Source organism: Varanus komodoensis, unplaced genomic scaffold, assembly GCF_004798865.1.
Source record: "Varanus komodoensis strain SLA01 unplaced genomic scaffold, ASM479886v1 scaffold3, whole genome shotgun sequence".
Classification (NCBI taxonomy): domain Eukaryota; kingdom Metazoa; phylum Chordata; class Lepidosauria; order Squamata; family Varanidae; genus Varanus; species Varanus komodoensis.
In genome coordinates this window covers 1065219-1137307 of record NW_025335761.1, presented here as the reverse complement: position 1 = coordinate 1137307, position 72089 = coordinate 1065219, and the positions used below count along the sequence as shown (strand labels likewise).

Here is a 72089-nt window from a genome sequence, read left to right as displayed (position 1 = left end):
TAGTCCCTGATAAGTTGCGTAAAAGATTCTGACCCTCTTTCTGTCACCTTTTGCTTTTGTTTCTTACCTGTTCTTTACAACTGCCAGTGTTTCTTCTGTTATCCCTATGGGCTTTTTCTTTCTTGTTGCTATAGGAATCGTCTTTTGACATTCTTCACTAATACTGTCTCTGGTTTAAGTCCACAATTCTGGTTCATGGTCAATTAAGCTGAGCAATCCAAATCTGTTCTTTATGTGGACTGTAAATTCTTCAGGAATGTTACTTAAGTTATATTTTGGCATTATGATTTTGTGGTGGTCTTTTTTCACTTGATTCTGATTTTTGAAATTCAGAGCTGATGCTCATGAGAGCAGCCTGTTCCTGGTCTTATTTTGGCAACAAGAAGCTTCTGCTTTCAGATACATAATCTATTTGCTGAAATCTGCTGGCCATCTACTGAAATCCATATATGCAATTGTCTGAGTGGTTGCTTGAAGTGTATGTTTGCAAAGAACAGGTTGTTGGCTTCACAAAATTCTAATAGTCATTCTCCTGCTTCATGTCTTGCCCTAGGCCAAATTTTCCTACAATGTTTGATTCTGGTTTGTTTCCTACTTTTACATTCCATTCACCTAGGCTTATAGCATGTTTTGTTTTGGTATATGCTCAATTTCCTCTTGAATACCTACATAAAAGTTTTTGATTTCTTCTTCGGCATCTGTTATTGGAACATAGACTTGAATAATAGATATGTTGATAGGTTTTCCACTAATTCTGATTGATATTATTCAATCAGATTTTGCATTATAGCTTCTTACTGCCTAAGCTGCCTTTCTTCTGAGTTTGTTATTCCCAGAGTAAAACACTTTGTGTTTGTCTGATTGGAAAAGACCCATTCTAGTCCACTCTAGTTCACTCACACCAAGTACTGAGATGTTCATTTTTTTCATTGTTGCTTTATGATTTCCAGTTTGCCTTGATTCATGGTTCTCACATTCCATGCTCCAATTGTATGTGTTGTGCGATACTGAACTTTACTTTCACTTCTGTGCATGTCAGCTCTTAGATTTTCTTTCAGGTCCAATCTAGCAGCATCGTTAGCAACAGGCCTACTTGTATTTATCCTTTGCCCTTCCCCAGTAGCTCATAAAGTACCTTTTGACCTAGGGGTCTCATCTTCTGGCACCATCCCTTGTTTCATTTCGGATTGTTTCATCACAGGGTTTATGAGGTGAGAAAATTCAGGAGTGATTACCAAAGCCCCCTTCTGCACAGTACTAACCAAAGTAAATTTGAGTATCATTGTGAAAGATCCTCTGCCAGTGTTATATTCAACTACTATTGCTGCCCAGTAGCTGCCTTTCAGAAGTTTCTTCATTCCCATCACCGTTAGTGAGAGTCTTCCTGGACTGTTGGTTAATGAAGATTAGAAATTCAATTATTAATTAATTAATTAATTAATTAAGATCTGTTCTCTTTTTGCTGTTGTGGCTGTTACTCCTGAAAAGGGTAGATATATCTCAGCCTGGTGTCTCAGTCTTGACCATTCTGCCTTGGGTGACCCTAGTGTGACTTTTCTGGCCTCCTGATGGTGTTGGTCTCAGCTTTCTTGACACTTGCAAACCCCCTCACCACATTAAGGTGTGCATTCTGGGAGGGGACATAGAAGATGGCTCATCAATTGCCTTGGATATTGAGGTAGGGTGCGTTTGACATGCCTGCTATTTGAGGCTAAAATGGAACTACGTAAGCTGCCTCGGGCTTCTTAGAGAAGGGAAAAAAGGCAGGATACAAATGCAATGTAGTGAGTGAGGATGGCTTTTAGAATCTGAAGAAACTTAACAAAATTCTAACATTCAAAATCCAGTCATTACAATACATGACAATACATACATTACTATCCTTGATTCCAGCTTTTCTCCATTTAGACAGATGCTTCCTTTGAGGAATACAGAATGTAAAAGGCAGATGAGCATCTCTGGAGCTACCACAGACATGTGCAAGGGAGCCCCAGCTATTTAACATGACTACTGTGTGGACTCAGACCTTCAGAGATACACAAGCCTCTTGCACAGAGCGTGTGCGTCATTTCTGCAAGGAACACCACTCTAAGAGGAGTCAGTGTTAGGCAAAGACGAACAGCTAAAATCAGAGAGAGCCAGGAACATGCCTTCCTCTGCCTCAGATGCTTCAGTCAAAAGAATCCTGATAATAATCTATGATGGTAAGCTGGCAGCTAGATGATGGAAAACTTCCAGACATTACCTTCAAGCTGCAGGAATGAAGAGGATATGTGCGAATGAGATATTTGGCAAGGAAAGGCACATTGTCTCAGTGCTGTGGGAAAAATGCTCAAACATTTCCTTAAAATAAGATTATAATGAAACATTAGAGGCAACGTTATTAAAGTTAATCAACTTTGTGGGCTAGATGAAAAAATATGTCATTCTAAGCCCATGTCCTGTCCTCCATCTACAGAATAAATCCAGTGTTTCCTAACATCAAGCTTTATCTGAAGGCTAGACGGGAGACATTCACCTAGAGAAAGAGCTCTTGTGTACCCTGAATCTTGAAATTCAAGCACGTTCCTGAATTACCTGATGTTTCCAAATGAATGAAGAAATGATTAGGTAAACTGTGAAAGGTTCTGGCTATAACACCACTCATGTCACCTGACTTTCAGTAAGCATATTCTGACTAAAGAAATTTCTCCAGAAAATTTGCAGTTTTAAACAGAAAAGTTCTGTGATCTCAGGCTCTTCACATGCACACATTCATATCCAGATTTTAGACAACATTTAGATGGGTTATGTGGAATATAATTTCACAGACTATGTGTACTGATGGCTTTTCAGGTAAATAAGGGTTCTGAAGTACAAAAATAATTTATTGAAGTTAGCAACAGTCTGGGAACCCTGGTCCATCATCATCATCATCATCTATTTGTTTGTTTGTTTGTAATATTTATATACTATTTTGTGGTAATCCTTATGAAAACCCTTTGTGGTGTGTCATTATTGTTGATAAACAATTTGCTGATGCAGGGAATGTGACTGAGAAAGAGCGATTGTTTATGGAAAAAAATAAGATTCAATCCAAGGTCTTCTTCCAAGCCCTTTGGTCCATTGTTCTATCAATACTGTATTCTGCTGGACATTGCAGAGACTCTGAAACTATTTTAAGTTGTTATTTCATTATTGAAAAGGAGCAATGACAAAAAAATGGACGCTGATCACTAAATCATCCGGGCATAAGTTATTTTGTTCCCGGGGACTCTGGCCAGTTAAAAACAACAACAATAAATACAATTTTATGCATGGAAGACTCTTTCCCTAAAACACCGCCAAGCTGTCTCTAAGTTCACAGACAACCACTTCAATCAAAGAGCAGCTTGGAAAGAGGAACCTTTGCAGAGGAAACCATGGAAATTTCCACCAGCTTTCCTTTGCCAAAGCCCAAACCAGCAAGACTTGGTGCCAAACTTCAATAACCAATTTCTTTTTCATAGCTTTCTCTGAGTAAGTAGGTAAGTTGTTGGAGGGGTTCCGGGGGGATGTTTTTCATTCTTAGATGTGTCGACAACAGGAGCTGACAACCATCTAGGGCTATAATCAATCTCTTATTGACTATGGCATTCTTCTGAATACCTATTTTAATTACAATAGTCATCAGGAATACGTGCATACTTGTTGGGATTGTGGCTTAAACATACTCAGAAATGGAATAATGCACATAGCTTACTTTTTCTAAACTGTTCCATGTCTAATCTTGCTCTACTTCATTTGTAAGCTCCTCAGGGCAGGTTTGTTGGCATCTCTGCTTGCAAAGTCATATGGAAACTTGCAACATTATATAATGGCTAGAAAGGGGTCTGTTAGGAATATCAGAAGCGCCCAGTTATCAAGTGGGACCACTGACCATCTAGCTTCATACTGTCGACAAGGAATGGCACAGTTTTCTAGAGTTTTAGAAAAGGATATTTTCGCAACTTACGTGGAGATAGTGAGGACTGAACATTTTGCATGCAAGTCCTCACTATCTCACTAGAAAGGCCCGGCCCTGAGCTACAGGCCTTTCCCTACTAGTAGAACATTCCCTTTATTTCTTCTCCCATCGAAGAATCTTCTCCTTAACTCCTTGGCAGGCATCCTGCTTCTCTTAATGACATTGGTTGACCTGCTCTGATGTTAGTGAGACAAGATAAGTAACTCTGTCTTTCATGCCTGTTGGCTTAGATGCTCTAATATCCCACAGAGTTTAGCATCCCTTAAGACTAAATTGCTGAATAGTAAAAGAAATGAGTAGATCATAAAATTTAAATACTATGAGGAGGGAATATTTTTTTGTGAAACCACTGTAGAATTATTCTAATACACCACTGGCTTTTGAGTAGTTGGTATCAGTCAGCCTACAAGTTTAAAAGCATTTTTAAAAGTTTAAAGACAGCCTGCAAGTTTAAGAGCCTCAGCTAATGCCAACAGGAGTATTAATTAAGGCTGATACGTCTGTCCACAGGTAAGGTGGGGAGTAGAGTTAACACTATCAGAAACATTTTGGCTTTTGGAGTTAACCACTCAGTAAATGGATTGCAACGGATTTTAGCTGGCAGGAGCCTTGTGTGTGATAGGCAGAAATCCAACCGGTTAGGCGTTCCCAGCAGCTGTTAAAGGCAAAGCAACCCTGCGTGGGTGGGTGGGTGGCAGCTTTCCATCGGAGGGACGGAGGGGCTGAAACAGTTGCTTAATAGAGGCTCATTAAGACAATGTTTGAGAACGGCGAGTTCAAAACTCCTTCTGTTCAAATGTATGTCAGAGCTCGGAGCCAACTTTCGAGCTTGGAAGTCACGGCAGGTCTGCAGTCTCCAGCTCGCTGAGTGACAGTCCCTGCGAGGTGCCATGTGCAGCCGGGATGCTGGAGAAGCCAGCGCGGCTGGTGTCAAATGCTCTGCTGCCATCCCACGACCTCCCTCGGTACTGCGGCCCCCAAAGCCGACCACCGGTCAGGTCGAAATCTCTCCAGTTTAATTAAAAGATAGGACTCACACAGCTGGAGGCACTTTGCATACCTGGCAGCAACTTGGACGGCAGCCTCGCCTCACCTGTATGCAAATACCCCGTTCTTTTCATCCGCCTGCCAAGAGAAGCAGGGCTTTATCTGCATTCTGAAGTCACAAAAACAGCATTGTGCTCTGGCAGTTAATTTTTACCGGTTTACAATGTACTTGCTTTGCAAAAGAGATAAATGCCAGCTAACCACAGCAAACCTTCTCTACACAGCTGTTGTTAGGCTTTATAGCTGATCAAAGCACTGATTCCTGCCCCTGCCCGCTGCACACTCTCTTCGGCAGATTGTGACTCTGCCAGACCCAGATCGCCTCCTTGCCCCTGGCGAAGAGGGACCCCGCTTCTTTTGCAAGGACTGACCTGTTCAGAGCCTTGATGCAGCATCTCAGCAAATCTGGCAGGGCTGGACTGAAGAAAAAGGCTGAAAGGACAAGAGGCCATGCCGGAATCAAGTGGCAGCCATGGAAATCACTCCCGCGCTGAACTCTACATACCTGAAGGGAAGGGTGTGAGGTTGATGTTGGTGGACTGCAGTGCCCATCAGCCCTATTCAGCAGAGCCACCAGTGAGAGACTTGTAGTCCCAGAACTTCTGAGGAGAGCATGTTCTCCATACATACGCTGCATCCACAAGCGGTTGGGATCTTAATACAGTGGGACTTTGGCTCACAAACTGAATCCATTCCAGGACTCTGGTCGTGACTCAAATTGGTCGTGAGCCAAGTCAAATTTCCCCATAAGGGTCAATGTAAATAAGGTTAATCCATTCTGTAATTTTTTTTTTTTAATTACAGGGAAGATGGGCACGATCACAGGTGCGCTGGGGGGGGGGAGATGGGCACCATGGTGGGCGCACTCATGCAGGAAAGACGGGCGCAATCTTCGCCACCTCCACCCCCCCAGCATGACTGCAGCCATCTCCCCACCACCCCGAGCACAACCACAATCGTGCCTGTCTTCCCTGCACAAGCACGCCTGTGATTGTGGCCATCTCCCCACTCGGGGAGGGGGCAGAGATGGCCATGATCGCGGTCTCCACCCAATGTGGAGTTTGTGACCTGAGTCAAAATTTTCATGAAATTTTTGTTCACGACCCAATTTGGTCATGAACTGAGGCATTCGTGAGCTGAGATACCACTGTATCCATTTTTAATTTTTTTTTAACGAACATCATTTAATGCTAAACAAGGTCTGGTCTGGATGTCAGAATAGGTTTGGAGGACTAGATGTCACAAGAACAGGGCAGGACTGAGCAGAAGCAGATGAGCAGGAAAGACCCAGTGCATTCATTCCCGCATGCTCACAAAGAACCCGTGGTTAGTTTGATCAAGTGAACTGAATCAATGTGAATCTAACAACTGTAACAAGTAGGGAGTTGAAGTAAGCAATCTGCAAGGGCTGTTCCAATTCTGATTCCCAGATCCACCTCATACATTCTGTGTGAATTAGTCCAATAAATACTTATCCCAGTCAATAAATAAGCCATCTTGTGCACAAACTAGTTTTTTAACTGATGAGTGCTGTTTATTCATTTTAAACATTTCTATACCATGCCTATGGTTTACAAACATTAAAAATATAAAACAAAACCCAGCATCAGAATATGACAAAACCAAGAACAATTTGCAGTCATGATCAATAAAAACAAAATATATAGCCAATAATAGTAAAAAATGACTCTAATAATAAATAATAATAATTAATCCACAGTGACACCAAAAATAAAATATAAAAATTCAACAATTAAAATACATAGAAAATAAAAAGGTGCCAAAGGTGTGGAACATTGGTGTTGGGCACACGTGTCTGGGAAGCTGGGTCCACAAGCAGGGTGCCACTGCCAAAAAGGCCCTTCTCTTAATAGCCACTTTCCTTACATCTTTTGCAGGTGGCTTCTGGACAAGAGCCTCCTATGATGACCTTGGGGTCCAAGCAGGCGTGTATAGAAGGAGATATTCCATCAGACATCCTTATCTCAAACCATTCAGGACGTTATATGTCACTGTAAGCATCATAAAGCAGGCCCAGACTTCAACTGGCAATCAGTGCACATGGTCTAAGACTGGTGTAATATGCTCATGCCTCACAGTTCTTGTGGGGTGAGCTGCCCTACTCTGAACCTACTCTGAAGTTGCAGCTTCCAGACTGTTTTTAAAGGCAGCCCCATGTAAAGCTCATTACGGTAGTCCAAATGATGGCTACCAGGGCATGGATCATTGTTGCCAGTTTCTTTGGAAGGGGTGCATGTTTATTTAATATGTTTTTAATGAACATGTTTAACAGATGTGGTTGTTTTACAGATCAGTCCAATGCTCCCTGCAAGAGCATTTCAAGGAGTACAGGGCTGCTCATAAAATTTGTCTGCGGTTTGAGCCCTCACCTCAGAAGGTGGGTCAGTAAGTCACCCTAGCCAGGCCAGCTGCCTCTCCAAGGTCAAAATATTGAGCTTGAAGAAGGGTAAGTGGGATATTCCATGGGGGCAGAAGGGGAGCAAAGCAGAGAGGGCAGGATGCAACTGATCCTGGGCCTCTTTCAGCCCCCTTACCTCCCTCTCTGAAGCATGATCACTAGACAGGCCAAAAAGCATATCCAGCAGAATTTGCAGGACTGGAGGCAGGGGAGCCAAAGATCACCTCTGCCATTCTTGCTTCTCTGCACCAGACAATCAGATACGTACCTCCAAGCCTGGGGGCTTCCAGTCACCAAGAACACAATCGACAGGGTTGAGTCCTTCATAATGTAATGTTTGATGCATAATGTTAGCTGCCTGGAATGCTATTTTAGTGGAAAGACAGAATATACATTAAATAAAAAAGCAATAAATAATAGCAGACCTTTTTTTACCTTTGTAAAGGGTAAAAATGTATCTTTTTTGCACATTTTAAATTGTGCTCTAAAAGTGATGATAAAGAACAATGATGTTAAGGACAGCTTTCAAAAGGAACAATTGCACTGTAGCATTTTGTGGCTCCGTTTGTGAGAATGCATGTAGATGTACAAGTGTATAAGCCCTGGAAGAGACTACAGTGTTTCAGACATCTTGTTTTAGGGAACCAAATCACAAGAACTACAAAGCTTTCCCACTTGCAAATACAAATGCTAATTTTGGAATGGAAATATCACTTTCAAGTACTGAAGAAAGCTAGAGCTGCTATGACCATTTGTCCATCCGTCTGTCCATCTTTCTAATTTATATACCATTTTTTCAGATATTCATAGCACTAAAAACTCTTCAGTTCCACCACTGCAGCCACCCAGAATGGTATTCTCAGTCAAAAACTGGGCAAAACATAATGCCTTGGAACTCACCACCCACCACCCAAAAAAAGCCCTCTAAGTGGTGCACAATTGTGAGATGATCGCTGAGAGACAAATGCAGAACATCTTCTCCTTTGGATCGCCTAATGAGACCTCCATTGGTTTGTTCAGGCTGTTCAGTCTAATGAGTTTCAGCAGGGCAGAGCCAGTTCTAAAGGTACAATGGAGGATGTAGCTTTCATCGTTGTGTGGACAAGAGAGAATTTCAGCAAATGCATCGTTGTTCACCTGCAGCTCTCTGCCCTGGCAAGATGAAGCTCCTGAATCGAACAGCAGAATCCTATCCATGGCTGCCCAGGAGTAAAGCCACAAATGGAAAGAGTGTTTTTCCTTATCGCAAGCCACCCATGCCTGCAGGTTATGTTTTCCTTTCATATTTGACTGACTTTATGTCATTTTATGATTGCATTCTGCATTGGTCTTATTGCATTTTAGAATTATATTACCATTTGAGGGGTTTGCTTTGTATACTTCCCTGAAATCTCCAGGTAAAAAGCAGTTTCAATTCTCCTCCTCCTTCATGGAACTTATTCCCTGTAAAGTTGGTAAGCTTGCAGCATAAATGTTCTATTGCATCTGCCCACCCACTAAATTACATTGCATGGAAATTTTTCCTGATGACCAGATGCTCCCTGCCTGCTTGTATTCCCCTAACTTTGGCACACCACACCAGAGTACGGCATATACTCATTCAGCATATGCTGTTGTTTATGCTACTTATATCTAGGATAAGATGCACCATACCTAACCTGCACTGCCTGCCACAGGCTGCATCCGATGCAGCTGAAAGGGACAGTTGCAGCTACCCTGCAGGTTCCATTAACATGCATTATCAGAGTACAGGATTTGTCTTGCAGCATTTGACAAAGGTCCATCTAGTCCAGGAGTCTCTTTTGGGTTACGGCTCAGTGCCAGTTCCAGAGTTTTGAGGACCCTTGGGCAAAGCACCCTCAATAAGGATCTTCTTCAGTGAGTCTACCTTCTCACCACCGTTGTCACCATTAGCTTTTGATCCTCACTGTCTTTTTCTCTGGTACCACCATTGAGGCTGGTGGCTTCAATGTTGGTGGCATGGTATATCCAGGCTGGGTCTCACACTGGTCTTTAAAGATGCTGTCCATGGTGCTGAACTTGCTTTGTGGCCTGGGTTCAGTACCCTGGATAGCACCTTAAACAGCTCATGCTAAAGCCCACATGTGACACACACACACACACACGGCAACCAGATTCTGCTGCTTGCTTGAAAGGTAGAAAGCCAGTGAGCGAGTAGGCAGCTGGTATCTCCTCTTCCGTCTCAGCAACCTCTGGGCCAGAGGCAAGTAAGCAAGCTGTTTGCCATGATGAAAAGAAGGAGAAAGTCCAGGGGACTCTTGTCAGTGAGCTCTCACTACAGTGCGGGGTCTTCACAGGTATCCAGCCCTGGATGTCAGTCCCATTGTGGCTATTCAGATGTCATGTGGAAGCTCCCAAGCCACCCATAGAGGCAACAGGCTTTCTCAGGGGATTATGCACTTCATTTTGGTATTGTCTCCAACATCAAGTGACTCTCAACAGCAAGGCTGGGATATACCATGATGTCCCGGAGAAAAGGACACCCAATTTTGTTCCAGCTATGCAACAAATCAAGCAATTGATAGTCAAGTTTTTGCTTCAGATGCTCAAAACTTGGAAATCATCCCAGACAGTATGGGAAAGGAATTGGGCTTGCAGAAGGAGAAGGACATGGCCATTTGAAGAATTTCAAAGGGCTAGGTTGGGAGCCTAGATGAGACAGATGCAGCTCACAGACCTGAAGTTCAATATCATTACTTTCAAAGGTTGTTTTATATAACATGTGTCAACTCAGTTCACCAACAAGTACATATATTTGCATGTCTTTAGGTACACAAGACATCCACCCAAGAATTGGTTTAGCCCCTAACCAACATGTTTGGAACTGCCTCCATGCAAAGAAATGTACGCACACTTCATGTAATCGTGGTAGAAAGACAATTAGATAAATTCTCACTGTGCTTTCTGGTTTATCTCCTGTGGGCAGAAATATTTGGGTTGCTAAGTTGTTGGCAAATTTAATAATATAGAAGCACTGCAATTAAACATTGATTTGCACAACATAGAAAATGTATTTAAAAGAAGCAGTAATTAGGAATCTGACTCTGCCAACAACATATTGGAAATGTAGACAGTCCTGGCCAAATACAAAACCATCTTGCTTTGTCTCCTTTGGAAACATCATGTTCCTTTTTTCTTGGAATGGCACATTTGGAATACAGGAAGGCAGGACTCGCCTTATTCTGTGATTGGAGATAACTGGCATAAGTTAGATGACAGTGGTGAACATAGACTGCTTTCTGATTCTTGTACTTGCACAGTACCATCATGGCAATCCTTTAAAACAGAGGGAACATCAAAGACATCATGTGAAGTCTTCATACAACAGAACTTCCAGTATGTAAAATCTGGACATATGCATTTGTTCCCTGGTTGCAAAACACCTGATCAGAAGTGGCACCTATGACAAAGTTGAGAGAGGAGGCCTAACCTGGAGTATTTCTAATTCAAATGAGGAGACCCACTGAGGGTCAAGAGACACATCCATTAAGGTATGTGCAGTGGAGCCAAGATGCTAGCCTTTCCTACTCTCCTTTAAGCATGCACAGTCCCAGCTCAAGTGAAAACTGTGGCACAGAAGAGGTACAGTGGTACCTCGGCTCACGAACGCCTTGGTTCATGACCCAGTTGGGTTGCGGATAAAAATTTCATGAAAATTTTGATGTGGGTCACGAACTCCGCATTGGGTGGTGACCAAGGTCGCAGCCATCTCTCCACCCCTCCGAGTGGGGAGATGGCCACAATCACAGTTGCATTCGTGCAGGGAAGATGGGCATGATCATGGGCGTGCTCCTGCAGGAAAGACGGGCACAATCTCGGCCATCTCACTCCCCCAGCCAGCACAATCACAGCCATTTCCCCACCCCCCTGAGTGGGGAGATGGCCACGATCATGCTGGGGATCGGGGGGGGGGAGATGGCCGAGATCGCGCCCGTCTTTCCTGCAGGAGCGCGCCTGTGATTGCGCCCAGCTTTCCTGCACAAGCACAACCGTGATCTCTGCCATCTCTGCCCCTGGCCAGCACAATCACACCCATCTCCACCCTCCCCAACGCACTGGGATGAGGCGCACGTGCAGGGATGACAGGCGCGATCTTAGTCATGCTGGGGGGCGGGGAGATGGCCGTGCTTGTGCTCGGGGTGGCGGGGGGGAGGTGGCCTCTATCTTTGTTGTTCTTGTCACTTTGCTTCACATTTTTCTGATTTAAAAAAAAATGGTTACAGAACGGATTAACCTTATTTACATTGAACCTTATGGGGAAATTTAACTTGGCTCATGACCAATTTGGGTCATGACCATAATCCTGGAATGGATTAAATTAATGAGCCAAGGTACCACTGTATTGTGTTTCCCTCTCTATAGATATCGCTCTTTCTCTCTCACACACACGTTCTCTATGAAATAACACATACACACACCTCTGGTGAGGTTTAAAAAAAGAAAGTGCAGACTGCTTTTCTTTCTTTCTTTTTTTAATCCTGCCAAGTGGGAGGAGCTGGAATTTTGAAAAAGAAATGGTGAGAGGATGCTTAAATCCTCTCCCAGAGTGCCATTGCCCCAAACTGGACCAAGGGCAACCAAACGTGTTTATAGGAATGTAGAAAAAATTAGTGCACATCCCCACCTTATGTGTGCACCATCAAACATTTGTGTTTGGCCCCTAAATAATGAGTGTTTGGTCCCTTCTGCGTCCCCCCACCCCACAAAATAGGATGAGCAGTGATCCTGGATGACCACATACAGGGCTGGTCTGAGGATCAGGACGCCAGTCTAGGCAACCGAGCATTTCCCAGCATGCCCCAGCCAGCCAAGTGCAGCGGGAAAGCTCTTTCCAAAGGGCATGTAAGGCTGACAGCCCAGACCGGCTATTGCTCCCACTTCTCCCCACCACCCCCCGTGCATGCACGCCCACATGCACAGAGTGATGCTCATGTGGAAGGGGTCACCTAAACAACGTGGATTGAGCATCGCACTGTGTGGACATTTCCTCTGAATGTAGGTAGAAGTAGGATTGGGGGACAAACCACGCAAGCAGACTTCATTGTCTCTTTTAAGAGGGAAGAGCAGCAAGAAATGCCTGACTTCAATCCATTAGGAATAAGTCCAGTGCCACCTGGTGACTTAAAACTATAAAATGACAGTGTTCACAGGAGAGCAACAGGAGTTATTTATATTTCAATATATGGCTTATCAATTTGTAGATTCGTTTGGTGAGAAAACACAAATGAGGAGTACTTTTCATGGCAGTTACACTCTCTTCTGTGCCACTGTGACAGGCGGTTCTCCAGCTGTGGGACCTGCGATGTTCCCAAGTGGGTCGTACAATGAGGAGCTTTTCTTATCTTTTGCCAGGCCAGCAGCGCATCTTTGCTGTTGCAAAGCGTCTCTGAGAAATAAGTTCTTTAAAGGCTCTGCCTCCTTGCATTTCATGTTGAATCCTACTCAAATGATTAATGTTTATTTATTAATTTATAATGTTTTTTATATCCTGCCCTTTGTCATAAATCAAACCAGGGAGGGCACAGTACACGATCCATTAACATAATAAAATACGATGAAATTGCATTGTGGAATAAACAAAAGTCGTCCTGTATCAAACTCAATATAGACCCCCACACAACTTCAGCCATCCTGCTGTGATCAACCCAACTCTTATTCAAAAGGTCTTGCAGTAAATGTCCCCCCATCACCATCTTATACCAAAAGCTAATCCATGCTGGCACTGTTTAAATTCCAGAGAATGAGCATTCCACCACCAAGATGCCACCACCAAGAAGGCTCTATTGCAAGTTTAATTTATTTATTTATTTAAAACATTTGTATGCCTCCCAATTGTTCCACAGCACCTCTGGGTGGCTCACAACATGAGATAAAAACATAATATTGTTTTCGGACAATAATATTCCAGACTTCTAAATATTGTTTGATGAATAACTAGAACAGCCTGCATTATACCTACGCTGGAATTAAAAATTAAAATTAAATGGAAATGTGTTCAGCATGATTTTCTGGCACTTTCTGCTAGAGGGGGAATCATAGGGCTCAAAAGGTACAGTTTGTTTACAGAAGGTTCCCAGAAAATTGAATATGTTTTCAGGGGGAGTCCCACTATAAACCATGTGAGAAGCACTAGTGCTCGTGGTGTCTGCCTCCAACCGAATCAGCTGGAACTTCAGCATGTCAGTACACAGGAGACTTCTATAAGCAGCCATCTCAGTATGTAAGAAATCTTATGCTCATGGAAATATATGCTGGCCTACACAGTCATCACAAGAAGGGGTTGCTTTTGGCCAAGGAACAAGTAGTAGCCGCTACAAAGCAAGGAGCATCATCACCAACTCAAGAAACAACTAATTTGTTTTTGTTTGAAGAGTTTGAGCCTAAGAAGCATCTTGTGGAATGAAGTGTTATCCTAAGGTTGCAAGTGTGCATGTGTGTATGGGTGTGTGTTAAGGTTGTGCATTAGATTCAGCCAAAGCCCACACCAAATTGACCCCTTCATATTATTTCTGATGTTTCCAAGACAAACTGGGCAGCCCTCTGAAGCAACCCAAACCTACACGGGACCTACACTGAATTTCATGGCATAATTCAGGCTTCAGAAATGCTGTACCACCAAAACAAAACAAAACAAAACAAAACAAAAAGTCAGAATCATGGTGTTGCTAGAAAGGGGCTCCTAGAAAGAGCTCTTTCCTTCTATGGAGCCCATCCTGCCAGTTACTGATATATGCAACATGGACTAACTCAAAGGAGGATTATTCTAGCCATAAAGTAAGGTTCAGATGTTTCATAAGCTAATATAGGCCCAGAACAATGTGGGCCATCTACACATTCAAAAGTTTTGCCATCCTTCCAGTGTTACACTTATTGTTGTATTATATTGTTGTGTTATATTATGAGCCATCCATTATATTGTAAGCCGTCCAGAGACAAATCATAATGGTCAGGTTAGAAATACCCTAAGAAATAAATAAATAATAAATAAATAAATAAATAAGTTGTTCCAATTATTTGTCATGCTTGAAAATCTATGGCTCCAAAAACATGTGCATACATTCATTGCTGTTTTACCTAGACACCTAGGCATTTGCATTCAGTGGTGTAAATTACACTAAAGAAGTATGGGCGATGTTTTGCTTTATAAGTAACTTCTTACTGCCTTAGGGTTCTTGAAAGTAACTGTCTTCTTGAGATAAGTGTGGCTGATACAGTTCTTCGAATCACAAGGATCTGCTCCAAGATTGCTGCTCAGCAGCTGTCACCAATACACACTATTTTATATTTATTTATTTATTTTTCTATTTATATCCTGTCTTTTTCCTACAAAGGGCTCAAGGCAGCTTACATCTCCTCCTGCATCCTATCCCCACAACAACAACCCTGTGACAACAACAACCCTGTGAGGTAGGTTGGGCTGAGAGTCTGTGACCGGCCCAAAGTCACCCAGTTGGCTCCATTGCTGAGTGGGGACTAGAACCCAGATCATCTGAGTCCCAGTCCCATGCTCTTAACCACTACACCACACTGGCACTAGCAATGGACAAATCTACCCATTTCACTTTTTCCTGTATTCAATGTTTTTTAAATCCCAAATTCTTCATAGGCCAGATATGAAGGCATTTGCAAATTTTGGCAAGTTCATATCAACACCAGTGCCAACATCAACATCAGCGCTGAAATGAAATTCACACCCATTTGCACTGGCCAAATTCAATAGTGCAGCTATTTCCAGCTTGGAGAAGACTGTGATGTACCTGCCTGCCATGTAGCTGTTAATGATGAAGAGCCTGTTAAGAAAAAGGGGTGGCAACCATAATTCAACTCTAATATGACTGATTTCGCAAGTATTCAAACTCCAAACTTTAAGATCAAAGCATTCCAAGCTCTGGGCCTGGATGGATGAATCTATCTGTTTTGGTTTCTTCCATATTCAATTATTTTTCAGAAAGTCTCAAGGTCTGTCACTTCCATATATGTAGATATTTTCATGAATTCTAGTTAAAAACGAAGTGAAATAAAATTGATATCCATCTCTAGTACACACAGAACAGGAGTTGGAGCAATGGAAGCAAAGGCGTAACATAACGTCTGTGATACACAGCCATTATACACCTTCCATAACACATCTATTCCATGATTCCTAATGCTGCAAGGGCTGAGTAATCCTTCCAGCAAGAGAGTTCAAGGAGAAATGAAAGCAGAGGATCAGCAGGCATTCTGCTGGCATGAGTCCAGCAGGGCAGAAGGGAAGGAGTCATGGCTGTAAGGTGCCACAAAATTCTTTGCTGTTTTTTTCTGTGATAGGCTAACTCACCTAATTGTGCCATTTCAGGCCACTGGTTTTGCCAATGTCCAGCATTACAACCTGGATTATGTTATGAATCAAATTTTAAGCAGGATTCAGGTTAAATCAAGCTTCTTGGGTAAACAAGAGCAAAAGAAATCAGCACCATGGAAAGCTCCAAGTGATGCTGGGGCTGGGACTTTGTATGCTTGTAAGGAACAGATCAAAGCCTTAAGTAGGAAGTTGTCTGCCTTTATGCTGGTAGGCATTGCCTCTAAAATGACTAAGACTTTGTCTCTTATAAGAACCTGCTCTGCCTCAGGCTGTGGGACTTGTGGTGATGTGCAAGTGCCCCCATGGACAGTGTCCTTGGCATCCAAGGATAGCAATGCAAATTCCTCTGGATACAGGGAAGCCTTCATGATGCCCTTTCATAGCTAAATCCTATTCCTTTAACCATGAATTCTGGAACTTGTTTTCCCAAGGATAAAGATTGGGGTCTTCTGAGGATCAGGAGTCTGGTTCCTGATCTATGACACAAATCCACTGACAATATAAGAGAGTCTACCTGTGTCTTTAGGAGAAAAGGTGATAGGATTACCGTATTTTAAGTAAGAGCTTTCAGAAAGCATTGCTCATAGCTTAAAATGTATTTCACATCTCTGGAAGTTACATGCCTGGTTTATATTTTAAATATAAACTTTGATTCTTAGGAAGTTGAATTCTTGCCTGTTACCTCATTTGAAGGCATTTGTTATTTGTTTTTCGGCGCCAGGCGAAGACCTTTTTATTTAAGCAGCATTTTAAATGTTAATATTATTGAATTTTATCTGGCCAGGGTGGCTTATTTTATATTGTATGTTTATATTTTATTCTAATGTTTATATTTTTAATTTATGATTTTGATTATTTAACTTATTGTTGTAAGCCGCCCCGAGGCTTCGGCGAATGGGGCGGCATAAAAATGTTTTAATAAATAAATGAATAAATAAAATTTCTATACTTCACCAAAACTGTAGCATATGCATGTGGCCTCTGTAATTCTTCCCCCCGAGTAGAACCTGTGTTAGACACCATCTTTCATATTTGGCAATATGGAATGGGAACTGAAATCTTCCATATGGATAGAATGAGTCAGATAAATTTTCTCCAGCTGAGCTAATAACGTCTGTTCGACACTTAATGGTCAATCATAATTGGCTGTACAATGTATACCCACTAGGACAGTCATCACATTTGAACATATGTTCCGTGAGGATGCTGCCAGTTATGAATGTGTGGGATTATGAGAAGAGTATTACTCCAGGCAGCCAGAGGTATAGGAATCAAAGTACTGAGGAAAACAGAAAGCCCTTATATTAGGGATGGGCATGCCACTTAAAAAATATTGTGCGTGGCATTCCATCTGTACCAGGGATGGGCAATTTGTGGCCCTCCATATGTTTTTGGCCTCACCACTGACTGTGTTGACTAGAGTTGATGGAAATGGAAGCCAAAATATTTGGTGGGCAGCAAGTTGCCAGTCTCTCATTTATCTGTTTAATTATTTGACCTCTTTTCTTGTACTAAGTGCTCAAACATGATTTCTCTGCATGCAATCAAACTTGCTACACAGGACCTAAACATCTCTTGGAGATGTAGGAAAAGAACGTTTACATAAAGATCCTCAAGCATAAATTTGATTTCAATTTTTTCTTCATACGTCCCACCCCAAATCCAAGCTTGGTTCTAGGAGAGTGATTGAAACTGTGAACAAAGCTCAGAAGATAGTGAGAGATATACTGGCAAATGCTCCATCCATGTCATACACTCAATCCATAAAAATTCAATGAGTTAGCAGATATTTTAGTCTTCTATTTTTTCCATGTGAGCAACCTTGAGGCCCAACAAAAGCATTTTAGACCTCAATGATCTCATGTTATTCATCTCTTCTGTGGTAAGGACAAATGTTCTGCACAGCAGTCCTACAGAAGCCAAAGCCTGCTTAATGTTAGAACATGAATAAGGTTAACAGCCCACTTGGCCGACAGGTGTTGCTGGTGCCCCCACAAGCTGGGGTTATGGATTAACCAGCCCCCATCAGGTGAGGAGGGCCTGTTGTCCAAACCTAAAGCAAACAAAGCAGGTGCTTTCCTTGTCCATCCAGCCAGGAGCCTGGTTGAATTACATTGGGAAAGAATAGCTTTGCTGCTTTCATGAAATTCAATTACAGAATAAGAGAGGTGGCACCTTCTGTGATGCGATGGGCCAATCTGCTCTTCTTGTGGCCCCTTCTGTTGGCTACTTTGATCTGAGTTGTATTGTCTGGGCTTAACACCTTCACCTTTAATTCCAAACAGAGGAGGTCTATAGAGCTGTTTTTCTATAGCAAGGATTGTTCAAGTCTTTTTAATAGGAACCCTCAATTATCCAGGAAGCCGGAAACTAAATACACATAGTTTTGGTGAAATATAAGATTATTCTCACCAGTATTAAAACAGGTAGGAGAGGCCACATTAAAGACTCAGGTTTTACTTTCTAAGACTATTGCTTAATAAAAAGTTCACTGGCAACAGCTCAGTAGCACATTAGGGCTGGAACCAGTTCAACCTCAAATGCAGAAAGGAGACATAACTGAGTAAAATAATACAGGTTAGACAGCCTTTCCTATGCTCCTCAATAAGATCTTTATTGTAAAGAGCTGCCGCCATATTGACATGAACCAAGGCTGTGGCAGTTCAACACTATCAGATTACAGATTTGCATCACAATTCTCGGTGGAACAAAACCACACTCCCCTATGGGACAGAAAGCTGCCAGAACCCAATCCTATGCTACAGTTCTCATGTACACTTGAGGATCAGTAGAGAATGGTTCAGGAGGACCATCTAGCACTGCTTCCAGTTGGACAAAGGAGTGATTTCACACCCCAACAAAAACATCCTTTTAGGAAGTCAACCGATCTAGTCTGTTTTCTTGACTGTAACAACTTTACATTTCCTTTCCTCCCTATTTGATTTTTAGTAGAGCAGACTAACCTCTTACAATAAGGTTTCATATACAACATAACCCAGAGATACTATTGTTTGATGTGCCAGCTCCTTATTTTCTAATAATGGGGGTTTTAGAGTGGGAGGTGGGGGAGAATGGAAATTGTAATTACAAGGGCTGCTTTTGCAGAGGTGTAGATAACAGGTTTGCAGTCCACTTCATCTGTGCAGCCATCTTGGAAAATTCACTGATACCAATATAGCTGCCATGTAAAAACAGAAGCCCTTTTGGTTTTGCCTTTCTTTCCTATTTAAACCTTTTAACATCCTATATGCACCTCGAATGTGACAACTTCTGATGCCAATGATTCAGATGAACAGTATGCGGCTGAACAAAATAGCACGCTTCCTTTCAAGCTGTGTTCTTGTGACACAGCACCAAGACATAGTGTAATCCCATGAAACAAGAAACTGAGCTGGGCAAGTGACTTAGCAACGAAGTCCAGTGCAATTATCTCAGCTATCAAGGAGTGGGGTGGAGGTTTGGAACTTAAGCCATGCAAATAAAGTATATGGGTTACTTTAAGCACTCTGTATTCAAATCAGGATACTTGCCTAATGGACAAAAATAAATCAGCTGCCTTAAGGATGCAATCCAATACATGCTTCCAGAGAAGTAAGTCCCACTGAATATAAAGATAATTACTTTTGAGTAGACATGTATAGGCTTGCGCTACATGTTACATTCAGAGCTAGAGACAATGTTTTCAGCCTCATTTTAGAGGTCACCAAGAATGGATTCTGGGAATGGATAGCGGAAGGATGCTGAGAGGTGAGGCATCATAACAGAAAAGGCTGTGTGACTGGATACCACCCCTCCGTGTTCCTTCAGAAGAGGAAACACGGAAACGCTCTTTTTGAAGTACCTCTTACTGATCAGGCAGGTATATGTAGCAGCAGCCTGTGCAGCAGGTCTCCCGGGGCAACTGTTGAGGGCTTTAAAGATTAGGGCCGGCACTTTGAACTGTGTCCAAAGATGGACCAAGAGCCAGCATCGTTTTCTCAGAACTGACTAAGATGGGTAGGCTGATGCTCAAGTGAGCTGCCACATTTTGTACAGGTTGCATTTTCTGGGCAGCCTTCGAAAAGAAGAATGCTTAAGGGTACATTGCAACATTCTGCCTTTGAAAAGAAGAATGCTTCAGGGTACATTCTGTCTGGACACTATATCCACATAGTAATTACCAGCAGGAGTCTTGGGGTGGCTGAGGAATGGTCAAAGCAATGGTTGCTACTCTGAACTAGGGACTCCCTTGAAAAACCTGACTTCTTCCAGCAGGAGAAGATAAAAGAAAGATCTGTTGCGTGCAAAGGTGGCAAAGGAAGCATTCAAGTGGTTGTTCAGCAGCACAGTCATCCTTTATGTCCACTTTCCCCAGTCTGGCACCATCGGTATATGTTAGACTACAACTCAAGGTAAAATGCCCATCCAAAAGCAGCTTCTCCTCCTTGGTGTAGCAACTGAATTTCTCTATATTATCAGAAATAAAAATGCCTCTTCCTTTTTTTGTGGCTCCTCTTTAAAAAGAAGAGACCCTCTAAAGTACACTATTCTAAGTAATTTTAAAGAAAACAAACACAGGACACAGTGTCTCCAGCAAAAAGCAACCACTCAGAACGTGTGGTGACAAACATATTTCCCTGCGCACCTCAGATTTTCTCCATTGGCTCAGTTCCACTCATATAATTCTCAGCACTTGCCTCAGTGCTGCTCAAATTCTTCAGCAGCAGACGGGCATCTAGCGAGCCCTTATGTCTGCCTCCCCCAACCTGTCCGCCTCCAGGTATGTTGGATCTCACCTCTCATCCCCAGCCAGCGTGCTGACAAGGTTTATGGGAGGCATAATCTGAGGACATATCTGGAGAGTGGCAGCTTGAGGGAGGTTGCTCTCACATGTTGTAGTCAGTAAACTTCAGGAAGACTTCAGAACGGCCTCTGTGAACTTAAGAGCTTAGTTGGCTCATCACATCATTGTCTTCTCCATCTTCTGTATCTTCTCAGTACAGAGCACACTTTTAAAGGGTGGGCTGTTTCAAGAAAGAAAACTTCCAGGCTACAGGGACTGCAGTATTTATTTGGGTTCCATTGTGCAGCCCAAACATGCATATGAGTTAAGAATGCGAGAAGAGCCATGTTGATTGGATCAAGGGCCTATCTAGCCCAGCAGTTTGTTCCAACCGGCTGCCTGTGAATAACACAGACACAGGACAGGAATGAAATAGCACCAATGTTCTGTAACATCTGGCATACAGAAACATGCTTATGTCTCTGATACAGGAGATAATGTATAGCCATTACAGGTCATAGCCATTGACTTTACATCTTTGAATTTATAAGGGTTAAAAACGTAGTTTTTAAGTCACATCAACTTTCATGATTCTGATAAGCCCTTGTTACACTTTGCTATTTCATTTTTTGAATTACCTGCCTATGTTGTCTTGAAACAATCCTTCATCTGAAGCCTGAAAGTTTCTGCTACTGAAAGATCTCAACTGTCATGAGAGTTACTTGGGACCATAATGAGCTATGTATGTAACATTCTTGGTGCTACAGAAATGTATGCTGATAACTGGCGCTTCCATGAGTTCCATTCTAGTTTATCACATCCAAATGCATATTGCAGCCTGTATACAAAAATATAGTACAAGATCCGAATTTTTTCTTAGGCTACAATCCTAAACAAATTTATGGTGCAATCCAATCCATGTTTAGGTAGAAAAAATCCTTTTTCTATCTAACTATGCATAGGATTGTTCCCTTCTTTCAGTACCTCAGATAAAATGGAGGCATACCTCCAAGTAAAAATGCTCAAAATGAAAACTTAAATTTTAAAAAAGAGGAACCATTCTTTGCAGGATCCATCCATTCCTCCTAAGTAAAGTAACTACCACTGATTTTTCTCAGTATCCTAAAAAATGCATTCAGCTGCTATCACTGCCGCCAATTCACATGGACAGCAATGCTGGGAGCACCTGGGTCCAAATGCATATCCTTATGCAAGCTTTTTTCTCTCTCAACTTACCTCACAATGTTGCTTTAAAATAAAAAGCAAAGAACTACATATGCTACTCTGGGCTCCTTGGAGCAGGAATGAGTATACTCTGGCCCTCCAGACATAGTTAGACTCCAGTTTTCATCGACTGGGTCATCTGCAGAACTCCAGTTTCCTTTACTCCTTCCTTGGAGCAAGGGGAGGATGCGAATGGAATGAATGAATGCTATCACCAGCTGCTTGGGTGTGCAGTGCAGCTCATGTGAGGCAGAAGTTCAAGCAACACAATTACAACTTTTATTTGAGCTGTAAAATGCAGACTGGGGCTAAATTGTAACACTTTGTAGAAAACAGGTCTATAACAAATATTCAAATGTTTAGAAAACCAGAGAAGAGCTTAAGATTTCAGACATGCAGATGGATTTCTGGGGAATAGAGACCTGACAAAGCAGCAGTGAATGCTGCTGCTTCCTGCCTTATCATGTTTGGCTAATTATAAATCGTCCTGAGGGGTGCTTACCTCTCTAAGGCAAAACTGGAAACAGTTAACAAAGTCAACCCCGCCCCCCCCCCACACACACACACTTATTCCTTCTTTCTTTTCTTTTTATCTTTATTTTGTCTTTTATTATTTTTTTATATTATGTCATTTTCTTTGCCAAGGGAATAACACACCAATTGGATGCAGCTTGAACGCTTAAGGTATTTTTGTTTGCATATTTTGATATGATAATCTGATAAAACTGATAATCTTTTGTTGATAGATGGCATCTCATTTGCAAAGCTGTTTAATGTCCCTACTCTAGAATGAAGAACTATTAATCGTGTAAACTGACTTTGGTATGAAAATATTAGCTGCGGGAATTTTTGTTCTTAATTGTGCCTTTTGAATTGAGGAAGACAACAGCATTTTTCAAAGAGCTGAGATTTGAGGCTGTGATATTGGTTGTGCTGTAGATTTTAAGGCATTTCTGTTTCCCTGCTTGGAAAGGACTTTGAAAGTAGTAGTCTTCTACTTAATTTTGCAGCTGTAAATTGTCTGGTATTTTTATTCACGAATCCTGGACATTATAAATTGACCTTGGCTGCAGTGGGAAAGACTGCTCTCTCTTCCCCTTCATCGCCATTTTTAAGGGAGTTGCTGGTTGTTCAAGCAGCGCAATTTGTTGTTGTTGTTTATCTACATTTAGGATTTGCTCTAAGGAACAATTTTATCTCCCTGATGGGTTTTTTTTGCTGGTCATGCCACCCCGCTTAAGAATAAAAAATAAATAATCCTGAAGAACAAAGTACAAACATTATGTCCTATGAGAAGACCACCATTAGCTCCACCTATTGGACCTGGAGTAGATTGGAAGTCAAGGTCCCTTGCTATGGAAGTTGGAACAATGCCTCTTCTTAACAAATTAAATCAAACTTATAATTTGATAGAGATAAAATGGGAGTAATAATTCTAATATTGATAGAAAGTTAACTAGCTTTATTCACTTTCATATTTTGTCCTTTTTCTTTTTTCCCCTTTTATCTTTCCTTTTTCTTGGCTTTCCTCTTCTGTGTTAAGCCATATTGTAGTTTACTTATAAGTATGAAGAAATGTGAAAAGTGGAAGTGCAGAGGAGCAGAGAAGAGAATTAATGTGAGAAGGAATAGATGCCAGAAAGTTGATGACAGATTTGAAAAAAGGTGGTCTGTGGTCCAGAGATTGAGTTTTAGAGACAGAATGAAGATATTATCAATTAATATTAATGCATTAAATTTTTAAGAGAATTAAAGCAGTTTTTAATGAGTCTTAGAAATACAGTGTCAGAGAGCCTTTCAGGGAATACAGGATATCACAGAAGTGAATACACCCCTCACATTTTGTAAATATATTTTTTCATGTGACAACCCTGAAGAAATGATGCTTTGCTACAATGTAAAGTAGTGAGTATACAGCTTGTATAACAGTGTAAATTTGCTGTCCCCTCAAAATAACTCAACACACAGCCATTAATGTCTAAGCCACTGGCAATAAAAGTGAGTACACCCCTAAGTGAAACTGTCCAAAGTGGGCCCAAAGTGTCAATATTTTGTGTGGCCACCATTATTTTTCAGCACTGCCTTAACCCTCTTGGGCATGGAGTTCACCAGAGCTTCACAGGTTGCCACTGGAGTCCTCTTCCACTCCTCCATGAGACATCATGGAGCTGGTGGACGTTAGAGACCTTGTGCTCCTCCACCTTCCGTTTCAGGATGCCCTACAGATGCTCGATAGGGTTTAGGTCTGGAGACATGCTTGGCCAGTCCATCACCTTTACCCTCAGCTTCTTTAGCAAGGCAGTGGTTGTCTTGGAGGTGTGTTTGCGGTCGTTATCATGTTGGAATACTGTCCTGCGGCCCAGTCTCCGAAGGGAAGGGATCATGCTCTGCTTCAGTATGTCACAGTACATGTTGGCATTCATGGTTCCCTCAATGAACTGTAGCTCCCCAGTGCAGGCAGCACTCATGCAGCCCCAGACCATGACACTCCCACCACCATGCTTGACCGTAGGCAAGTCACACTTCCCTTTGTACTCCTCACCTGGTTGTCACCACACATGTTTGACACCATCTGAACCAAATAAATTTATCTTGGTCTCATCAGACCACAGGACATGGTTCCACTAATCCATGTCCTTAGTCTGCCTGTCTTCAGCAAACTGTTTGCGGGCTTTCTTGTGCATCATCTTTAGAAGAGGCTTCTTCTGGGACGACAGCCTTGCAGACCAATTTGATGCAGTGTGTGGCGTATGGTCTGAGCACTGACAGGCTGACCCACCACCCCTTCAACCTCTGCAGCAATGCTGGCAGCACTCATACGTCTATTTCCCAAAGCCAGCTTCTGGATATGATGCTGCGCACGTGCACTCTTCTTCGGTCGACCTGGCGAAGCCTGTTCTGAGTGGAACCTGACCTGTTAAACCACTGTATGGTCTTGGCCACCGTGCTGGAGCTGTTTCAGGCTCTTGGCAATCTTCTTATAGCCTAGGCCATCTTTATGTAGAGCAACTATTCTTTTGTTCAGATCCTCAGAGAGTTCTTTGCCATGAGGTGCCATGTTGAACTTCCAGTGACCAGTATGAGAGTGTGAGTGGGGTAACACCAAATTTAACACACTGCTCCCCATTCACACCCGAGACCTTGTAACACTAACAAGTCACATGACACCGGGGAGGGAAAATTGCTAATAATGCCCAATTTGGACAGTTTCACTTAGGGGTGTACTCACTTTTGTTGCCAGCAGTTGAGACATTAATGGCTGTGTGCTGAATTATTTTGAGGGGACAGCAAATTTACACTGTTATACAAGCTGTATATGCACTACTTTACATTGTAGCAAAGTGTCATTTCTTCAGGGTTGTCACATGAAAAGATATAAAATATTTACAAAATGTGAGGGGTGTACTCACTTCTGTGATATACTGCATGTCAGAATTGTAGCTGGTTCTGGAGATCACCAGAGCCCCCAACAACTGAAGAATGGAGAAATGGACGGGTGGAGTACACTGTTTAGAAACTCAGACTCAACTTACCTGGGGGCCGCTGGAAGTAGAGTCTGGGTGAGGCTGGGCCGCATCAAGTATTCCACAAAAAACGGTGGTGGTCGGCCTTGGGCGGCAGCGGTGGTGGTGGGCCGCTCATCCCGCATTGCTCCCGGAGGCCGGCCCGGGCGCCACCAGTGCTTTGAAGTCTGCAGGGCCCCTCCCCCGTGCCCCGCGCGTCCCGGTGCACAGCTTAGAGGGAACATTGCGCCCAGGGTAATGACTCATGCAGGTGTGTGTGAGAAAAACATGCGGGCCGCACTATCACTAAACTTTGATATCAAGTGGGGGCCACAAAATATCGTCCCACGGGCCACAACTGGCCCACGGGCCGCGAGTTTGAGACCCCTGGTTTAGAAGACTGTTAGAGGAATATGCAGCATAAGTGGATCTGAGGTGTTTAGAAAAGATAGGAAAGCTGCAGAGGATCTGAATTGGAGGATCTGTAGTTGTATACATTAAGGATTTCTTTTGTGTTGCATTTTTAATGGAGTGTAGATGGATAGATTTCGGAAGCTGATTGTACAGGTTGGATCTGTATTGAATTCCCTTGACAACTTTGTCTATTTCAGCTTGCTCTGTTTATTATAGTTGTTTTGCTTTAAAAAAAAAACAAAAAAGATTTCAGGCATACAGGCAGTCCCCAGATTACAAACATGTTCCTTTCTTGAGAACATCTACAAGTTAAAATTGTATGTAAGTCAGAACATGCATATAGAATGCATATAAACCACTTCCGTGTACAGTTGGCCCTCCAGAGCTATTGGGATTAGGAGCAATGGACCCCCATAAAAGTGGAAAAACTGCAAATATCTCTAGCCCTATCCCCACCCCAAACTTACCAGGGCCTTTTCTTTGCAGCAAGGAAATGCTAGAGAAAATTCCCTCACCAGATGAGCAAGGCAAGGCATATTTCTCTACCTTTTCATTTCCTCTCTTTCTATGGTGATGATGATATTCTGCAGTAGGTTGCAAAACTCTCAAAGGTACAAGCCATTTGTCTTTAACTCAGATTCTTAAATTAATAGGCTTTCTGGCAGTTAATTTGTAAGTATTGTTTGTTCATAATTCAGACATTCACAGCCTGGAAACTGCCTGTACTTTGTTTAAAATGAGCAGAGACACAAGACAAATGAAAGGACCCCAGGCGTCTCAAAAATATTTTACTGCATTAACATTAATTACATACAAATGTTTGTGCTTTTAAATTATGATGTGTACTGACCCATCTTACAAGACATTTCTGGAGCACATTCAGTGCATAAAAATTCATAAAATATATACTACTTTAGTGGCTTCTCTATATAAAAATATTCCAGAGCATGAGAAAATTTTATTTATATTGCACCAGTAACTGGACAATACTGTACTTGCCAAATGACTCCGTAACAAACACAAAATATGTAGATGAAATGAGACAATGGGGATACAGTTGGAGACCCAACTGATATTAAGGGTACATAAGAATGTTCATAGTATTTATAAAGAATAGTTAAATATTCAGATAAAGAATGGTATGGATTTTTGGACAATAAAAAGGCAATTAGAATCAAACTACTGCTGTCTTTATTGTGTTCATCCAAGTAATGAACTATTCTTAGTGCTCAAATCATGGCTGTATTTTTAGGGATAGCTTGAATACCTAGGTCTTTTGTACACCAGGAACCAGATCATTCCTGCACAACAGAGTCTGTACTGAAATGGCCTATACAAAATAAATGTTATCCTACTAGTAAAATGCCTGGGGTTTTATTGCTGCCATTCTGTTATTATTTGATGGCACATCATTTTGAATTTTTATTTTTAAAATGTAAAATGGAACTGGTTTTGCATTAGTCTAATCTGCTAACTTCAGATTCTCCTATCATGATTTTAAGAATTAGTCTTCATAAAGGTGACCATTACAGTTCTGGACTGGCACAGCTTGAAACATCATCAAGATCCCACATTTTAAGAAACCACCCATAACCTTAAACAGGTAGGTCATGGCTTCTGGGTGGTTTCTTCCTCACCTCAACAACTCCTCTTGGCCAGGTTTGCACGTAACAACAAGCAAAGAAGCCTGTCCTACCACTGCCTGCATTTTCAAAATGGTGGCCAGCACCATGGTGACAAACCCACAGGGAAATTAACCCAAAATGACCCGTTATTGTACACAAACCAGGTCAACAAGGCAAAGCTACATGTTACTTCAAATATAGTTCTCTTTTATTCTCTATAGTAAAATGTCTATTGCCAAACAGCGATTCTTTATCAATGAAGTAAATTTGGCCAATGTAAACTGCAGGGCAGGGGCTGATTTGGCTCAACCAGCTTGCGGGGGGGGGGGGGAAGCAAAGTATGCAAACCCCCTGTTCCTTCCCCTTCCCCCCACACACCCTCCTTGATCTGAACTGGACTTTTTGTGCTTAGTGTACAGTAACATGCTGCAGGGTAGGGGAGAGCCTTTGCTCCTATTCATACCTTGTAGTTTATTGCACAGACACACACACATGACCACAAGTACTGGGAAAGCTTGGACCAATGTTATGAACCACACTGTGCTCTTGTTCCTTCTAATATAGACTTGTCACTCTGGAACAAACTATGTTTTTAACAATTGTCAGGTAACAGTCTCTTATTTCAGTCCCCAAATTTAGCATTAAACTTTCTCTTATTTGAGGTCAGGCACTTACCAGATCATTTCCCTAATATTAAGGCACTGCCTTTAGCACAGCAAACAACAGAAAAATACCAGAAAGGGAACTTCATCTATTTACAGGGTTTGCTTTTTGTCTGTTTAGTTTTTAATGTTAGCCACAAGCCAGAAGCATAATTATACAACTTCCACAGTTTCCATTGTAAAGTGCAAGTTCATTGATAGATTTCCCTTTATTAAAAATTGTTCATTGCTCTGCGACATCATTGGTCAGATTTTGAAGTGACAACTCCAGCTCATTTCCATAAAAGTCAACTTAACATGATGTCAAATTTTCTTTTTAAAAACTTTTAAATGAACACATAGCAATCTTTAAATACCCTGTGTTAACAGGCAACGTTCAAAAGTGACAACATGTCCCATGTCTTTCTTTAGGCTATAAAACCTGCATGCAGGTATGGCCAGGTATGTTGCTGTTTCCAGCTATGGGTCATCTATGTAGGTGCATATGTGGATGCTGCTGAAGTTCGGCAATCAACTCTTCCTCTGTAGGTTCTTCCAAAACATCCCTACAGGGGGAAAAAAAGCATTAACCATTACGAAGTGGTGCAGTCCCTGTCTCAAAGGAGATTTTGCAGACCTTTATCTGCACCAGACACAACTCCTGTAGTCACATCAATATTACAAATATTTATACTGTCAGACAATGTGTTAGTTGATATCCAAAGTATACTTGATTCATGAAATTTTGTGGCTATCCCAAAATATCGCTGCAAGGAGTACAAAGTGATGCTATTTTTAAAAGGACCTTCTACCTGCTCTATTGGGACTGCAGGTGGCGCAGTGGTTTAAACTGCTGTGCTGCTGGGCTGGTTGATCAAAAGGTCACTGGTTCGAATCTGCACAACGGGGTGAGTTCCTGTTGCTCTGTCCCAGCTCCTGCCAACCTTGCAGTTCGAAAGCATGCAAATGCAAGTAGATAAAAAGGTACCACTTTGGTGGGACGGTAACAGCGTTCCATGCGCTTTGGTGTTTAGTCATGCCGGCCGCATGACCATGGAGACTGTCTGCGGACAAATGCTGGCTCCCTCAGCTAGGAAATGGAGATGAGCACCGCCATGACTGGACTTAATGTCAAGGGGAAAACTTTACCTTTTACCTTTACCTTTTCCCGCTCTATTGCAATTAAGAAAAATAGGACAAGTTCATCTACGATATGGTACTGTTTGTATTAGATATTTAGAGTTGTTTCTCCTGGGATGGTATCAGCTTCTAGCTGTTCAGGTAAAACAGGCAGTGTGCAAAAGGCACTTCTGGCTAGTTCTGTTTGCTCACTCATTCAGTTTGCAGAAGAGGTGGGTCCTCTCGATTCTGTGGCACAAGTGGGACCCACCATTTGCACAATGGAGGTTTAACTCTTCCTACAGTAAGCCCTGAAATGGGGGGAAATGCTCCGTTCTGCATTGGGACAGATAAGCAGAGCTCCTTTATGTGAGTTCAAGAAACAAGAGTTTCACTCACTTCCAGCTGCCTCTGTTAAGTGCTTAATCTCTTTTCCATAAGGATGCTGTGCCACATGCAGAAGGAAATTGATGGGGTACAAAAGAATCAAGGGGGAGGCAAGCACCCCACTGGATATTCTCATATAACGCCAGTCCTCTACCAGATACACTGGCTTCCAGTTGAAGTCTGGGCCCAATTCAAGGTGCTGGTTTTTACCTATAAAGCCCTGAACAGCTCGGGACCAGGATACCTGAAGGAGCACCTCTTCCCTTACATGCCCTCACACTCCTTAAGACCTGCAGGAGAGGTTCTGCTCCAGGAGCCAGGAGATAAAAAGAACTTCTACCCAGAGCAGGGCCTTCTCTGTGCTGGTGTCCAGATTATAGAATGTGCTCCCTGGAGAGGAGGGCCTAGCACCGAGTTTATATTCTTTTCGGCCCCAGGTTAAAACCTTTTTATTTAATTGCTATTTTAAAAACTAATATTTTATTATTAGTAATAAAATATCCAAAGAGTGAGCTAACAGTCACTCTTTTTGTTTTTGATTTTTGTTTTTATATAATCTTTTATGGAATTTGTTATTGTTTTTAATTGTATGTGCTGTGAGCCGTCCCGAGATGCCGAGGCATGTGGTGATAGCATACAAAAGTTTTAAATAAATAAATAAATAAATATTGCCCAATAATTTTGTGTCTCTGCAATGCAAACATCACAGACCCATGAAAGGACAAAGCAGAGCATCAAAACTGGGGATATGTGAGGAATCTGTCCAGGTCAGGAATCCATCAGATTCCCTGGGCTCAGCTCCCCAGACTCCAGTCCGCGTTGTGAGGTCCAGGGTCTGAGTTCCTGCTGAGCATGCCCAGTGTTCATGGGGCACTCACTCGAACCTCACATGTTGCCCAAGCAGCACCCACTCACATGCCAGAGGTAGCCTCTCCTCACACCAAAGGAGGCGAGCCACAGAGCACGGGTCACAGGGTGCCCACAGCCAGCAGCTTCTGCTCACATGCCAGAGCAGTTGTTCAAACGCCAGCTGTTCCTTGCTCTGGAGAAGGGTGCTCAGTCACAAGATGCCTGCCAAGAAAGCAGCCCGCTCCTCAATTGCTGCAACAGCAGCCTCTGCCTTTCGCACCAGCTACAGCTGCCTTTCCGGGTGTTGATGGGAAAGAAGGTTGCCAGTTGTGCAACCAGGACTCGGTGCGCACTTGTGGTCTTCCTCTTGGCCTGGCTCTCTTTGGAAGACCAGTCAAGCACTGTGAATCCTTGGAGGGATGGAGTCCGACAGGGCTGATCCTGCCCCTAATCAAAGCACATACAATCTTTGATGTAAGAGTTTAAAATTTAAGTACACGTTCATTAAAAGAGATTAAGAAAGAAATACATGTGCAAAATGAAAAGAAAGAAGATAAAAATTGGGACACACAGGGTCCAATAGTTTTAAGCTGACAAACTCTTTTATGAATCTTTACAGTCAAAAAGTGTAGCCACTATTTCTGCTTTTTGGAACTAATGAACATAGAAATACTAATCAAAAGTCCTTCCTAGCTATTTTACTAAATAGGAAAGGGTAATAAATTTTGTTCATTGTTACAGAAAATATGCACACATACACACAAAGTTTCCACTACCCCATTACTAAGAGAACAAAGCTGTTTACTGTAGTAAATCCACCCACCCACACCAATCCAATATAGCTCTAGAAAAGATCAGCTGATATTTGGGGATATTAGGTTATCCAACTAAGTGGTGTGACCCTTAATAAAATTAAAAGTCATGCCAAGATAAATTGGAGCACAAGTTTTATGAGCAAAGACAATTCTAGTGTTAACAGCTGTTCAACTAGACTTCAGTAAGTGTCTTTTCTTAAAATAAGATTAAGTATCCCCAAAATTGTTTGCCTTCCACACAGGCAGACTTACTGGAACAGGAGTTCCATCGTCATCTGGTATTCCACTTCTGAGAGAGGTGGTCGTTGGCACCGGCGATCCCATTTATGAATAAAATTCTGCAATGCAAGAGAAGAGAAGAATGTCACTTTCAGTGGGTCTCTGTGCTATATTTCCTTCTCCTTACAAAACAAAACATCTGTTCAGGCAAGCAACCTTCACAGATGCACTGCAGCACATCATCGGATAAGACTATGATGGAAATTCCAGTGGCAAGTTCCATGCATGTAGTGCACCAAGGACAGAAATCCATTCTCCGCTCTGCAATGGAAACTGCTACATGAGCATAAATAATCTTCTCTGATCCCACAAGTGGCCTTCCTATTTCAGTGAGTCAGAGAACCATCTGAACCAGCTCCAAGTCCCACTGATGTTGTTAGGCAAGGGCATCAAAAGGCACACACAAGACTCTTGAGAATCATCACAATGTCATTTAGTAGTGGTACTCCTCATCTAGCCAGCTGCCTTTCCACAGCTAACAGTCTGCTGTTGAGGAAGACATGAAAAATATACGAGAAGACACTGCTTCCTCCTTATACTCTGGTTCTTTAAGGAATTTGCAGTGGTGTCCAGGTTTGGACTTTGCACCACAGTAAAGAGTTGTCTGAAATGGAGGATATATATTAAGTGCAGCCACCAATGCTGAACCTCAGGCCTACTCGTCAAAGCAAGCTCATTGAGGTCCCAGCCTGGGATTCCCTAGAAAGCTAGGTCCCCTTCCCTGGTCAATATCCTTCACCCCACCTGCAAAGAATTTTGTGGTTTCTTGGCTTTGGCACTGAAATGTATCACCAGAGACTTACTGATGGGTAGTAAGAACTTTAAGCTAAAATGTGTAGGTCTTTTAGTCCACCACTTCTAACTTTACCCCATTCCACCTGTGAAACTCTTAGAATTCTCTGAAATTGGAAATTCTGTGACAATCAACTTCAGTCCTCAGGCTCAAAGAGGTTCAACCCTCCAAAAGGTCAGTTTGATATGTTTTAAGATACAGCAATAATGTGGCTGCATATGCAGCCAACATGTAAAATCTGTGCCCTCATATTCAACCCATTTGAATAGAACAAGATGTAAATGTTTTTGCTTTGAATGGCAAGCCAAGTGTTACCTCCAGAAGTAAGGCAACAAACAGATTGACCCAAATGACAGAGGAAATCAGCCACCAGATGACAAAGTACAATTTTGACCATCTGAAAAAGAAAAAAAAAGTGGTGGAAGAAATAAAGTAGTGGCTGTTAACATGTCTGTGTTCATGTGCATAGATGCGAGGTTCATTCATATTTATTAGCAGTATAATTTCAGAAGTGGAAATTCCACACCATATTCTAAGATCCATAATCAGGACAGATTCCAACCCCAGAATTCCATGAAGTACGAAATACTGCAGAATTTCATGAGTTCCTTCTTTTGCCACTTCTGCCTCTAGTGCATCTACATTAATTTGAGCATGCAATTCTGCTCTGATATGAAACACGAGCCAGATTCAAGTCCTTTCCCTCCAGCAGTAAGTTTACCCTCAACTTCCAGACCTGCTAATGTAAAGACTGCATCTTTCTCTTTTCATTTGTTCCATATCTCACAAAGGAGCCTGTGTTCTGATTCCTACTGAAACCAGATCCAAGTAATGGCTATATTGTGTATGTTCAAGAGGGTAGCCTCTTAACATAAGAAGATACATACTGGATCAGATCAAAGGCATATCTGGTCAGGCATTCTATTCCTGCAGTCGCCAACGAAATTACGATGGGGAACTCACAGACAGAATTTAACTGCAATAACACCCACACGTTTTATGTTCTGCAGCAACCGGCAAGCAGAGACTTGGACATAATATATAGTCATCGTGACTAGTAAGCATTGATATCTTCCATTAATTTCTCTAATTCCCTTAAAACTGCCCAAGTAGTTGGCCATCACTACAAGCTCTAGTAGGAAACTCCACAGTTAGATTAAGTGCAATGTGAAGACATGCTTCCTGGCATCTGACCTGAATCTCCATCCCACTTCATTGGATGAGCCCAGGTTCTAGTAAGATGTGAGCTATTTTCTTCAGATGCATCCATCACTATCATGCTCCTCCTTACTAACAATGCATACTAAATACCTTTGAGAAAATCATGACTCAAAGCAGATGACTGAATATATGCCCAATGCTCAACTTCAGCCAAGCACTTACGGAGATGAGTATCTGGAATACGCATCCAAGAAAACCTGCCAGTTGTTCACAACCATCACGTCCCACAGGGTCACCAGTGCTGCCTGACACAAGGAAGAACAAAGAGGTTAAGTGGACATTATATTGAGGTTTCATTGCTTAAAACTGAAAGCAGTTAAAGCAATGAACTGATAATCACTACAAGCACCAGGAGAAACACACTTACAGCAAAGTCATCAAAGTTGTTTGGCCAATACTGAAGCTGTTCATATGTGCCACACTGGAAAGTGGCATTGCCAGCGGTTGTGTTGACAAGACTATAAAGGGAATGATAAATGTAAAGGTATCTAAATATTTTTATTTATTACATTTCTATATTGCTCAACAGTCAGATCTCTATGGGCTGTTCACAACAATTAAAACCTTAAAGTACTGCAAAATTTGAAGTTTAAAACAACAATACAAAATAGAAGCAAAACCCAAACTAAAACCTAGCAAGCAATGCAAAGAGTTAAAGTTTAAGATTTAAAACAACAGAAACTGGAAGATAATGCCTGGGAAAATAAGGTCCTTGGCTTGCAATGGAAAGAGCACTTTCTTGGAAGCTCATTCCCAACGGGTGGCCACAACAGAAAAGGTCCCCTTCTCAGCAGCCAGACACATCACTTCCTTTGGCAGGGGCTCCTGGAGAAGGACCACTGAGAAAAATCTTAAAGTCTGGGCAAGCATATATGAGAAGAGAAGATTCTTCAGGTTAGTTGGCCCCAAGCTATTAAAGGCTTTGAATGTTGATGCCAGGGCTTTCAATTGGACCCAGACACGCAGAGATGGTAGTGCAGGGACCCCACCAACAATCCCACTGCCCTAATTTAGACTGACTGACGTTTCCAGGACATTTTCAAATGCAGCCTATTTGTAATCAATGCTCTGTTGTACCAAGAAGACATAGTTGTGGGACTTGAATCTTTTGGTATAAGAACTATTTCAGATCCCCTTAAAATTAAGAGGAAAATAGCAAGCAACTTTGCAGCTTGGGGACCAAGAGATCTTCCATAGCATATGATCAGGGAGCTGGATAAGCTACAAGACGTTTCCAGTTAAAAACATATAATAAGAGAACAAACATTCATGTGCTTCCAAGGAAGCAAGAGTTTAGACTGCAAGAAGTTGATGCTGCTATGTAAGAAAGAATTTAAACTTGGCACCAGGGACCATTTAAGGCTCATAGCCAAAGCATGTTTCTCTGACACTGCTCAGCCACGAAGAAGTCACCATCAAATATAAGAATGCCTCAGCCTAAGTGTATCTTCATTATGTTGGCCATTCTTGACTTCTGCATTTCAATTCCCTCTGACAATTCAATTTACATTTCACCTGCACCCATGCACCCCCAGCATACGCACACAAATCTATTAGTTCAAGGTTTAATATTTATTATTATTATTATTATTATTATTATTATTATTATTATTATTATTACATTTCTATGCCGCCCCTTGCCAAAGCCTCGGGGTGGCTTACAACACAATAAAATACATTGAAACACAATAGAACATAATAAATTACCATTAAATACAAAAATACAAAAAATACACTGAGTTACAAACATAATAATATAAAATTAAAATTATCAGTATAAAATAAGTAAATAAATAATATAGGAGGAGAAAAGAGAAGGAAGAAGAAGTTGCCCTGGCCAGATCATATATTTTAACAATTAAAATGATGTTTAAATAAAAGGTCTTTACCTGGCGCCGAAAAACCAGTAACGACGGAGCCAGGCGGACCTCTTTGGGGAGTGAATTCCATAGGCTGGGCGCCACCACAGAGAAAGCCCTCCTCCGAGTACTTACTCTCCTAATTTCTTTCATGGAGGGTTCCCGGAGAAGGGACTCTCCCGCAGATCTCAAGGGGTGGTCGGGCATATACGGACGTAAGCGCTCGTTCAGGTAGCCAGGACCCAAGCCGTTTAGGGCTTTATAGGTCATAATCAACACCTTGACTCTGATCATGAAGACAGTGTCCACAAAACCTCATGCCAGAATAAATGTTTCAAATGGTTAAAGTGCCAAAGAACTCTTTGTCGCTTTTGTTTGTAGAGACTTACACAGCTATCCTTCTGGAAATTCATCATGGTGCAACCAGAGCCAACCTCCACAAATTTGCAGAGTGGATGGCTTTGCTTCCAAGCACATTTAAGCCCAATTGTAACTTTTTTTGCCAACAGAGGATGCTCCCTAAGTCAACTCTGAAAGTTTTCAAAGAAAGTTCAAATGGCAGAAGGATGCGTGAATTTTGGGTTGCATGGCTAGCCAGCCAAAATTATGTTTGCCTGAAGTCTTCCCCAGATGCCATGCTGATCTTTGGAAGTGAGCACAAGAGGAAGGCAGCAGTTCTACTTTGCTGTCCTTCTCATGCTCATCCATGGCACATGACACTTCAGAGGTCCTTTCTGAAGTACAACATCACACAGAAGCTGGATTCTTAACCTCTGGACCGCTCTTAAGCTTGGAAGCAAACAATACTTACAGCCTAGTGCCAGCAACAGCTGAACATGCAAGCTACCTCCATCTCTTCCTACCTTCCCATCACCAAGTGGTGTCAGTGCGCAAGCCACCACAGGTGCCCAACCCCTTCTCCTTCTCCAATGAGTCAGGCTAGAATTGGCAGAAGGTCACGGCAGGACATGAACCATTAAAGGTGGCTGGTGAGTAGAGCCGAGATGAACTCTTTCAGAATCTGTTCCTCTAGCATTTGCAGACTTCCTCCCATATTCAGCCTAGTCCTCCAAAGCAAGCCGAGCCAAGAGGATGTCTGTGAATGCTTGCAGGCTGGCAGCCTTCCCCATCAGGAGCAGCTGCACGACGTGGAAAGTGGCACTGTGAGTGGCCATGCCAGACACTCTTCCCAACAACCAACCATTTTTTTACTTGCTACTGCCAGCAGCAGTCGTGGCAACATGTGCATGGGAAAGAGGAGCACTGGGAGCAGGCATGCCAGCTGCCATTCCCGGCAACCAACCTTCTTCCCCACTTGCTGCTGGTGGTGGTGATGGTGGTGTGCACGGGAAATAGGCACTCCAAATGGGCACCCTTCCTTGTGACCCTTCTTCCCTGCTTGTGGCTGGTGGCCGGGGGAAAGGGTAGCTGACTATACAGTGCATGGAACTCAATTGGAGGCCCTTGCCAAGAACTCAGACTCTGGGCCACAGCAAAGTGGACTGCAGTCTGGGGAGCCATGTCCAGGGAATCCAACAGATTCCCACCCCCAAATGGATTATTCACACGTGTGAGCTTATGAGGTGAGGAGAAGAGCAGGAAAGAGTAGGCAATAGGCTGGTGTCAAATCAAGACGGAAGAAAATGTATCCTTACTCCTTAATATTCATATGCCAGAGCATGTACAGAGCAAAGGACAATCGCAGTTGCTGCCCTTAGTCCACCCTTTTCCAACCTGATGCCTTTGGACTACAACTCCCTGAGTTACTGACCAATTGGAGGGCACCTGGTCGGAGAAATCTGCCTGTGTCCCAAATCCACTGAGAATGGTCCAGTGATGTTGTAAAAGCAGCCTTACCTGCTATTGCCTGGGGAAGGAATGGTGCCCCTAAACAACTCCATGCCAACTATGGCAAATGCATAGAAAGCCACCTGGAGAAAGACCATATGGCATTTATTACATTCTGCAGCCAATTAAGTCTGATGCAAGTCTAGCAAAACCAACATTCATTACATAGTCAAGATCAAGTTTTCCAGAACCCCCAATATTGGTTAACTTTGGTATTTCAGGCAGTTTAAATACTTCAGAAGCACTGAAGACAGCTAAGCCACAAATTCGTAGGAACTGCTCCATATGTTATCTATTCATGTCATGTCTACAAAAACTAGACTGTGGGCTAAAGAATCTAACAATGTCATTTTACTTAGACTGTTCCTAACATACAGCATATACAAATACTAATCAAGAGATCTTTTGTTTTAGAAGTCATAAAACCACACCAAAAAACCCCTGTTCATTTGTCATTCTTGGCCTTTCTTAAGAGAAGATAAGCATCTCAATTTGCCTGGGAAAATTATCAGTTATAGAAAAGTTCCATGAATTATCTGCCAAACTAGGCTGAATATGATTTTCACTGCACTAAATTTATTTACTTTGCAATTCCTAAATCTGCCAATAGGTGGAGCTTCACTATTTAAAACTCAAAATAGCTTCTACATTATTTTATTTAAAGCTCTTCAAACAATGAACTGATCCTATAATTGTACAATAAACGTCCTTTAAGAAGCATTATAAAAGTTGAACAGAAATCCATCTATCATGTTAATTTTCAAACGGGAAAGACAGTTTTGGGGGTTTTTTTTCAATTTATATCCTGCCTTTTCCCTACAAAGGGCTCAAGGCAGCTTACATCATTCTCCTCCTCCATCTTATCCCCACAACAACAACCCTGTGAGGTAAGTTGGGCTGAGAGTCTGTGACTGGCCCAAAGTCACCCAGTTGGCTCCATGGCAGAGCAGGGACTAGAATCCAGATCACCTGAGTCCCAGTCCCATGCTCTTAACCACTACACCACACTGGCTCACCACACAGTTTTGCAGGACTCCAGCCCAAGGCAAGATCTGTCCTCTCTTCAATGATATAAGAAGTGTTCTAAAAGTGAAGTTTCTTGGATTCAGATATTGCAAATATTATTTGATAATACTATTTCTAACACAATAGAATATTCAAGTAGGCAAGGTTCTGACTTACCACCAAGATCCCTGCAAAGATTCTTATATTTTTTACCAGATGCAGCAGCGTACTGGCAACTAAAGACATAAACTGAAAAAACAAGATGAAAAATATGGGGACTTTTCATATGCTTAAGAGAAAGGGGTTGGAGGATAATAATCTACATAGCAGAAAAGAAGTACCTTTATGTTGGGGATAATCCTCAAAAATCTGAACACAATCAGCATGTTTGCCAGACGGACCATGTCCCACAATGACAACAATCCCAACATTTCAGGTCTCCTAGGAAAAGACAAAGTGACTATTGAAGTAAAAATCAGGAGAAGGAACTAGCAATATAAAATGTTAGTTTTCCTTGACAATGAAAGTCATCATCTGAGTCATGCAAGATGTATATGTTATTTTCGGGAAAAGGAACATAAGACCACAAGATTTCCTACAATATTTATGACACCCAGCCCTCAACTGTTTTAAAGTCAGGCCATATTTCTGCAATTCTTTCAAGACAGCTGATGCTCTCTGGATGGTTTTGACTACAACATCCTGCATTCCCGGCTGTTGGCCAGGAAGGCTACGCTGATGGGAAATGAAGTCAGATCATCTATAGAGCACCAGGTTTGGGAAAACTGATTCCGTATGACTGGAAGTAGGGAAAATCCCACTATTTGCAATCCTGCTGAAATATGTTGTGGCATGCCTGCAACCCTCCTCTGCAACTCTTTTAACGGGTTTGCAAGTAACCTTTTATTAAAACTGAAGCTCTAGGCTTGTTCTTTTCATTGGAATGATTTTCCACTATACATGCAGAGCACTTTCAGATCCCTGTGAAATATGGATGATGTGCCACTGTGTCCCTTCGCACATTGCCATGTGATTAAACATGCCTATAAATGAACAGCTGCCACCGCCAGCAGAAACGCAGCTAATTCAGAGTCTGATGAGAGGCAGGTCCTGCTCACAAGTTCCTAGCCTAGATCACTCAGCCCAGTACACTAGCAAGAGGCAGGCTGATGTGGCGGGAGCACCATGGCAAGTATCTATTCCTGGGCAGCAATAATTCCTTACACATACCAGCCTGGATGAGGAAATCCGTATACAGCAAATATTGACACCTCTAAAACCTTTGAAAAGACAACAAAAAAGAGGGAGAACACTGTAGCCATGACAATTATTACTGCATTAATAGGCCGAATGAAAATGAACATCCCCAATCTACCCTGTTTATTTTTGGTTTAATATTGTATAGTTTTATTCATTGCCCCCCCCCCACACACACACACACTTGGATTACTTTATTGCGAGAATTGAATAATATATTAGATATTTTTGAAAAAAAACACTGTGAGTTGTACCCAATTATGTCTGCCCATGAGTAGAAAAGACTCTGCTGGTGGTATGGATGCTTCCCGCCCTTGCAGTCCACCAAACTTGCTCCAGGGGGTGGGGGGAAGTGAATTAGGAGTGGTACAGAGATGTGACAAAGAAGGGCAAATCTTCTAACATAATGCTGGATGAAACTCGTTAGAAATAAAACCTCCTGTCAAACTCTTAGCATGATATATTGTGGGGAAGGGATATGAAGAGCAACCAGCTTTAACAGGCCAAACATAGTAATATCCTTCCATTAATCTAATATAAATAAAACATTAGGTCGGTCCTACCAGTTCTATTGTTCAAGTGGCACTCCCCACCTATGCAACTGTGATACAGTATTTCTGAGGACCAGCCACCCCCCAGCAAACAGAAATGCTAATTTCTAAAACAGACTGGTAGAGCTCCCTTACATCTCCATTATGCAAGTAATGGCTCTGGCTGCACAACAGAATTGGCAGGGCTGCCCACTCACAGGTGGTCACCACTGGATACTGCCCAAGAAGTTACTTTCCAATTTGGCAGTACAACCCAAGAAGTAAGCCCCAGGTAGAGGCAAGCTCTTATGCAAGCTCTTATCCTGAATGCTGAAGCCAGCTGGAAGTGGTCCCTAGACACCTCTATTACAGAAAAGCAAAATGGAATTAACTTAGCAATACTCACCATCAGAACTACAGTGAGCAGCCCATCAAATAAGTTGCTTGGATATGATAAATACCGGCTTAATCCCAAAGCTATTATTTTCAGCAACATTTCCAGAATGTAGTAAAAGATGAAGACACAATTGATAACCTTGAAAAATTAGAGTTCAAACTACAATTAAGAATTGAACTTTTAAAATAGAAGACATACAGGAAATGCTAGAGTGTTAGCGATCTTACCCCTAAAAAGAAGTCATCCCATAGGGCAGGTGATTTATCTGCATCTATTACCAGGACCACCTAGTGAGGGTAAGGAAATGGCCAATGGTTAACCGATATCGAACATTTAAACTACAGCATTATAAAATCAGTCAAACAAAATTGGTTTTGAGTTTATACCTAGCATATAAAGTAAAATTTAAAAGTAAGCTGCCCATATGAAATATTAACTAGCCTAGTAAGTATTAGTGATAGGTTACTGGACTGTAAGGTTCACACGCCAGTCAAGTGACTAGTGAAATTCTGACAACTGATCATCTTTTATTCAAAAATTGCCACGGCATAAGTTGAGAGTTATAAAATAAAAGTGTGTCATTTTGCCCGTTTACATTTGTTCTATCAAGGGAAACCAAAACACTTCCCACTGGGTCCTGGTGATAACTATAGACATTATCAACAGGAACACAAGCAATTATCAGCGGGAAAGGCTACGGGGTGGAGTATGTCCATGGAGGCCTACAAAGATGTAACTTCAAGTCTTCATTCCGACAGTGCATTAGCAGACACTGGGCCAGTCATGTAATGACTGCCTAACCTATTCCACAGAAGTGTTAAAATAAAATGGACAGAGGGAGAACAGCCTTGAGCTCCTTGGGAAAAGGGCAGAATAAACATGTAAGAAAAAAAAAAAAGAATTTCCCCTTTCTTTCTTTTTTGAGTTAGTTACTTTTGTTTCACAATAGATACCTAATTTGGGATTGGTAGGCTTTTCATGCTCAGCTTGTGGAGTTCCTAGAAGTATCTGACTGGTGACTAAATCAGTGGAATTGTCTGGAATGCAGGGACCTTGGTCTAATCCAAGAGGTTTCCTATGTTCTTCCTTTTGTATATACCAGCTTCCACTATTGTCATGGCAGAAGAGATTACAGTACCGAAAACTGAACTGAATAGAAAAACCCTGCTCAAAAAGGTATTAAAACACTGTATACTTACACATACAGAGAAAACATTTGCAAGAGCAATGGCATTCCCTAAATACCCAAAGTAGCGATGACCAAAGACAAGCTGAACCATCTGCAGAATAGGTGACTGATAATCTGGACAGGGAGGATGCTGGAAAGAAAATGTGTAGAAGCCTTGACAACACGACCTAGAAACCACAATTAAGAAAAGCATTCTGGTCCAATTTCAAATCCCCTCTGGCAGTCTACTGCAATCTTGTGTTCTCCAGACGTCTTGGGCTGTAACTTCCATACACGAGTTGCAACTCAACATGTGTAGGGGAAGGCTGCCTCAGGGCATCTTTGTTGGATATGTATTTTTAATTCAAAGTATTGTCATGAATTATTAAGAGCTCTTAATTATTAATTATTATTAGTTGCAGACTATTGAAGTTGACAGACATATCTCATTGTAAAGCTATAATGCATTCTCACCCCCAGCATTGCTTTAAGTAGTGAAACTCTGGCTCTAAAACTATCTAAAACAATGACAATTATCCTAACATGATACTCATTGAGAAAAAAACTGAAGAGGAAATGAAAACCAAATGAATGTAATGCACAGGAAGAACCAGAACTGAAAGGCAACTATAGTATAAAAAAATAAAATTACACAGTATTACATGGAAAACTTACATTACATTATTTGGAACTATTATCATAAACATTAAGTGAGCAATTCTTTGAAAATTCCCCAGTTTCAGTAATTGTGAGTTAATCATCTATGCAGCCAGATTTGTTAAGTAACAGTATGTGAGATGGTGAATTTCCCAAATCTTATTACATAATAAAAAAATGCAAAAAATCAGAGAATCCTCTATTTTATTGTAAGGTGCAAAGTTTCCTTGTTTTTGCTATGGGTTCATTTTTCAGAAATGCTGTGTTTATTAAGCACTCAAGTTGAAAAAAGAATTAGGTACAATGTAAAATGTACCATTTTAATCAAGCTGCATGTGTTTTTCTGTGCACAGAATCATCCAGACCACATGATCCATTTCTGGTTTGGAATGAGGAAGAAGGATCCTAGTGTTGAGGAGAGCCTACATAAAATAACCACAGTCCAATTCAAAAGTCACAATCCATACCAGGCAGGCTTTGAGCTGATTCCTATGGCTAGTACATTCTGTGTGCCAACTTCAAGCTGAGTCCCATTGCTAGCAACTGATGGTGTTGGAACAAGCTCTCTTGTCTGCTCCATCAAGTCATCTCTGACTTATGGCAACCCGAAGAATGAATGTCTTCCAAAACATCCTTGACAGCCCTGCTCATCTATACATAAAAGTATAAAGACTACATAAACAATAGCCATAAACTTACCTCTTTAACTTTGTGCTTATCAAGTTCATCAAAGAGTGTCTGAAACTGAGCAGCTGACAATCCTCCTGGAGGATACGACTCAAGCTTCTGTACAGGCAAAAGAAATAGGTAGTTAACGGGCCAAGTTCATGCATGAACAAAGAAAACCCATATACATCCTATAGTAGCATGTGCATTCTTCCTTACAGACTAAAAACAATATTTAATCAAATTTTAAAATGCTTGTTACCCCAGTGATTGCTTTCTTGCAATAGGAATCCATTTTTACTTTCTGGAGAACTTCAGCTAGGGCTTCAGATGGGACACGCAAGCTGTATAAACAGAAGCAAAATACACAAATAGGAATAATTTACCTTCTCCATCCCCATTAGAACCCCAAGTGTATGACCTATAAAACTGTAGTATGGCATTAGCCATTTCAGCTGTCTTTTACATACACATTTTTGTTGACAGAAATTTCTTTCACAAAGCAAAGAACTTCAAATGCAGCCCGGATTCCTAATCGTCTTCGGAAAAGCGAGGACTGTACCGATTTCTAAAAATGAAAGAAAAGTATCCCTCCATAAATATAGCAGAAAGGTATAGGTACTGAGGACAAAGAGGAAATAGAAAAGATTACTTACTAGAAAGAAAATTTGTTTCAAAACTGGGGAAGGGGTTTTCTTAAAGAGCTCCTGCTTCCTCCAGTTTTTGCTTCCCTTTTCCCTAGCTTCTTGCCAAAGACCATGAGCTGAAGGGTAAGTACTAAAGGTCTTTATACATACATACAACCTGAAGCCAAAGACTGTGCTTTCCAAATAGCAATATCCTACCCACCTGAGCCTCAACAAGTCATCAATAACACAATCCAATCAGGATGTCTGTAACCCTCTGGACTTGGAGAATTTTGGCATCATGTGCACAGCAAGAGAAGTATAGAGGTGAAGGATGACTCTGCACACCTCTCATTCTGCAAAGCACTTGAGAGGAGCAATTTTGGCCTTCTGTGTGTGATACCTCAGGAGGAAGGAGGCTGAGACCAAGACAAATGATGACCAAGATAAATTATATCTTGATGATATCAGTCTCCTCTCCTCCGCTCAAAAAAAATCCCCAAAAAGCACGTCTCCAAGGTTCTTACAACCTCAGAAATGCAGCCAGCACATATCTTTCCAGGCTGCTGCAGGAGAAGGAAAGGAGGTTCAACTGTGGATCTCCAGCTGCAAGATCAGAGCACTTTACCAGTCTTGTAACTGAGGATCTGAGAAATCCTATGGCTGTCTAATGGCCACAGTATTGCTTTGTCAATGTGCTAAGCTGAAAGATATTAACTTCACAGAGAAAACTCTCTTATATCACCACAAAACATTACAAAAAAGTCTTTTGACTGAAGATGGTTCATGGATTCATCTGGACAGTATCAGAAAACAAAATACTGTTAATGTAGCATTAAATTATATATGTGTCTGGGAGCACAATCTACAGCATGGGAAGAAAAAAGCAGCACAATCTGTTTGTTTTGTTTTTCATAAGCCACCTTTTTCTAGTCCTGTGATCCCACCCACTTTCAGTTTGCTTTTTGATGGCAGGGGGAAGGGAAGATAAGAGCAGATCCAAGCTTTGTCTGCAAAAATAAAGGACAGAAAGTTGCTAACCATACATACAAATGGCCTCTGGCTGAGAAAGGCTGACCAGATCAAAACTTAGAATATTAAGGGACACTGGGGTAAACAGTATAGAATTCTAAAAAGCTGAAAAAGAATATCTATTTTGCAACTGAGGAAGGATGTACAAACCGAATGCAGGTATACTCAGGCACAAAAGAGTTAGGAAGGAACACACACCAGTTGCGATTACTGGGTAAGCAAAGAAGAGCATCTCTTTAAGAAAATAGTTTGGCCTTTCAAGTGTGCACAGCCTTCATGCACACACGCTGCAGCAATGCAGGTATGAATACAACCATGTGCGTGGGGGAAGGGGGCAGGCAAAGTAAGAGAGTCTGGCCCAGTCTCCAACCCAGCTCATTCACACACATAGATAATATCAGCACACAAGATCAGACCACGGCAAAGAGCTCCACAGCACCTGCTAAAGACACCCTTTTCCCAGGAAGTCTTTCCTTCCAACCATCCATGTCTGCAACATTATCCTGTTTTTAATATATTGTTTTTACTCTTTTATCTGTTTTAACTTTTTAGCTGCTGAGATTCTGGGATCTGCCTAGATATGGAGATGTACATACCAATATTGTACGTATGTACGTACATACATACATACATGTGTGTGTGTGAGAGAGAGAGAGAGAGAGGTCTATCCCATACCTTTACCTGCCTGTACCATAGTCAAACACTTCTACCACTCCAGTGGCCCTAAGGAATGCTTAAGTGTTCCAACAGTAGGAATTTTCTGCACAACAGCCTGAACCATGATTCAGCTTTCTAAGAATGTCAATTAACAGGCATCATTACATTATTTAGCTTGACTCACCAGAAGATATCCACGAAACTGATTGTATATTATTGCTGTAAGCAAATTCATCAGAAACAAGTTTCCTGGAAGAGAAGAAAATGTATTCTCTGAGCTTCAGGCAGAGAGATAACCCTTTGGATTCCTTACCTGTGCTGTGTTATCATCAGCACAATACAGAGGACATGCTTTCATTTATACAGCTTAAGTGTCTTGTTCTTTACCTAGAGAAGAACCTTCTCCAATCCTTTTTCAATCCATCTGTCACTGCTGCCTCTTCCACTGGGATAACCCTGTACAGATTCTCTTGCATCGTCCATCCTTTCCATCTTTACACTCTGCTGTCCCTCTTTAAACAGGTATCACGAGCAAAAATTGCAAATGCTGCTAATGGTAACGCACGTGCAAGATGAAGCTTTACATTATGAAGCTATCCAATGAACAGAGTCTCCTCCATAACCAAGCACTGGACCCCACTTCACTTAATAAGACACAACAGGCTACAATGTGTGCCGGCTGCTGATGGCTGTTTTTTTTAACATGACCACCAACTGCAGCAGGTGGTCATTGCAGCTTATCATGGCATCCAAAATCAGCAGGCACAGGTAGCTGCAGAAATTTGCAAACCACCCAACAACCCTACAATGGAGCACAGGTTGTGGCTGGTTTGTTGACCAATCCAGTCACCCATCCTCGTCAGATTCAAATGGCATTGCAAGCCATGTTGAGAAAGACTAACTAGGCAGGTGAGGTGGCAAGCACAGGCTGTTTCATTATCTGCTCCAGTATGGCTTCTTCTCATAAGATCAAACACGTAGCCTTTTCCCTAACGTTCCACACGTGTCAGATGATGCAATAAGCAGGGTCAGATACTCTCTCCTGACAGGAACTCCTTCTCTGCCTGGCAACAGCCTGTAGTTAGAGACAGTCATAACTCTTACTCCCAGTTTTTCCTGCTTATGGAGAGGAAGTCATCCTAGGTTGCTTTCCCCTATTTCTTTTCAACCTCCCCACTGTACCACAGAGAGTCTCTTCTCAAGAACTCCTCGGAGCTCCTCAAAGTCCATAGAGACAGAGAAATAACCCAGTGTTGGTTCCTTCTCGGTTGAAGACAACAGATGAGTTGCTGACTCCTCCCTGCCTGAAACTGGAACCTCATCAGAGCATAACTCAGTTGACACAGCAACCAAGAAATGACTCCTTTTGTTCCCGCTTGTCAGGGCACTTCAGTTTCGCCTCTGCAAGTCACCCAGTGTTTAAGCATATAATATTAAAGCCATAGAAATTCCATCCTGCCTCCCACCATTCCCAAAATTTAAGGTGTAATCATACAGAGATAACTAAAAACAAAATTCACATTCAATGTCTTCCAAAGGAAAAACCAACTCACCAATTACTGTGAAGACTATAAAGAAGATGCAATATGCTCGATTCTTAGAGTAGGCAGGAATCATCACTGTACAACAATTTTAAAAAGTTTAGAAATGTTGAGCCTGAAAGTAATAAATCCAGATGAAAAATCCTGAAAGGAAGAGACACAGGGCTGGTTCGCACAATCACCATGGCTTAACCCACAAGGTTGTTTTCCCCTCAAATAAGGCATGCTGTCCAGGTTCGGAAGATACAACAAGCCACACTCCAACAGGTTATTAAGCTACTGGTGTTCACCATGCACCGTCCCTGTGCTTTGTCCAAGCCATGTGATTGTGCAAGCCAACCTAACCATCACCCTGGGCCAATATGGAAGCTTAGCCACCACTAGTTCCACATACGTACAGCCTTATTGCTCAGATGAAGCGCAGAGCAAGCCTGTATTCTAGTTCTGCCAGATCTGCTTAGCACTTGACTGGCCTTTGTATCAGTCACAACAACAACTTTCTTCTCTCTCCAAACACTGTCTTACTACATTTGAAGAATGAAACACACATTAATGGCCACCAGTGCTGTAATGGTACATTTTGAGAATCCATAATGGCTATAAATCTATGTATATTTCCACCTTGCTTTCCTATAATTTGCAATCTAACCAGATGTTAACATTCTGGTTAGAAACCTATTCATAAAACAAGGAAGGCCTCCTAATTCCAAACTATGGGCAGCATCTATTGATATCATTCTGTTGGCACAAAGTTTCTATCATTTATAGAAATCCCAGGAGGCAAACAACACTCAAACTGCATAAATATAAACAACCAAATGACCTGGTTCACACATAATAACAACCCAGGTATGGAGTATGAGTTGCTCTTGAGACATGAGTTTTCATTATGTGCAACTACTCCACTATGGTTTAACCTCACAACCCATAGTTAAGCCATAGAGCACAGTTTGCATGTAATGCCAGTCTCCAATTCAACAATCCCTTCTCAATGTCTTCTCTGGATTTTCATTATGTGTGAATCAAATGAATGGGTAAACTCACAACTTAAGAACTGGGTCAATGCATATTTTCATTCTGTTCATTGGAGAGAGGGGAGGGGGAGGGGGAGGGGGAGGGACAGAGAGAGAATGTTCTTGGCTAAGTCTACTTACCATCTGGATTATTTGCAGTCGTTAGCAGTACCAGCAGTGAAGTCAATGAATCAGGTAATTTGTGAAAATACCCTTGCCATTCTTTGTCCTGCTAAACAAAGAGATACAAGGCATTAGCAAGGCATATTGCAGAACAAACAAAAGCCACTTAAGAACCAGAATTCCTAATATTGCACTGCTGTCAAGTTCAAGAGCATGCTGCCACACAGTCATCCAAACATGCTAGTCTGTTAGGCAGATCATGACAGTGTGGGAGAGAAAGGCCACACAACCCAAAGTAATGATCCATCCAAGTACTTCAAGCAGACAACTAAGTACAGTGGTACCTCAGCTCACAAACTTAATCTGTTCCAGGACTCTGGTCATGACCCAAACTGGTCATGAGCCGAGTTAAATTTAGAATTATTCCTATTCGTAAGGTTCAATGTGAATAAGGTTAATCCGTTCTGTAACTATTTTTTTTAATCAGAAAAATGTGAAGCAAAGTGACAAAGAACAACAAAGATCACAACCATCTCCCCACTCTGAGCACGAGTGCAGCCATCTCCCTGCCCTCCCAGCACGACCGCGATCACGGTCATCATCCCTGCACGCACCCGTCATCCTGGCGTGCTGAGGGGGGGAGGAGAGTTGGGTGCGATCACGGGAGCACTGGGGGGAGATGGGCGTGAACGCAGGCCCGCTCAGGGGGGAGATGGGCACGATCATGTGGGGGAGGTAGAAGGCTGAGATCATGGTTGCGCTCGTGCAGGAATGATGGGCACAATCATGGGCATGCTCATGCAGGAAAGACGGGTGCGATCTTGGCCATCTCCCCCCTGCCCCCAGCACGATCATGGCCATCTCCCCACTCGGATGGGTGGGGAAATTGCCACAATAGAGGCCGCCACCCAGTGCAGAGTTCATGACCTGAGTCAAAATTTTTATGAAATTTTTGTTTGCAACTCAATTTGGTCATGAACTGAGGCATTCATGACCTGAGGTACCACTGTACTTAAGAAATCAATAAACAAAGAGAAAAAAATGAAATGCAAACAAAACAAGTATAGACATGTCTCTAGTTTCACGTTTTTCTTTTCCTCTTCCTTTCCATCTTTTCTCTTTTTTTCCTTTTTTTTTAAGTAAACTTTTTCTATTAATCAATACAATTTACCTCCACAAAATGGTGTTTATATGGGCATTTGCAAAAGTATTTGTGTTTGAACTGGTGTCAGAAAGACTAAAAACAAGCGTGTTGTTGTTAGTCGCGAAGTCGCGTCCGACCCATCGCGACCCCATGGACAACACTCCTCCAGGCCTTCCTGTCCTCCACCATCTCCCAGAGTCCACTTAAGCTCACATCAACTGCTTCAGTGACTCCATCTAGCCACCTCATTTGCTGCCATTCCCTTCTTCTTTTGCCATCTATTGTTCCCAGCATTGGGCTCTTCTCCAGGGAGTCCCTCCTTCCCATTAGGTGGCCAAAGTATTTGAGTTTCATCTTCAGGATATGGCCTTCTAAAGAGCAGTCAGGGTTGATCTCCTCTAGGACTGACTGGTTTGATCGACTTGCAGTCCAAGGGACTCGCAGGATTCTCCTCCAGCACCACAATTCAAAGGCCTCAATTCTTCGGCGCTCAGCCTTCCTTATGGCCCAACGTTCACAGCCATACATTGCAACTGGGAAAACCATAGCCTTATTCTATGCACTTTTGCTGGCAGGGTGATGTCTCTGCTTTTTAGTATACTGTCTAGATTTGCCATAGCTTTCCTTCCCAAGAGCAAGCGCCTTTTAATTTCTTGGCTGCAGTCCCCATCTGTGGTGATCTTGGAGCCCAGGAAAATAAAATCTGTCACTACCTCCATTTCTTCCCCATCTATTTGCCAGGAAGTGAGAGAACCGGATGCCATGATCTTAGTTTTCTTAATGTTGAGTTTCAAGCCAACTTTTGCACTTTCCTCTTTCACCTGCATCAAGAGGCTCTTTAGTTCCTCTTCACTTTCTGCCATTAAAGTGGTATCACCTGCATATCTGAGGTTGTTGATATTTCTCCCAGCAATCTTAATTTCAACTGGTGATTCCTCTAGCCCCGCCTTTCTCATGATGTGCTCTGCATATAAGTTAAATAGGCAAGGTGACAGTATACAGCCTTGCTGAACTCTCAATTTTGAACCAATCAGTGGTCCCATGTCCAGTTCTCACTGTTGCTTTTTGACCTGCACATAGGTTTGTCAAGAGACAAGTAAGATGGTCAGGTACTCCCATCTCTTTAAGAACTTGCCATAATTTGTTGTGATCCACACAATCAAAGGCTTTAGCATAGTCAATGAAGCAGAACTAGATGTTTTTCTGGAACTCCCTAGCTTTCTCCATGATCCAGTGTATGTTGGCAATTTGATCTCCAGTTCCTGTGCCTCTTCGAAATCCTGCCTGTACTTCTGGTAGTTCTCGGTCCACAAACTGCTGGAGCCTAGCTTGCAGGATTTTGAGCATAACTTTGCTAGCATGTGAAATGAGTGCAATGGTGCAGTAGTTTGAACATTCTTTGGCATTGGCCTTCTTTGCAATTGGAATGTAAACTGACCTTTTCCAATCCTGTGGCCACTGTTGAGTTTTCCAAATTTGCTGGCATACTGAGTGTAGCATTATTACTGCATCATCTTTTAAGATTTTGAACAGCTCAGTTGGAATATTGTCACCTCCACTAGCTTTGTTGTTGCTCAGACTTCCTAAGGCCCACTTGACTACACATTCCAGGATGTCTGGCTCAAGGTCAGTGGACACCCCATCGTAGTTATCAGGGACATTAAGCTCTTTCTTGTATAGTTCTTCTGTGTAATCTTGCCACCTCTTCTTAATCTCTTCTGCCTCTGTTAGGTCCCTGCCATTTTGTTCCTTTATCATGTCCTTCTTTGCATGAAACATTCCCTTCATATCTCCAATTTTCCTCTGGTCCTCCCTATTCTATTGTTTTCTTCTATTTCTTTGCACTGTTCATTTAAGAAGGCATTCTTATCTCTTCTAGCTATTCTCTGGAATTCTGCATTCAATTGGGTATATCTTTCTCCCTAGCCTTTTGCTTCCCTTCTTTCCTCAGCTATTTGTAAAGCTGCCTCAGACAGCCATTTTGCTATTTTGCTTTCTTGCATTTCTTTTTCTTTGGGACGGTTTTAGTTGCTACCTCTTGTGCAATGTTGCGAACCTTCGCCCATACTTCTTCAGGCACTCTGTCTATCAGATCTAACTCCTTAAATCTATTTGTCATCTCTACTGTATCTTCATCAGGGATATGATTTAGGACATACCTGAGTGGCCTAGTGCTTTTCCCTACTTCCTTCAATTTAAGCCTAAATTTTGCAACAAGAAGCTCATGATCTGAGCCACAGTCAGCTCCTGGTCTAGCTTTTACTGACTCGATAGAGCTTCTCCGTCTTTGGCTACAGAGCACATAGTCAATCTGATTTCTGTGTTGACCATCTGGTGATGTCCATGTGTAGAGTCGTCTCTTGGGTTGTTGGAAAAGAGTGTTTCCTATGACCATTGTATTCTCTTGACAAAATTCTACCAGCCTGTGCCCTGCTTCATTTTGTACTCCAAGGCCAAACCTGCCTGTTATTCCGGTTATCTTTTGGCTTCCTACTTTAGCACTCCAATCCCCCATAATGATAAGGACACCATTTTTTGGTGTTAATTCTAGAAGGTGTTGTAGGCCTTCATAGAACCGGTCAACTTCAGCCTCTTCAGCACTAGTGGTTGGGGCATAGACTTGGACTACTGTGATGTTGAATGGTTTGCCTTGGATTAAAACTGAGATCATTCTGTCAATTTGGAGATTGTATTCCAGTACTGCTTTTCCTACTCTTTAATTGACTATGAAGGCTACTCCATTTCTTCGGAGGAATTGTTGCCTGCAGTAGTATACCTGATGGTCATCTGAATTAAATTCACCCATTCCTGTCCATTTTAGTTCACTGATTCCTAAGATGTCGATGTTCAGTCTTGTCATCTCTTGTTTGACCACATCCAGCTTGCCTTGATTCATGGATCTTACATTCCAGGTTCCTATGGAGTATAGATCTTTACAGCATCGGACTCTCCTTTCACCACCAGATACATCAGCAACTGAGTGTCCTTTCAGCTTTGACCCAGTCGCTTCATTCTTTCTGGCGCTACTAGTACTAGCCCTCTGCTCTTCCCCAGTAGCATATTGGACACCTTCCTACCTGAGGGGATCAACTTCCGGTGTCATATCTTTTTGCCTTTTGGTACTGTCCACGAGGTTTTCATGGCAAAGACACTGGAGTGGGTTGCCATTTCCTTCTCCAGTGGATCACATTTTGTCAGAGCTCTCTGCTATGACCTGTTTGTCTTGGGTGGCCCTGCACGGCATAGCTCATAGCTTCATTGAGCTACACAAGCCCCTCCACCACAACAAGGCAAGATTCATGAGCTACATGTATCAATTTTCAAGTTGGTATGATCTTATATTTAGCACCCATTAATTCCTTTGGCATATTATCTTAACACAGTGAATATAAAATGGAAGAGTTGCACATTTTATTTCTAGATAATAATGGGCTTTTATGCAATTTTTCAAATTGGGTTCTTTCACAAAAATAGCTCCCTTTGTGGGGCAGTAAAACTACCATCTGAGAGGTTTACTCTTACAAAAATGGGGATAAAGTTAAACCCTCAGTGACAAAAGGATAGACACAAAGACAAAGGGGTAGGTAAAATAATGGTAGAGAAGGAGTTTGATGAATGAGAATAAAGTAAAATTATAATGAAATTATAAAGCAAGGGTAAGAGGAAACAAAAATACAAACACAAACATGAATTAATCAGGCCTATCATAACATTATACCTAGAACACAGGGAAAATAATACGTATTTCAGAAAGAGATGGGAAGGTTGTTTGTTTGTTTTTTTTTTTTGTTTAAAACCAATTCCACCTGTCACAATTTCTGGCAGTGACTTTTGCTCTCCGACAGTGAACTATGACATTAATCATCCATGTTAGTTACCTTTGTTCGAGCAAACAGCAGCATGCCAAACATGGTAAAGAGAAACAGGTGAACAGCTAATAGCAGCATAACACTAATAGGAAGAAAATACAAAGGTCAGCATTAGTTCTTTCATTAAAATGCAAGGAGGATGCAGGGGAAGAGGTGCCATTGTACATTATGTGATAGCAATCAAGAGTTCGGTTTTTAAAAACTTGGTTGCACTCTGGAAAATGCCTCAGCTGAGAAAATCATCACATTCTAGGCCATGGTCCCCAGTGTGGTATCCATGGGCACTGTTAGCACCTGCAAGCACCTTCAATGGCATCCATGAAGGGGTCCCCAACATGGCGCCTCACAGACACCTGAAAAAAAAATCCCATTTTAAAATACAGGCATGGATTTGGATGAAACGCATGCAGCTTTCTCGCTGTTCTACATAGGCTTCAACAAAAGTGGACCAGATATTAAGATGTATTTATTAGAAGTTGGCATCCAAAGGCCATCCGTTTATCCATCAAAAGCCTTGCAATGTCCTCAGTCTAGTGCATGAGAGGTGTCTGCATATCCATCCAATTGTGTAATATCAGTTTTTGCCTATCAAAACAGTGCATTTGTTAATTTCTGTGAGGGTGTATGTCAGTGAATATTAAAGACTACTGCAGTACAAAAATTATCTGTATAATAGCCTCCTCCCAGAAAGAAGCAACTACTTGTACTGTGCTACCAGCAATTAGCTGAATTGGACCACCACTTATAGATGAGACATTGCAGAGTCTAATAGACACCAAATGGTTTTTGCTGAATAAAACATAGCCTAAGATCAAAACATGAACAGGCAATGTCGAAACAGTGATCCTCCAATTTAACATTTTGTGGTGCTGCTCATAGCAGTTTCTCAAATTCCCAAAGGCACCCACAAGTCCAAAAAAAGGCTGGGGACCACTGTTCCAGGTAATCCAGTCAAAATCTAGAAAGCAAGAAATATATTCTCTCCTACAGCAGAGTAAAAATGATTCACTAACAGCACACCCCTTCCTCTTTCAGCAAAATCTCAGCTGTACTCGAGACCACAAATCAACCTTCAGCTTTCAACTGCTGCACTGCAAGGATCATTGCAGTTACACTCCACAGTTCCTTTCCATTTCCAGCATTGGTTCGAACAAGTCATTTGAGGCTTTTCTTCATTTCTTCCTGATAAATGGTAATACAATGCCAGGAAAGAATGGCTACATTTTTACAGTATTTATGGCAAGGGTGCAGAACTTGAGGTCTGGAGATCAAAGAAGGTCCAACTATGATCCCAGTGTAAGGTTCCCCTGAAAGCTACACACTCTGCTCCCAGCCCCAAGCCCTTTCCCCAACCACCAGCTGTTTGGAGGTTTCCCAGTTATTCCAAGTTTTTCCCATTCTAAAAGGTTGAAATGCCTCTCCTAAAGCTTGTTTACAGGCAGTAACTGCTTTTAGCTAAACTCTGCTTGTATTTTTGGCCCCACCTATTTTCCCTTCAGCTTGGTAGCCCTACCATATTTCTCCAAAATTTGGAGAATTTGGTCCTTGGGCTGAACAAACACCCTAATTTTGTCTTTACTACTCACTGACCAAAGGAAATCACTACAATCACCAAATCCTTACCTTGCAATTTCTGGCAATGTCCTCTTGATGCTTTTTAGTGTCTTTTTCATCATAGAAGAATTCTGAAGGAGAAAGAAAGGCCGCAGTATCCGTCTGATCCTCAGAATCTAAAATTTAAAGGAAAGAGAACATATTTAGTGATGATGAAACAAGATAACATCCAAGCAAGAGAATCAATCCATTCTCAATGCATTATCCACAAAGATTTGTCAAATCAAACAGCAAGGCTTAATTTTGAAAAAAACAAAACAAAATGAGCTATGTTTGAAGAGGATTTTTAATTGAACTTGAACTGCCTATGAAAGGAAAGTATTTTTCCACAACTGATCTCCTATATGATGGAGAGATGAAATAAATTACCATGATAGGGAGATAACCCTATATATAAAATGGAGGACAAAAGAAAAAAAAAGGATTGAACGAATAACCAAAAGTAAAAGCTTTAAAAACTACTATCAATTATTAACAACTATTTGGCAAGATTCACATGCATGGTCCTGTCTGAAACATCACTAAACCACAACATGAAACCACAGAATAAAGTTATTACAATTAGGAAGTAGCACCTGTAGGGTCAATTTTCACTTCCCATTCTCCCATGACAAAGTTTCCTTGTTAAGGGAAAGACTTCCCCACATTCTGAAAAACAATTTCAAAATAAACTTTCTTCAGACCATGGCTATCTATGCAATATGGCCACAGGAGTTTCACAACTAATTCTCCAGCAAGAGAGAACCAGGGGGAAAGTTACCATGTAGCGGCTTTTTCTTGGGTTACATGATGTTGTTATTTCTTCTTGCGAATTGAAGCTAAGTAAAATGAAAAGAAGAATTGGACACCTTTGTCCTACACACACGCATGGCTGCACAACTCTTGGATGAGACTAACTATGTAGACTAAGCATCTAGAGCATGGGTCCTCAAACTAAGGCCCAGGGGCCAGATCTGACTCACTGTGCCCATTTGGACCCACCGCGCCTGTGCGCCCGCCCACCACCACCCACCTCGCCCCACGCACAGGGAGGCAGCGGTTCGCTCGCTCGGAGAAAATGATCTCCAAGCAAGCAAGGCACTGCCTCGTGGGCCTGCCTCCCCTCCCCTCCCCTCACTGCGCACCTGCCCACCCGCGCCTTGCCAAGCACCCCACCCCCACCTCAGTGCACGCATACACGGACACACTGCCCCCTCACCAGCCTGCATGCACCGCCAGTACCACCTGTCCGGCCCACACCCAGCACTGGCACCTTTCAACTGGCCCTCTGCTGAAAAAGTTTGAGGACCCCTTTTCTAGAGTATCTACATCTGGATCTGGATCTGCTTTATAGGCCTGGTCTTGATAGAGCCAGCATGATAAATGAGTTATGCCAGGAGGAGGACATGGTGTGTACAATCCTGTTAATTCTCCTGGACTGCTCAGAGACTTCTGATATTGGTGACTATGGTGTCCTTCTGGATAGGCTCTTTGGATAGGAGGTAAATAGTTTTGACTAACAGGATAACACAAAGAAAAACTCCCCAAAATTAAGGAAGCTTAATTATCCAAATCAGAGCCATGTGCACCTACATAAAAGTAAAAATAGATAGAGAAGGCTCAGCTGCGTATCATGCAATCAGTGTTAACATGTAGTTTGACCCTCAATAACACACACTCCTTACCTCATTACAGGAAAAGCTTAGCGAGACACTCCAGTCTACAAGGGAGACGACTAACACACAGATATATGCAATCAACCACTTGGTTTTCTGAAATTCTTCCCATCCTATCAGGTAACTCTGAAAAGGTAACACATGTTTGAACAGCAGTTAGTTCATCACAATATAAGAATATTAATAGGAAAGGAAATTACTCCAAAGCGGGTGTTAATTTTCATATTATCTTTTCTGAAAAGAGCCAAACCTGCCTATTGGAATGAAACAGTCATATAGGAGCTAGCTCAGAAGAACTGTTTGCCTGCTTTGTTATTCCTAGACCCAGAACCAGGACAATGTTTAAATCCCTCTGCTATACAGCTAGCAAAAAGGAGGGCAATTCAAATATGCCTCATGTGCTTAATAGCAGTCAAAGATTGGTAGCTGCTGCCCGAGTTGTTTCAGAGAATACTTGTTGGGCACGGCGGACAATAAAGCACACAATCAATCTTTCTCCTTAAAGTTGTTGAAAAAACATGATAAACATCTGCTGTGTAAGAATGAGCACTTAAAAATACAAAAATTCTATTGTTTCAGGCTCTACAGATTCTGTTTCTGAAACTAAAAAATCCTTCGCATGTACCCAACTGACCTATTATTCACAAACGTCTGACCAATCCCTCCAAAAATGCACAAGCATAATGACCTAATAAATGTAAGAAGCAGAGCAGTGGAAATTATCAAAGCAGTTATGGGGAAGGCAAAAAGAGCACTGTTATCTCGGCTATTATCACCAGTGAGATAAAATCATCCACAAAAAAGGGATTCTTCCTGTCAGTGGCACCCCATTAAAATACCCTCCCCAAATTGGTTATCCAGGACTCAGCATTAGTATGCTTTATGCACCAGGCAAAAGCATATTTTATTTACCTACACTTTTTAACTGAGCAAGTATTAGTCTGCTCTAAGGCTTACCTTCCACTTTCATCTTTGTTTTTGTATTTTATTTTGTTGCCTTGAGGCTGTACACCAAGGGCTGGCAGAAAAGTAGACCTCCAGGTGTTTTGGACTTCATCTCCCAGAAGCCCTCACCAGCATGATCAATGATCAGGAATGTCATTAGTTTCTGCAGACCTACTTTCTGCCTGCCCTGTTGTACACCACTCTGGAATCAAGTATGGCAGGAAGTAGATACATGCTTTAATTAATTAATTAAACAGCAACAACTGATTCAATGCAAGCATTATATGCTTCTATATGCCACCTCTGGCAAGAGCAGCTGTTGATGACACAGTAGCAGAACCCATGTGGGCTGTGCAAGGTCAACCAGACAAGGATGCCCAAGAGGCACCAAAGATTGAGGTGGCACAGCAATGCAGCAGTACTTATCTGTGATCTAAAATTACATCACACACTCAGGGAGCCATGCAGCTAATGGGGAGGGCTAAAATCAAATAGACAGACAGACAGACAGACAGAGCAGTTCAGAAAAAGCTATATTTGAGCCCCACCTATCTAAATGGTATTTAGACATGCCCAAGAGATTACTAACCTTTACTGAGACATCCATTATAAAGACAAGGAAACAGAGCAGTTCAATGCTCTCGGTCAGGCCACAGGGAGGCTCCCATGCTTTTGAGCGATATCGCACATCTGACGTAGCAGTGAAGGAAGAAGGGTTTTCGACAAAAGGGAGAGCCAGGATTAGCGTAATGGCAACAACCAAAACCCTTTGAAAGCAAGAGAAAGCATTTGATCATTAAATGCAAAGGGAGCTTCCCCAAAACTAATTTGCCAGAAAGAACTGTGCAATAAACAGCCTATCAGTAGCAGTAGTCAAATTATATCTCAGGAAGGTGGGTAGTGGGGGAAAGATGAGCTTAACCAGAAAACAGAATGTCTCTGCAGTGTGCAGTACTTAGTTCCCTAAACCATGATACTGTAGTGGAAGGAAATCAAGATCTTTATTCCCATCTCTTTGAACTAGAGAGCAGAGAGCACCTGGTCAAAGCAGAAGCCAAACCATTCAAAACAACACCATGTTGCATTTCATGGTTTTAATTGTTGTGAGCTATCCAGAGAACTTTAGCTATTAGGCAGTAGTACAGAAACGTAATCAATCAATGAATCAATCAACAAATCGCTATTACAAACATTCCCAAAACTGTAACCCACCAAATCTGTTGGACCTCAATTCCCATCATCCCCACACTGATAGCTATCAAACTCAATGACCATTCTAGATGCTGCAGCATAACTTTCTCCCATCTTCTGAGAATAAAAATACTTCTTCCCTTTTTTGTTGAACTTCGTTACTGAAGGGGAAAAAATCAAACAGGTGTTGCTTCCAAAATGTACAGTGCTTCTAACTTATTGTCAGAAGTGTTGTGATGCCCGTCTCTTATCCCATAACATTCCAGTGCTGCAAAACTGAAGAGGCTAACACAACCGCTAGTTGGCTGAGCATGTTTATTGGGACTGAAAGAAGTAGAAAGGATTTGTAGATCCAGAGAAAGGCAACTGCTTTGAGTGCATTATCCTGCATTATCCTTCACTGATAATGAAGGAAATACACCAGTTAAAAATACCCCATTGCTTACCATTGGCAAACTTCTGAATAATACCACCGATAGAGCCACAAGGAGTTTGAGTCCACACGGTGATTTATGGAACGATACTAGAGAGATGAAAAATAATTCATGCATCAAATTTTGCTGTATTCCTGAAAGGTGGAGGCCAAATCACATGAAGTTATATATGCAACCCTGGGCTCATCCAAACTAACATCTAATAACTAAGGAAGTCAGGGCTAGAGGAATTACAAAATATGTAACATACAGCTACACTTCAGGTTTTGCTTCAACTAATTATAGGCAGATGGCACCCCCAGGACCTGCCTCCTACCCTTCCCAAGCCCTGCCCCCTGGCCTAGGAAGAGGAATACCCTTACCTCTAAGGGTATAACAAGAGAAAACAAGGGAAGATCTCGTCTTCTCCAATTAGAAAGTACAAGAAGATGCCCTTCTACTTGCCCTTCTCGCACCACTCATTCCCCAAATGGAAAGCAAGTGGTACAAAAGGAAGATGACCAGCTCAGCTGGGATTTTCAGGAGGCTGCTCGCCTGTATGCGCAGCAGTGCAGTTGTTTCCCAAGAGGGCGATCCATGCTTGTCTGTGGACAGGGCGAAAGTGGTGGGGAGTGCCTGCTGTCCATTCAGGAGGGGGGCAGCTTCAGGGCAGGGCTCCCTGCATGAGGGGAGATTTCCCTCAACCACCTCCCTCCGCATTATGGGAGGCAGTTGAGGCCCCATCGGTGAGGGTGTTCAAAGATAGGCTAGACATGTACATGGTGGCCATGTCGTAAGTGGAGTCAGATGGAGCCGGAGGTCAGACTCGGTGGCCCAGGCAGTCCCTTCTGACTCACTCTGTTCCTATATTTCTATGATGTCTCCTAGCTTGCCAAACCTAATCTATGCAGGCAATTTGCTCACAGACCAAAAGGCATTTCCCGTATTCTGTGTTCTGTTACAACATTCTATTACTGAACAGCTGGTAAGACTAAACTACAGAAACCTACAGAAGGTTTTTACCCATGCAGCATAAACCCAACGGGAAACAAAATAACTGTGGCCCTAACCAATAGTTCCTTTCTGTATGCACTAATCACTACTCTGCAGCTGCGAGACAGCCGAACAGAAGAGGCACACACCAGAGATTTACCTGAATTGCATCTTCAATGAATACTACAGCTTGCTTGACGTACAGATTATGTTCATCAATAACTGCAAAACCAAAGAAACAATGGACATTTCATAGATGCTACTGACTGGTTTCAGCATTCATGAAAACCTTAGCACAAAATGTCTGATGTTCCTTTATCCCTTGAGAGCCACCATGATGCAATGGGTAAGAGTGCAGGACTAGGGCTCAGGAGATCGGGCTTGTAGTGCCCACCCAGCCATGGGGGCACACAGGGTGACTCGCTCACTCTCAGCCCAACCTACCTCACAGGGCAGCTGCTGTAAGGATAAGATTGAGAGGAAGAGGAAGAGAACTGTGTATACTGCTTTGAGTGCCTTGAAAGGAAAAAGGTGATATATAAATATAATAAACAATAAATAAATAAAATCAAGATCACGCACTTCTGAGGACTGCAGACAACATGCCATCGTATCTCCAGGCTTCTTTAGGTAGTATTACCGCTAATATTATTAACATAATTATTACCATTAATATATTATTAATAACAGCATTAGAAAAAAAAGAAACTGCAAGCCCTTCTACTGGCTGACACCATGATAAAGAGAACAGATGCACACATACACACCATTTGATTGTCATTTACACCACATCTTGGGGTAGCTGGACTCCCCCAGCTCACATTCTGTTGTGTGATTTACACATGAGTAAACCTAAAGTGGTGTTAAAACATTATTCATGCTAGCATGGGTATGGCATAGAATTGTTTCTCCTAGTAGAGTCACTGTTCTAGGGAGTATGAAGCTGCAATCTCAGTCCCACTGAATTCAAAGCAGCTACAAACCAAGGTCTGACCTTTTGAACAGGCTGTGTGAACTGACACCATTGAAAAAGCAAAGAAATTGAGGTGAATCTGAGGGCGAGAAATCACTTCTGCTCCATCCAGCTAGCTTGTGCATCTGACCTGAACAGATCTGTCTGTGACTCATCTGACCAAAAGAAAAATCTGCAGCCATATGGATAGTTTTATAAATCCCAGCTAAGTGACCTGGGAATCAATAATTAATATATGGCCTGTGATCTTAAAGCATCCCTCAGATACCACAAAGTAGTGCCACACAATTTATATACATTGCACAGTCTTACAAAATAATAAAACTCTGCAATGAGAAAACAAACAGGGCACATACAATATAATCAGGATGATAAGAGTCATAAAACAAAATCATAGTTAGAATATTCTTATTAAATCTAAAGTTCAATTCCTTTCAATTAACAAAAGAGTCATCAGGAAATCTTATATTTATTTATCTATCAGTCATACATGATTGGCGGAGATTAGGTGGTTATGTTTGGTAGACTTCCTGTACATTCAAGATGACTCTGCTCAACCAGGTCAACTTCTCCATTTTTATAGCTTTCTACCTAACATTAGCTCCGGTTCTTTATCTTAAATAAACAAGTATGCATTCTGACACAAACAGAAGCTTCAGGCACACTCACAATGTCAACATAACCCCTACATCTACTCTGAAGAGGGCCTCCCCTAACACAGCGAGGACTTACAGCTAACTTCAGAAGAACCCAGCTGCGGGTCCATCCCATTCTGGGTTATGGAACCTTCCAAGCACCAGCCAACCCACATGCAGCAAACTCCCTTGTCCCAGTTCCATGAGCATATTTTTGCTTATGTAAGGACGTAAGAACAGCCATGCACTACCAAGGATGCATCTAATGCTGCATTCATTTCACACTGTGGCCAACCAGCTGCCCGCAGGAAACCCACAAACAGGAAATGCGTGTAGCAGTATCCTCCTGCCCATGTTTTGCAGCAACTGGTGTACATCAGCACAATGCCTCTGACACCATTGGCAGCATACAGCCATCAGGTCACTTTATCCTCCGTAGATCTATCCAGCCCACTTCTAAAACCATCCAAACTGATGGCTGTATCTCAAAATTAGATCAGAGTACATGTAGGACTAATCATTCTGAACTTATAGTTGATTGAACCCAACATATTTTTGGGTTGGTCAAAACCACATCATGCTTGAGGTTACTTTCTGACTGTTTCCTGCTGCCATTTTGCATAGGATGAAATGATTCAATTCAGAGAAATGAAACTGTAAATAAAGGATTATAGCAGTTTATACCTCAGTGAACCCTGCCCTTTTGTTTACTCTTGTCCAGCACACATTCTAACAAAAAAGAACACCCAAGTAACTTGGCAGAGCAACTAAAACAAAATGACAAACCAGCACTGGTATCAGCTACAGGAGAACAGCAGCAAAGCACTTCTGTAACAAGCCCTAACACCTCCTAAAATATGGATCCAAAGTGGAGCAAGCAAGTTTCAATATCAGACTCTATGGGAACAATCTGTTATATGTAACTGGGAGAGATCCGGGGGTCAGATTCACCATTCAGAAGCAAGTTATCCCACAACCCTGGGGGCCAGTAGGGCCCAACCGAGTCTTAAAGCACCCTGAGGTGGCGGACCTCAACCCCACTCCTCGGCCGCCCACTGCGCCTTTTCGCGGCTCTAATGCCGCTCGCCCTCAGCCAAAAGGACATCCTCCTCCCCGGAGCCCTGCCAATTCCACCCGCCCGTACAAATTAGTGTCGGCCGTTTTCCAGGTTCTCAACGAAACTAACCCCAACATAACCGAAAACTGCTGGCTGTGCTTGAGCCCCCAACTTCCTTTTTACACCGGAGTAGGGGTAAATGCTTCCCTTTCAGATCTCCGCAACCTCTCCTACTCCGAGAACTACCAGACTCACTGCAAATGGGGTCTCTACCCCGCCATAACCTTGGAAGGATTTTCGGGGGAGGGTACTTGTGTCACGGGTCCCCAAGGACCCTCGAACAACCCTCGCTGTGCCTCCACCATTACTCTAGCCCCCGGCACAAGCCCTTATTTACTGGCGGCTCCCAACGGAACTCTCTTCGCCTGCCGCACTGGGTTAACGCCGTGTGTATCCTCCACTCTCCTTGTGGCCCTCCCCAGTCCTTTGGCGACCCAGACACCTCAGCCTGATCTCTGCATTTTAACTCTCGTCCTCCCAAAGATCTACCTCGTCGATGGGGAGGTGACTCCTATAGGTGATTTGCCTGTTGGGGCTCGCGTTAAACAAGCCGTCCCTCTTTTGGCCCCCCTACTGCTCGGTCTAGGAGTCGCGGGTTCCGCAGCGGTAGGAGCAGGTGCCCTGATTAAGGGACATCAAGACATATTTTACCTATCTAAACAGGTAGACACAGACTTGCAAGAGCTTCACGGCTCCATTAAGTTTTTAGAACAATCTCTCAATTCTCTTGCCGAAGTGGCCCTCCAGAATAGGAGGGGGCTGGACTTACTCTTGCTAAAACAGGGAGGGCTATGTGTGGCACTGGATGAGAAGTGTTGTTTCTATGCAAACCACTCAGGAGTCATCAGGAATAGCCTGGATCTTGTCCGGACTAGGACAGAAGACCGAGAAAAGCGCCACATGGAAAAATCTAACTGGTACCAGCGGCTATTCAGCTGGTCCCCATGGATGACCAGCCTACTCTCCTCCCTGGCTGGACCCCTACTGGGGCTGCTCTTTCTTCTTATCTCCGGACCTCTCCTGATTCGATGGCTCTCTCGCTTTGTCCTAAAACACACCAACACTATAAAAGTGTTGACATTTTACACTAGAACTCAGCCGGGGCTAAACGGCTATAGCCCCCTTCCTGTGACTGAATCGAGGAATTAATTCCCATTAAGACCAGTAGGGAATGTTAGGCCTGACTCCCCAGGCTCCTGACATAGTGGAAATATCTATCATCTTTCTCAGGGCATTCAGGATAGGCATGACTCCTCTAGGCTCCAGATCTGCATGACACGGCTAAACATTAGAATAATCAGCTGTCTCAGGGCATTCATGATAGGCTTAGCTCCCCTAAGCTCTAGCCCATTCAAAATGTCTAGAGCTGTCTCAGAAAATTTCCCTCGGAAAATGGAAAGAGCTTACCTACGACGTAATGGGCAAAGATTGCCTAAAAGATGTAAATTAAAAGATAAAACTTACTGCTAACCAAATCTGCTTCTGTATATCGCTTGCTTAACTGCTGCTATGTGATTCTGTAACTTCCCATTGTCGCCATTATTCTCATTCTTGTCAAAAACTGATTGTATTGTTCCCCATTTGCCGAAAGCTGACTGTGAAGGTATAAAAATCTCGTTCCAACTCTGTTAGGGGCCGCATTCCCCCACGAATGTGGTCCCTGCGCAGGAATAAACCTCCTCTCTAACTTTACCATCCGGTCTCTGGTCTCATCTGTAAAACCGCGGGGTACAACACAATCAAGGCCCAGAATGAGAAGTGCATCAGAATGCATCTGTGCTCTCAGATCACTTCCACCCATTTTAATGAAATTTGTGAAAATGTTTCTTGAAGACATCTCCAAATCCCTTTTTTAAACACCATATTGTAGCCTTCACCTGACCATTTTAGAACTGTAGGTGCATATTCTGTATTTTACATGAGTAGTCCTACAATCTCTCTTCTTTTACATCGTCACAGAGTGCCTAGTCTAAAATATCCCTGAATTTCAGCTCCTTACCTCTTCCAAATGTAATTTATAAACATAGAAGAAAAATATCTGGAGTGATTAAAGTCACTCTGGAAGCTGCAAAGGAATAACTGGGTGGGGTGACTTTGTGACCCCAAACAAAAGCCTCAAAAGAAGGCACAAAGCAAGGTTCAATTCAGATCATCTTAGTCTCAATTTAAAGCTAAGATTTAAAGTTAAAGCCCCCAGTAAACAGAATCAAAAGCTATTAAGGGAATATGCTATGATTTTTAAAAATTTTGGCTAAACTATTCAACTAATTTAAGCAGAGAAGATTCAATGAGGCTGCTATTGTTATGCAGAGTGTCTTGGTTTGGATAGCCTCAGTGGGAATTAAAATATAAATTACTTGTGCTTCCTCATAGTTGAAAGCAATTCTTATGCTGCTTTCAACTCCTTGAGGGAAAATTCCAATCAGATCAAGGTTTCTAGAATTTTGCATTTTTATAGCCTCAGGCATTTTCTCCTGGGATTATAAAGCCATTGTAGAAGTGACATCTTAATCCAAGAAGGGCATGAAACAAGCAAACAAATAAACTTAACTGTTTGTTCACGGCCCAAGGAACTTTGTTTAAATCACATTTTAGGTGAAATATTACTCTTGAGGACAGAAGGAGAACAAGTTCTGGAGTTACAGTGTGGACATCAGTCTATCATTCTCGCACATGGTGCCTTCCACTGCAAGCAGAATCTTTTCTTCCCCCTACTGTACCATCAGCTGTGCGGCAGAAGGAAAAGTATGCTCCAACTCAATATAGTGAAAAAGCAGCCTCATACCTCTTAAAACTTTACATTTGTCTCCACAACTAGTATGCATGTTCCTTATTTCCAAACAGCAGATGAAGGAAGCCTGGCAGTTAAGATTCTGGGCGCGTGCTAAAGAGTGACTTCAAAGCACAGAATTGATAAATTGATTCTCAGCAGAGTGACAGTTGAATTATAAATCACTTAAGAGCTTGGATACAAACACTGTGGATGGGTTTGCAGGACGCAATTAGTCACAGTGCCTTCTTGTTGTCCAAACCCTGTTGTGGTATTTCAGCATGGTGCATTTGGTTTATAGAAACCACTGTAGGAAACAATGGTCTGTTCTATGGTTTCCACACTTCACCATGATTTCTTTAGTCCTCCAAACTCAGCATCATGGTTTCCACAGTCCTGATAGGTATCTATCACAGAATTCTCTGGAAGGAGTGGGAACTGCAGAATCTGCTCCAGCCATCCAGTGTGGGGTTGAATTTCAGGAACTATGGCTGATGAAATATGTGCCAACAGCCAGAGGTCTAAGTGAGGATGGAAACTATGATTGTCTGTCAGAAGACCTTTCCCTCACCACTGAATACTCATATCTGGCCCACTCATAAATGTGAACATGTAGAAGGCCTTGGGTAATGATCCAGTATTCCCAGAAATTCAGCACTAGATCTGTAAGCATTTTGTGAATTCCCAACCAATCTAGGATGCTACAGTTCTGGCAAAACTGGAGATTACTGTAGCCATGACACATATGGCCCTGCTGCTATGGATAATTTTCAGCTTCTGCTACCTGAGGATGCTGACAAGCTGCTTGGAGGACTAAAGTCTACCACTTGTTCTTTAGATGCTTATCCTCTGTGGCTAGTGAAGTCTGTCAAGGCTATATGGATATCAGGACGATTCTAGCAGTTCTGAATGAGGCAACAGTAAAATCATTGTTGAAGAAGCGAAGTCCCATGGCTATGCAAATTATCACCTCGCCTCAAATCCACCATTTCTGAGCAAGCTCTTGGAGTGGATAGTGTTGAGTCAGCTCCAAGCAATTTTGGATGACACAGATCTAGATTCACTCCATTACACGGAACATGACTTATTGGTTTTTCTGAACTCTCAGAAGTCTCTGCTACAACTGATTATGGTATCTTTCTGAATCATCACTCTGGGACAGTCCTTAGGAGCATGGTGTTCCAGTGGCTCCAGACCTTCCTGGAAAAGAACCCAAAAAGGCAGTACCAGGTATTTTTTTCCAGCCCTTGGCTATTGTCATTTGGGTTATCTCAAGGTTCCATCTTGCCCACAGTGCTTTTCAGCATCTGCAGGAAAATGCTGGAAGAAATTATTCAGAGATCTAGGCTGAAGTGTCATCCACACATTGATGACACACAGGCCTTCCTATATTTTTCCATCCAATCCTAGGAAGGCTGTTTAAAGCTTGAACAGGTGCCTGAGGACAGTACAGGAATGAATGAGCTCTAACAAGTTCAAATTTCCTCCAGACAAGATCAAAGTACTATGGACTAAGAAATTCGCTAATCTGGATGGTGTTTTGTGTCCGACTTTGGATGAGGTTCATACTATCTCTGAAAGGCCAAATAAGCAGTCTGCCAAAAGTGCCTTTTAACAGCCTAGATTAGTTCAACAGCTATAGCCCTATCTTGGGAATACTGATCTAGCCAGTAACAAATGACTGAGTTCTATCAGGTTACATTACTGCAGTGCATTCTGTGTGCGGCTGTCCTTGAGGACAATTCACAAAAAGCAACTGGTACCGAATGGGGTAGCTGAACTGCTTGTGGAACCTAGGCATTCAGATCACATTGGTCCTATTCTGACCTGGCCCAGACAACATGACAACTCACCCTGCTTTAAGTGGCTTGTGTTGCCGTGGAAGCAGGGGCTGTTTCACCACGGACGGTTGTTTTTTTCATGACTGTTCTAGAGCTGCTCTCAGCCAGATGACACAACCCACCATGGGTGAGCCCCAACAGCCAATGAACCGCTTGGCAAGACTGGCAAAAACTCCTTGCTGCTCTTGCTGTGAGGCTGCCAGGAGAGTGTCCTTGCCAGCAGCTTTCCCCTGCCTGCAGCAGTGCAGTGCTGCATCCTTGGTGGATGCTCAGTAGACCTCTCAGACTGTCAGCAAGGGTGCCTGGGATCCACTCCTCCTTAACAAGGGAGCATAGTCCCCTCAAAGAGGAGAAGGGTCATCCTTGCTGGCAACTGGAAGGGTCTACTCTCAAGCTGCTGGCAAGGATGGCTATGCGGCATGAGCCACTGATCTGCTATGTGGTGCTATGCCCTTGGGGCACCTAGGGCACCCCCCCCAGCTCCTCCCACCTCTTGCCTGAGACATCTACTCTTAGGCAGGTTGCAGGATGCTCAATCCCCTTGACAGCACCACTCATGGATAGGGCAGCACCACTGAAAAGATAGCATGCATTTTAGATGTGATCACCAGATTTATCCACAGTTATAGATATATCTGAAGTGTGGTTTGTCTGAAAATTTGTCCATAGATTTGTCTAAGACAGTATGACGTTGCTTTCATTTCAATTCCTTTCCTAATTATATCAAACATTAGAATTTTCCTTTTTCACAGCAGCCACAAGCAGAGCTCCAAGATGCCTTTCTTGGCCAGTCACCTCAGTCCTTGAGGTTGGCATTTTTTTTTTCCCATCGTGCATTACTTTATACTTGTGACAGAGCAAAGCAGTTCAATGTACACATCTCCAGTACAGCCAACAATATTTCAATAAGCAAGCAAAGCAAAGCAAAGCAAAGCAGACTGGCCATTCCCAAAGCTGCCTAATCAGCAAATAGTATTATTAGCAATCAAGTGATGATGCACTTTTTAGAAAGGAGCAATTCCTTAAACCAAACACAAGGGCCAAGACTGGCAATGGGTATTCTCAAATAGCCTTCATCTCAAACACATGGACCACAGCTACACTCTGAAATGGCTCATCTAATTCCAGGAATGTGTAAATTGGCTATTGTTGTGCAAGGGTGAGGAACAGACAGACTGCACATGTACAGAGGTGCTCTTCTTCATTACAGTTTCACTGTTCCACTGCAAGCCTTAAGCTGAGTAAAGGCTCATTTCACCTGCACTCAGTAATAAAAGTGCGCCTTTATTCATCTACTTGGGAGTTAAGTCCTATTGTACTCAGTGGGATTCGAGTAAGAAGACTGCTCTGTGGGCGCTCACTTCCCCGCTACACACACGAACACACAAACATGCACACATTGATTTAGGACAATCAACCCTGCATCCCGTGTCAGGGGGCGCAGCTCCTTGGCTCGTTTAAAGTCCCGGCTCCTCTCGCCGAGGAAGTAGGAAATAAAGCCGTGGCGTTGCAAAGAGTGCCCGGGTCTACTCTTCACCTAAGTGGCCCAGCCCCTCCCAGCAGCGATACCCCGCTCACCGTTCCGGACAGGGCGAGAGGAGGCCGCCGACCCGCCGCAGTGCCCAAGGTCTCCCGGGACAGTACTGTCCCTGCCCGAGGAGAGGCGACCCAGCCCTCGGTCACGCTCGGGAACTGCTGCCAGCGGCGGGGGCAGCAGGGGCTCTCTCTCCGGGCCGGTTCCCTGCTCCATGGGCTACAGCCGCAGGCGGAAGCGGCAGCTGCAGCAGCTCGCCAGAGGAGGAAGCGGCAGCTGGGCAGCGCCGGGTCCAAGGCGGGCAGGCGGACGCGCCTCTGCCGCTGATGGTTGCGCGCGGCGGCGGACGAGCTCCTCACGCGAGCGGAGAGGGGAGGAGCTGTGTGGCTCGGCGGGCCGCTCGTGGAGGCGCCAGTCCTGTTTTGCTAGGAAGCGGCTGGGTGGGACTACGGAAATGGGGTTGCTTCCCGGGTTTACAAATAAGTAGACGAGCGCGCAAGGCCAGTCTGCGGCTTCAAGAGCTGCCGGCAGCAATGCCGCTACTCGGCTTCCCCGGGACTGGCCGCCGTTGGAGATGCACAGAAAAGGACAGGACTTCTCGGGCCCTCCCTGAGCCGGAAGGAGAATGGAGGAATCCACATTTAGTAGTGGAGGAAACCCTGCACAGCCAGAATGAGAAGCGCACCCGGCGCTTTCGCAGAAAGTTTTCTGCTTTGTGACCTCTAGATGTATTGGACGACACAACTCCCATCCTTCTCCCAAGGCACAGTTGTTGTTGATTTCTATAGCACCCGTAGCCGAAGCTCTCGGCCAGATTACAACAAAGTTGGGGTTTTGTGGGAATTCTTGTCCAACATATCTGGAGGGCCGATACATCGTACGCACTAGTAAATAGGCTACAGCAGGCTTCAGAATACCCCAGCTTTTTGTGGCACATTTTATCAGTCTAGCTTAATGGTGGCTTCATGGGATCCGCGAGAGAACTATGCTCTTCATTAGCAATTGTTCCCCCAATGGAGACTTGGCTAGGTGAAAGGACAGGCCAGCAGGGCAAGAGCCAAGAGTTCACTGAAGGGGGCGCTTCCTCGATCCCCAACAAAGCCGTACAACAGAAGGGAAGCACTCAGGCACGTCCCTGTGCAAAGGAGGGAGGGCGTGAGGAAAAAACAGCCACACAAAAGGACTGCATTTTACCACTACACACCTACATTCTCTTGCTCCAGAATCAACTCACATTCATGAGTGAACCCGGGGGGAGGGCAGGAGCCAAGCAATATCATGACTCTTCCACTGCTAACGATATCCTCAGAGCCATAAACCCAAGGCCAAATCGCAGTTACGATGGACCGCGGGGTAACTCTTTGCAGTGACCAACTTCTGTATCCAATACTGAACGCGCACGCGCATACACGCGGGGAACAATAAACAAATAATGCATAATGTTTCTGAAAATTTCTCTCTTTCCTGGAAGAATAGATCTTTTCCATGGTAGAAAACAAAAAACAGCCTAGCTTCCCCTGTTACGGCAAGCAGCACTGCTGTATTGACATGCCTTGGAAGTATGGTATTCCCTCGAGCACCTCCAGGGCACTCGAGAAAGCGCCGTGGTCTGATTCGCACCCTACTTCGTGAGCGGGAGTCCGACGGGACACGCGCAGGCGCAGCCAGGCCGCTTCCAGGCATGCCGAGGCCTGCGAATGCACGGCGAATGCAGCGCAGGCGCACGGCCAATACTGCCCGTTCTTCTCGGGATGATCCCGGCCAGTCTTCTGAGCTCGCAGGATCGTTGCGAGGGTAAACATGCGGGACAGGCCGCGCACAATAGCAAAAGGAAGTAAAGGAGGATCGCTCTTTGAATGAAGAAAATGAAAGCGAGTCACTTCACGGCCCTTTCCCCTCAGTGCATTGCCATAAAAGAAACCAAAAAGCAGACTACCCCACAAGCCAACCAGAGAGTAACCCTGGGCTGCACTGCAGTGATGTCATCACGACCTCGCCCCCAAGACCACTTGCGGTGATGACGTAACCCCTTTTCAGCAGCAACAGCAAGTTTCTCGGAATATTCAAAATCCATCCTTTTGCATGTGCAATAATAACAGTAATGTCTACCCATGCAGGCGCACGCTTTTGAAGTCACTTTTTTTCATTCCAGGTGGCAATCCACATTGCACAGACAAGGAACTGAAGGAACTGACTGGGTTGGCACAACACACTAAGCCACATTTTTTAAATTGTGAAGGACAGTAGAGGGAGTGGGGAGAAAAGGACAACAAAGGCCCCAAGGCATTCATGCAACAAGGCATTCTCGCCAAGAGACACGCCTGTCCCCCACCTTAAGGCAAAATGCTACTTCAGCACGCACACTAGTGCAAAGCAGTAAATAACACGTATTGTCTTTGCTTCCCCCAGTGTTAGTCTATGAATACTTCTAAGGCAGCCCCATTCTAAAGATGTCCACAAGGAAGCTGAATAGTGTTTAAGGTGTACTGATTGCTTACATTGCAGGGAGAAAACCTGGTAGTGGGACTTTCATCTAAGAAAACACATTTATCCTGGTGCTCCTAGAAGCATCACTATTAAGCACTAAGAAGGTGGCAGCAATGCAACAATAATAAATCATTTGCAACCCTCAAATTATACCCCGAATCAGTTGTTTGAGGTCAGTTGTGTAATGGTAAGACCAGCCTAGCCTACTATAAACAGCACCATCCATCAGCAGAACTGATTCTGCTCCAAGATGACTCCCAAAACAGACCAGGGGTGCCATCTGTTTATAAGGCCACTGAGATAGAAGAAAGTTTTAAATAATTGCATGAACCATCTAGAAATGCATGTTAATTCTAGATGGCCTAGTTCAGGCACACTTAAAACCCTAGAATGGTCTATTTTTAATTGCACTTTATTGAGAGTTTGTGTGACATTTGCATCCTGACACATAATCGCTATCATATCTGGCAATCTCATTTCAGATCCAGAGCCAGATTTGTGTAATAATTAGAAACAATTTTCCTTCTTTAAATTTCATTTTGTAATTTACCAATAAAATGGTAAAGGGATACAGGACTTGTTCAATGGTACAAATAAAGACAATTAATTGCAAATGTGTCAGGGTTACAAGGCTTAGTATTGCAATAAAATTTAGGTAGGTATCAAGGGATTGTGTGAGGGAAGTTCATAGGCTTTCCTTTCTGCTATTTTAAATTCCTTTTTCATATCCAGCCAAAATCCTATTAGCAATTTTGTACATAGTGATAATAATTTGGCTGTTAACTTGATGAAATCATTATTCCCATAATTATGTACAAAATAATTAGGAGAAGGAAAAAATACGGCTGGCTTTGAGAGGTGTTTTGGGAGTTAGTTAAGGAGTTTTCTTCCTTCATTATGAAATAAGTTATAATTAGATGCTACTCAAGGAACAGTTCACCCATAGGTCAAATTAAGCAATGGATAATATCTGGAGAAAAAAAGTCATATGCAATGACAGATACTGCAGAAAATATTTTTTACTAATATGTCTATGTCTTGAGGATTGGGTAGGTGTATGGGAGTCGGTTATGATACGCTATAG

At 42.7% G+C, this 72089-nt stretch overlaps 1 protein-coding gene across 2 annotated transcripts; it reads right to left on the bottom strand.

Moving 5' to 3' along the window:
- Nucleotides 1-26490: 26490 nt before the first annotated feature.
- On the bottom strand, nucleotides 26491-68813 carry TPCN2 (two pore segment channel 2). 2 transcript variants are annotated; one of them, XM_044436592.1, is made up of 25 exons: nucleotides 68563-68813; nucleotides 59809-59870; nucleotides 58689-58765; nucleotides 57641-57818; nucleotides 56116-56232; nucleotides 54461-54567; nucleotides 52847-52919; nucleotides 47843-47933; nucleotides 46701-46766; nucleotides 45332-45396; nucleotides 43303-43400; nucleotides 43095-43176; nucleotides 42866-42952; nucleotides 41541-41660; nucleotides 40569-40628; nucleotides 40351-40479; nucleotides 39388-39437; nucleotides 38499-38598; nucleotides 38335-38406; nucleotides 37162-37235; nucleotides 33813-33903; nucleotides 33608-33690; nucleotides 32540-32621; nucleotides 31405-31490; nucleotides 26491-28548 (listed from the first exon to the last, which is right to left on the bottom strand). In XM_044436592.1, the coding sequence occupies exons 1-25, from the start codon at nucleotides 68732-68734 to the stop codon at nucleotides 28470-28472; spliced, it is 2301 nt and encodes a 766-aa protein (XP_044292527.1). In that variant the 5' UTR covers nucleotides 68735-68813; the 3' UTR covers nucleotides 26491-28469. The 2 variants fall into 2 exon arrangements, with proteins under 2 accessions (XP_044292527.1, XP_044292528.1); XM_044436593.1 differs by having other exon boundaries at nucleotides 47843-47930.
- Between the last annotated feature and the right edge of the window lie 3276 nt (nucleotides 68814-72089).

Excerpts from the sequence above, each read along its gene's own strand:
- TPCN2 (XM_044436592.1), bottom strand. The coding sequence starts at position 68,734 with ATGGAGCAGGGAACCGGCCCGGAGAGAGAGCCCCTGCTGCCCCCGCCG. Across the intron at positions 56,233-57,640 it reads TAATGGATGTCTCAGTAAAG|AGTTACCTGATAGGATGGGA; the intron begins GTTAGTAATCTC and ends TTACCTTTTCAG. Across the intron at positions 46,767-47,842 it reads GACTGCAAATAATCCAGATG|TGATGATTCCTGCCTACTCT; the intron begins GTAAGTAGACTT and ends ATTGTTGTACAG.